A 72,089-nucleotide genomic window follows, 5' to 3' on the forward strand; every position below is an offset into this window, starting at 1 on the left:
CTTTGCTCGGGATGGTGGGTGTTTTGATGGGACCAGAAATATGAGGGCGATGGGTACAATCCTCCCTCCCCCTCCCACCATGGATAGGAAGCCCATCTAGGACACATCCAACTTCACTATGGCACTTAGTGCGGGGTTTGTCACAGGAAAAGTACCCCACCAAACAATGCATGTGTGTAGGAAGGAAGAGAGGCCAGTTTCAGGTAGTCTGGGGAAGAGATGGTGGCCTAGGGGCTGTTCAACAATCCAGGGCTGGTTGGAGATTGCAGGAAGATGCTTGGGGGAGGGTGGTCTACATTCTCCTTAAAAAGGAGGGGTGTGTTTTCCCCAGGCAGAGCTGTAAATTTTGATTCCAGCCTGTTCTTTTTCAGGAGCCAATTATTTCACTCCTCCCTCATTAACTTGCTACCTTATCTTCCTTCCTCAAATGCCTGCTGAGCAGTAGTCTGGCCCAGTACAAGACACTGGAGATAAAATAAGGTATACAATATGAGTACCTGCCCTACAGGACGTGACAATGTATGTGCGTGGGGCAGCCACGAATAAAAGGCATCTATGACACAGTTATAACAGGTGTGATGAGAGGGACGTGCATAGAAATATGGGGCAGATGATCCTTGGACAGTAATCACGCCTTATCCTTGTTGGTTCTCAGCCCTATGCTAAAGAATGGGGCATGCCGGCACATCTGCAGGCAGTTCCCTGGACCATATCAAGCCTCTCCCTACTTTCCTCCTGGTGCATAAAAGGAAAGGGTGGTGGGCTTGGGCTTAGCTCACCCATATGTCACTGTTTTGTTTTCCTGGTTTGGCAACTGCTGTAACTCGTTGGCCCCTGCCTGTGCTAATGATACCCACATGGGGTCTGAGTCTTGGCATAGATTTCTGGGCAATTTTTTTTTCCTTCTTATTTAATGACCAACACAGATCCCCTCCTCCTCCTCATCTCATAGCTTTGCATTTTATCAAGAGAAGGATAATGAATGCACAGCTATTGATTTCCAAGGAATTTCCGCCCCCAGGGACAGGGAGTATATCATCTGGATCAGAGACACATTTCTTTCCCTCATTAATTAATTTTCTCCTCCTCCTTTGGCAGGCCTCACTTCCCGTTTCCTTTGGCAGAGCCCTTTTCCCGAGCTAAGGGAGCAGACCTTCGCTGGTTGGCGTGAGGACTGGCGGGAGAGGTTTTGTGCCAGGATCCACACTGTCTGGTGTGAACCCTCCTCATCTTTGACCTGAACCGCCACCTTCCCATCCTCCACTTCTGGAGAGCGCGCCTGACAGCTGCTGTCCACCTGGGCACTGACTTCCTCCTTCCAACGGGGTGCGGAGAAAGTTAGTATTTGACTCCGCAGCCACCACTTGTCCCACCTTCTCACCTCCGGGGTTTGAATCTGAGTTGTCTGTCGGGATTTAGGGACTCGGGATAGGGCCTGAGGGATGTCGACGTAAGTGTGTGGAGGTTGTGGGTACACAGGGGAGAGCGCTGGGCCCCTCGCTCCTGCTGGAACCCGGAGTTCTTGCCCCACCTGCAGGCCCGGCCACCTCGGGTCCTGGTGGTCGAAGCCGGAGCTATGTTCCTCGCAGACTCGGGAAGCCACATTGTGCGTAGGCAGTTGTCTAGTTTGAAAGGAGGCACATTTCACCACGCAGCCAGCACCCTGCATGCAGGGGAAGCCCCCAGGGCCCAGGGTCTGCCGGCTTTAGAGTCCACTTAGGTTGTTTCAAGCACGGGTGAAAGGGCAGACAGCGAGGGAGCAGGATATGGGTAAGAGCTTCGGGTCTCGAAACAGGGGATGCTCTTGGGCTGTCCCGGCGCCCTCGGCTCTGACACTCAAGGGTGGAATGGAGGAAGGAATGGAGAAAGGAATGGAGAAAGGACGGTGGAACTTTCGCTTCCCCTCTGGACCGCCTTCCCAGAGTCATGCCCCAGCTGCTTTGATCCTACTGTCGTATTGCTACTCGCGCATCTTGGTCTGGTACCTCCGGGGCGATGGCTACTGGGCTCCTTGCCGGCCTCACTGGGGGCCATCGGATCTCCTCCCGTCCAGTCCCGGGACTCAGCCCAGCGCTGAGATTGGAGTTCCCCGGGCCGCGCTCCAGTTGGCTTAGGCTCGGACATTTCCCGGAGACCGTCGTCCTCCCTTTCTGCTTGGCACTGAGGAGCTCCTGCGGCTTCTCTCCTACCCTAAGGCCCAGAGTGGTTGGCGGTACTGGGGCCCGTCGTCATCTCTGCTTCTAAGGCTCCCAGCTGGGCATTCAGACTGGGCTCCAGCTGAGACCGGCAGAGGAGGTTCTCAAGGAAACCGGTGGGAAACATACTATTTTCTTTCGTCTGGTAGTTTAAATGCAACTTCCCTTGGGGACATTTTCCTGGACGTTAACAAGCCCACCTTGAGATGTCGTTGATGACCTAGCGACCCAGATGATGCGTCCCAGGAAAGTTCACTGCTGACTATTGTCACTCTTGACGTTATATCTATAGATACAGACCTATGTATGTATCTCCATCCTAATCTCTCCGTGGACATGAAACGCACCTACCTTGTGAAAGCCCTACGGGTGACACACGACTACTACGTCTCTGTCTCAACAGGGACTGGGCCTCCCCTGCCTAATAGTTGCCAGGAGTTTCGCAACTCAAGTGAACAATGTCTTATGGCTGAACATGGCCACGGACCCCTGTGATTTAGGTCCCAGGAGCAGCAGAGGCGTCCCCGCCCAGCCTGGGCCCTGATCAGAGGCGCTGCAAGAAAGCGCTGATCAGAGAAGGGGCTTCCAGGTCCTGGGTCAGAACAACAAAAACAAACGAAACTCCACAACAGACACGCCTGCCCATGATCCAACGCAAAGACACGGGAAGTTCTGTGGCCTTCCCGCTCCGCGGATAGCCGCCTGCTGGCTGCTGCCACCAGAACGCACGGACGCCTCGGGTGGAGTGAGCTCTGCGGTAGTCAATGAGCAGCAGGGGACCCCCAGCCCCCACAAGCGCGGCTCCGAGGACCTGGAAGCGGGTGCCTGTCGCTCTCCGCAAGCTCCGCTCTGCCTCCAGGAGCAAGATCCCCAAAAGGGTCTGGAAGCCGGGGAGAAAACCGCAAGGACGCGAGTCCAAAACCCGAGAGTGCGGAGCTGGGTCCTGTCGCCGGGCTCCAACGCTCGCCGGCGCCGCAGCCAGCCGCCCCTCCTTCCCGCCGCCCGCACAAATCAAAGCCCCTTGCGAGGGACTGGGAAATAGTTGCCTTGTCATGTAACACATTGCCCTGATTTATTATAAAATTTTAACGAAATCATGCATATTTTAACAGCCTTTAATCACTGCATGAAAATTTAATTCATGGACTGTAGCGCGTTTAAATAAATGAAGTGTTAATTCATTAGGATTAATTAATTTGTTAAAGGATTGTGTGCAAGGTTAAGGTGGAAAGAAAACTCTTTGTTGGTTTCGCGTCTTAATCGCCAGGTTTCACGAGTAGTAATAAAATGAAAGGAAACCGCAGAGCGGGACGTTCGGGTGGGGCTTGGGCGGGACCAGCCGGGAGCGCCCTCGAGAAAGTGGGAAAATCGGGATGCAAGGGCCAGGGCGCTTCTGTCTTCCCAAGACTGGGGATTGGGGTTCCGGTGGGGGCTGGAGGGGAAGGGAAGAGCGGGCACCGGCGGCGGGAATCTGAGAAGGCCGAGTTCGCTGGAATCCCAGGGAGAGAAGAGGACTTAGAGCAGAGGCTAGCGGGCCGGACCCCATCTCCCCACCCCGAACACAAAGATGACCTGATGGGTTAGGCGAGGTCGCCCCTTCCTTCCCTCAAAAGGTCAAGTCTCATCTTAATGGACAGATGATGGGCCAACTCGCCACCGCCTAAGCCTTCCAGCGCCCAGGGAGCCGCTGTCTCGCCATCAGGCCGCCGACTCAGGAGGTTGGGGCAAGCCCAAGAGCCTCTGGGGACTCTGAGAGGCGGCGGAGCAAAGCCAAACGTGTAAACCCAGGCTGGAGCAATCCGGGAAACCTTTTTTCAAATAGGAGCCCTGATGTTAAGGAATGGTTTCTTCAGCACCTCTTCTGAGACAGAGGCTAAATAGGCGCCCCCACCAGCACAAACAGACACGCAGGAGATGTCCTCTTCCGCGCGCAGAACTCTTACTCACCCTTCAAGACCCAGTACGAGAGTAACACCTCTGTGAAGACGCCAGACTTTCTCACTGCTCCATGCTATCCCCAACAGGGGCATTTTTCTACTCACAAATGATGTAAGAATCAAAATGCATTAGAATTGCATCCCCCCACCTCCCAGTAAGTCTCAGTAAACAGCCAAGACAAATCCCTTGGGAAAAGGATCTTTATATCCCCAAATTACAAACGTCACTTAAGGCCCACACTTCTGCACACCAATAAGCTAATATTTATTAGAGAGGGTCTGCTCCTTATTAAGACACAACACTTGGAATCTAGGATAATGGAAAGAAAAAGACACAGCAGGTCTAAGAATCTGCCTTGTTTCTCAAGTGGAGCTGTAACTCAAGGCATTCTAGACTGTCTCAGTCATATAAAACTGAATATCGCCCTAACTTGCGCTCCAGGTGGGTTCTGTAAAGAAATCTGCATCTTCACAGATGCTTCCTAGCTGAGTGGGGTTCCGAGAATTAGGCAATAAATGTTCACTGTGCACTCTGAGATCATTGCTTAAAAGGTTTTCTCTCTGCCAAGTATTAAAAGGATCAGGTTACATCGTGATAGGCAAAAGCTGTGTTGTAGGACTCCCACAAATGGGAATGAAAGACCTTCTTATGAGGCTCTGGGAAACCCTTCTAATCTAATAAAGCACATCCCATAAACAGTTAATCTCAGTTTGATTCTCTTTACAAATATCATCCAAAGGTACAAAAGGGGGAAAAATCTAGTGTATTTCACTTTGAATCACTGAAAACCATTCAAGTAGAAACAAGAAGTTCCTGAAACATCATAGATTCAAGACCAAGTTGTCTTTTTCAGTAGTTTTTTCAAACCAATGTAGATGGCCAAGAGATGATTGGGAAACAAAGCAGACTTGAAATTAAGGGACTGTAAATCTTACTGTACCATGTTCTTTTTTTGTGTGTCAGCTGACTCCATAAAACAGGAAAAAGACTTGTCATTTTTGGATGGAATGATTTTAAAAATAAAAGATGAATACTAAGTCATGACCAAAAAAACCAACAAAACCACTAGCATCCTGTCACATTCCCATAGCCAATGAATTTTAAGCAAAAGATGGTTTTCTAAAAACATGAACTGTCTGCTTCCTTGTCATGAGTACATCTTTTTCTATCATAGCCTTAGTGAAATTAACCAAGACAAGGTTAACTTAATCTAAATGTCAGAGTCAATGTGAATCTCTTAAGTAGCACATACACAACTCCCACCATTGAGCTTGTTTAGTAGTCAGACTCAGGAACTAAATGCTACTGTAAAAGAAACATGCTAAACCCAAGAGGTCCAGGCTGAAGTGAGCTGTGTTCACACCACTACACTTCAGCCTAAGAGCGGGACCCTGTCTCAAATGTAAAAATAAAAAATAAAGAAACATGCTAATACTTCCAAAATACTTTAAAAATAATGCTTGAAAAATTTCAAATCCCTTTATCCTTTGGTCTATAAATGTGAATTCTTTATTACACAAGGGAGAAGAGAAGCTCTAGAGCCACAGACCCAGCTCCAAGATATGGTTCGTATCTCTTCCAGCTGTGTGATCACTCTTCCTCGATTTGTTTTTCTGTAAACTGGGGACGACCGTACTTGGTTCACAAAGTTTTAAGAAGGGATTAGATGAAATAAGAAGGGATTAGATGAAATAGAGGTTAGCTTAGCAAGATACTTAGTTTTAGTATGAGGTATTTGTGTTTTTTGTTTTTGCCTGGAATGTGTGGACATAGTGGATACATTTAAAAATCTACGAAACCACTATATTTGCCATGACATCACATTATAGAAAAGTGGTAAAGAGTGCAAATGAGAATGTGTGATTAAAATCAAATCCTACACAGATTAGACCCTTTAAATAAATGGCACACATTTAATATACGGAATACCATTTTAGGGAGAATGGAGGGATATTTCTGAATATAAGCAGCGGGAAAATACCTTAGTCCAACACAGATGCTCTCACCTAGGTTAGTCATTAGTAAATCAAGTTACACACTCCAGATATCCATGTCACAGTGTCAGTGTGTATTTGGACTAAAAAGACATATCCTTGATCACAGACAGAACTAGAATGAGGCTTACCCCTTGCCTTAGACCGTCCAGGCTGCTATGATGAAATGCTTTGGACTGAGTAATTTTTAAACAATATAATTTTATTTCTCACTGTTCTGGGAGGTCCAAGATCAAGGCACCAGCAGATTCTGGTGAGGTCTCACTATCTGCTTCAAAGATGGTACCTTCTAGCTGTGTCCTTCCACATGGCGGAAGAAGCAGGGAAACTACTCCAGACTTTTTTTTTTTTTTTTTTTTGCGACCTCTCTCTGTCACCCAGGCTGGAGTGCAGCGGCACGATCTCGGCTCACCGCAACCTCCACCTCCTGGGTTCGAGCAATTCTTCTGCCTCAGCCTCCCGAGTAGCTGGGATTACAGGTGTACGCCACCATGCTTGTCTAATTTTTTGTATTTTTAGTAGACACGGCGTTTCACTGTGTTAGCCAGGATGGTCTTGATCTCCTGACCTCGTGATCTGCCCGCCTCGGCCTCCCCAAATGCTGGGATTACAGGCGTTGTGTCACGGCACCTGGCACCAGGCCTTTTTTTTTTTATTAAGGGCACTAATCCCATTCAGTGAAAGCAAAGCCCTCATGAACTAATCATCTACCAAAAGCCCCACCTCAGTACTATTATCTTGGGTGTTACAACATACGAATTTGGAGGAACGTAGATTTAGATCATACCACCCCTAAATTTAACCTGTGACAGAAGAATTTTAATTGCTACATGTGAGTTTCTAATATGTAGTCATATTATCGAAGACATTTAAAGTGCCAATAGCTCTGAATATATCCATTAAACATATCAGAAAAATGATTGGAAAATATGTAACATAAAAAAAAATTCTGCTTTAAATTAGCTTTTTTTTTTTTTTTTTTTTTTTGAGACAGAGTTTCCCTCTTGTTGCCCAGGCTGGAGTGCAATAGCGTGATCTTGGCTCACCGCAACCTCCACCTCCTGGGTTCAAGCGATTCTCTTGCCTCAGCCTCTTGAGTAACCAGGATTCCAGTCATGTGCCACCACGCTCCGCTAATTTTGTATTTTTAGTAGAGATGGGGTTTCTCCATGTTGGTCAGGCTGGTCTCGAACTTCTGGCCTCAGGTGATCCACCCACCTCCGTCTCTCAAAGTGCTTGGATTATAGGCATGAGCCACCATGCCAGCCTTTGGCTATTACTTCTATAAGTGGAGGGCATGATTCTTCAAATTACAAATGTGAATTGTCACTTTTATGGTTTCATTGAATCATCAGTCTATTGTAACAAGGGTCAGCAAGTTTGTCTGTAAAAGACCATATAGTAAATATTTTAGATGTTGTAGGTAATATGTAAACAAATGAGTGTAACTGTGTTCCAGTAACTTTATTTAGAAACAATGAAATGTGACTTTGATATAATTTTCCTGTGTTATGCAATAATCTATGGATTTTTAAAAACCATCGAAAACTGTAAATTCCGTTTTTTGCTCACAGGCCTTTCAAGGGAGATTTTTATAAAATATTAAAATGCATAAAATTCAATTTTATGATTGACCAGGTGTGGTGGCTCAGCACTTTTGGAGGCTGAGGCGGGAAGATCACTTGGGCCTGGAAATTCAGGACCAGGCTGGGCAACATAGTGAGACGTTGTCTCTGCAAAAACTAAAAACATCAGCCTGACATGGTGTGTCCCTGTAGTCCCAGATCTGGGAGAGTGAGTGGGGAGGAAGGCTTGAGCCCAGTCCATCCAAGGCTGCAGTGGGCCATAACTGCACCACTGCACTCCAGCCTGGGAAATAGCCACAGGCCAGATTTGGTCCATGGACCATAGCTTGTCAACATATTATAAAATCAATTAAGACATGGTAGTTTTTTTGTAATCCCATCACTCTGGGAGGCCGAGGAAGGCGAATCACCTGAGATCAGGAGTCCAAGACCAACCTGGCCAACATGACGAAACCCTTTCTCTACTAAAAGTACAAAAATTAGCTGGGTGTAGTGGCAGGTGCCTGTAATCCCAGCTACTCAGGATGCTGAGGCAGGAGAACTGCCTGAACCTGAGAGGTGGAGGTTGCACTGAGCAGAGATCGTGACACTGCACTCCAGCCTAGGCGACAAGAGTGAGATTCTGTCTTAAAAAAAAAGAAAAAAAAAAGTAGTTTTTCCCAGTCTTTATAAGCTAATTCAATATATGAGACAAAGAATCATCATCAACATCAAGGAATACAGTGCTTATGACATTCTTTATTCAATTCACATAGAAAAGCATGCAGTATTAATGTAAAACAGTATAATATTAATGTAAAATGTTCAGTGCACATTAAACAGCATACAAACCCATTTTTAAAGGCCTATATAGGCATACCAAATATGTTTAGAACAATACACTTTTTCAGAGCCTAAATTAAAAATTGTGCTTACCTCTTACCTATCCTCACCCCCTCAACACTCTTCACAGAAAAGTTTTGTCCTACATAAAAGATATTCTATCAGTCAACTGAAACCTCTTTAAGTATGGAAAACACAGCAAGCAAAAATGCTACCATGCATAGTTGCCACAAAGAACAGTAACATGCAAACAAGAAACATATTACTCAAAAGAAAACTCCCCTGGAATGTAAGGGGATCAAGAACTTGGCGATGAGTTCTTTCAAACCTGTACATCTGGAACAATGAAGCTATGATGTTTTAGATTCCTCTAAGCCCAAGTGCTCCATGCTTTCTTTCTATAATATGCTAAATTTCTGATTTTACACACATACACACACACACATACACACACAAAGATGAGAAAATATAAGCTACCTAACATAAAACAAATGTTTTCATATAGAAAATGTATTCTTTCATACTAGCAGAACATTTTCACAAAACTGGACAAAACACAATGCTAAAAAATGCAAACATATGCATAAAACCTAAAAAAAAAAAAAAAGTAAATCAATATTGGACTAAGGTTAGAGTGCTATTTCTCCATCACGGCCCTGCAGAAAAATTAGGCCATCACTGAACATAAATAAAAAGGGACATGTAAAATAATTTCCACCCTAGGAAAAACTTGAAACTCAAGTGTCTTACTGAGCAGTGTATAGACAACACTAAAAGTTTTATTTAAGAAATCCAAGTTCTGAAGACAAGTGGGGCTTACCAACAGGCCACTGTATCTGACAGTTAAATAACATTTTTTAAAAAACAATGTACACCCAACCGAAACACATATCAAATTCAGTAAAACAAAACAAAACAAAACAAAACAAAAAAACCCAACCCCCAAACACAAAAATGACCTCCTCCCTAACTTCTCTGGTCACAAAGACCCCCAAATAAAAATGAAAAGACCAAAATCTTTTCAAGATGAACAAAAAGCATTCTGGGTACAGGTTAATCCACCATCCTGACTTGATACTTGACTAAAGATTATCAATTCCAATTTGTATCGAACTTTTCTGAGGAAAAAAGGTAACTTTAACAACTTTTCTATTTCTCTCAGGACAAAACTACAAATGACACCTTTCTAATGAGTCAACTTTTAGTTGCTTTTGATGGGCTGGCATTGGAAAGGCTGCTCTGGATTTTTCTTTTTGTTGATTGATTCACATTTTTATTCCTCTTTTCAGGCACAAAGGAAGTAGACCAAGGAGACTGAAGGTGGTTATGAAGACTGTGCATCTCTGAGGACATCTTAAACAAAGATGACCCAAACCTTTGATCTTCAAATAGTCGATGTGAACTGCTTAACAAAATGCCCTGGGAAAACTCTGTCTGAAACAAGCAGCTTGGGGGTTTGATTTCATCAGTTACTGGACAAGAACTGGAATGGAGTGAAAAATCTTCATTCATTTCTTGGTCAGATGGAGAGAGGAGAAAAAAAGAAGTGGGTTTCCATTCATTTCCATTTTCTAACTGATCATTAGTTAGAGAACCTTTGGAAAGGTTTAGCTTAGTTTTTTCTTCCAACTTGTCAGGTTCCTCAAGAAATTCACTGCCTTGAGATGACTTTGATAACCCATCCAAATCCAGTGACTTAAAACCGTTATTACAAGGGCTCTTGCTGTTGTCTGACTCTGACATCATAGAATCCAACTCAGAGATTTTGTCAAGGTAAGCAGCATCCATCGATGCTTCACTGGATGTTCTTGTCCGGTTCATTTCAAAAGAACGAATAGAATTCAACCTCTTGGATACACATGAGCCTGATTTCTCACTCAATTTTGAAGCTATTTCGCCAACAGAATTTGCTATCGTGGTCCCCTCTGAACTTTCAAAATCTAAGTTTTGGGCATAGCTTGTGGAACAACATTCCCAAAATCCTGTCTTTGGGGAAGAAAAACATTCTGATTTCTTTTCATTTTCACTTCTACTTATATCATCTTCTGATGAATCTTTATTAGAAACATTTGAAGAATCACAAAAATCATCAAACACCAATTTTCTGAGATGGTTTGAGTGCTTTTTGGAACCTCCTGCTTGGACCACAGAGCTCTCTCTATTTTCTGGAGTACTGAGCTGAAGGCAACTAAGGGACAAAGGAGTACAAGGAGCTGGAAGATCATAAAGTTCTTCATCTTTGTAGGGCACACAGTCACTTGGTTTATTTCCCCATTCTCTTTCCAAATAAGTATCCATACTTGTATCTGTCACATCTAACATTATTTCTACCTGTTTTTGATATAGGTCTTTGTTCTTAGAACAGTTAATTTCTGCTTTGCTGGTACTTTCCTGCCTTGCAGAACTGGTGTCACACAGTCTGCTGCTGGAAGGCTTTGCTAGGTGAGAAGAACTGGTGGTGGATGAGCCAGGCTGCTTTCTGGCACTATCACCTTGATTCTTTGATGCCACATCCTCCTCACTGCCTTTGCTCCCTTTGCCATCTGCAGAAGGTGCTCTCCGGCAAATGGAATTCATAGCTTCCTTCTCTTCACTTGAATTTTTTAGCTGTGCAACTTGAGATTCTAGTTCCTCTATATACTTATCACTTCGTTCCAGGGCTTTCTTGAGGCGATTGGTTTCACGCTCATACTGTTCTACTTTGGACTGAAGAGCAGCAACTGCAAACCTTCCAAACCTACAAAGAATGGAAAGATAGTTAATCTTATAACTCAAGCTTTTTTCTTTTCAAGATTTGAGAGTGCAAACTGTCCCAGGCTATTCTAATTTCATCTAACAGTGACATTTCAGATCACTCAATGAGTAGGGCAAATGCCAGATGTATATTTGCAAAAAAAGGTTTCCCCACTTACATAATAATAAACATATGATAATAATAGCAAAACCTAATAAGATATTTTTGTGGTTGAATCAGACTAGTGGTAGCAGAGAGGCAGAAACGTGCTGATGATTTCCTCTCGAAGAGCTGGCTCTATCAATTCAGCTCATATATGCATGAAGAGTTATCCCCTAAAACAATGGCAAAGATTTATGATAACATTTGAACAGTGGTCTGCATCTTGAAATATTTACATTCAATCATTTTCCTATCATACAGCTGTGTTTTACAACACATTTCTTATACAATGTCACCTTGTCAAACATAAAATGCCAATTTGATATTCAGAAATCTTAGCATTCCCAGGAGAGGTGGTTTTAAATACTTATTTGGGCCCTTTCAATTACAGCCACCCTTGATCTGAAGCTTTTCAGAGCACTGGCCTTTAATTCATGGCAGCACTACTTATTTTTGGCATTTTACAACTGTGTGGGACATCAATCTCATTTCTTTCAACTTTGAAATACGAAGTCAGTGCTTGTGATTCCAATATACTAGGCAAAAAAAAAAAAAAAAAAATTGTACACTTTCTGAAAGAGAACATTTTGGACAGTGACTGAAAAAGAATTCCTTTATTCATAAAAACATCTACTCCTTTTACTCGGGATTATCTTGCTTTTATTTCCATCAAGAATGAGTACTGGGTTAAGCTCAAGAAACAATTTTTGAGTACCTAGTATAGGTTAGGTGGTATATTTGGGGCTGGGAACCCAGAGATAAAAAAGACTGTCTAGCTCCATGGGACACAAAATATCTACCTTAAATGCAATCTTATCACCAAAAAAAATTCTATCTTTCAGGAAACTTCTTATGAGCCAGTAAATAACATAAGCCTTACGTTCTAATCCCATGAAAAATACCTTATCTCCTCCAGAGTTCTTTTCCAAAACCTATTCTCAATCATCTTTTTGATGATTTATATATTGGCCCATTTCTAAGAATTAAGGGATTGTCTGTTTGGAGGAAGCTATGAGAAGGTGACTTTCAAAAATTATTTTTATCTTTGGGTTTATCTTTTTCTTCCTTTTTTCCCCTAATTTAAAAAATAATTACAATTAAGAACATGTATTTAGTATTAAAAAAAAAAAACTACCAAAAAAGCAGACACCAATAGCAATTGCCCCTCTTAGAATCAACCACAACATGTTTTCAACTCCTACTTAATGCCCATCACCTCCTAAACCACTAGCCCAATTCACTCCCCATCTCAACCCCTACATTATCCCTGCACTCTTATCACTGAAGGAAAAAGCAGAGGCAAAGGTAAATATAGAATCATAAAATCTCAAGATCAGAAAGGGCTTTAAAAGACATGATTGCTGAATATTGATCTACTCAACTGCAATTAACTGAACCCCCAGAGAGAGCACACTCCCTTCAACTTCTAAAAAAACAGCAAAAACCACAGGTATAACAAATACAAAAGCAACTATGATAACAAGCCTTCCCATTTTAAAGACAAAATTTACTACTGTATTTGGTTAAATGAATGATGGGAATTTTTCTTCTTTGTTAAAAATTTTGGCTTATAAATATAGTACTTCACAGAGTTGCAGTTCTGTAAGAGAACTTTTAAAAAGTGAGGAAAGACCTTTCAGTACATTAAGTACAAACGTTTGTGAGTTCCTGATTGTAGCTACTCTGGCATAATCAAATAACCCATGTTTTGAAATGGAAAAACTGTGTAGCATGCTTATTTAATGCAAATAAGCAAAAGTGACAGCCTTACATTTGCTTACCAAGATACATTTTTTCAAGTAAAATTTTTTTATAATAAAGTTATCTCCTCAGATAAAAAAATCAAATGACTTAAAAATCAAATAATGCTACTAAATAGTAAGTCAGTTGCAACCAAAGGATATCTCTGGGAATTCAGAGGCCTACACACAGAAAGACCAGTCAAAAATAAAAAATGCTTCCCAAAATATTACCAGCTTCTTGTTTCAGGGTTTTAGCTTGGAATTTCAAATATAGTATCATCTTAAGATACTGTACTTGCCTCTTTTTTTTTTTTTTTTTTTTTGTTAGAAATTATGTTTTTAAAAGATGTAACATATGGTTTGGAGTTGAAGTCAATGAGAGCCCTAAACATAATTTTTGTGTTATTTCAGAGAGAAATAATAAAGGCCAGTAGCAGATCACATATGAGAGGGACAAGCAAGCAGAAGTCACTGATGGAGTTAGGCTGTTTTCTAAAAGGCCACTGCCCCTAATTTCCCTAAGTTTCATTTCAATACTCTATAAATCTATAATACTTTCAGTGATCAGGCCCTTCTCCCATGCTAATAAGGGACCTGTGCTGGTGGGCAGACTGACAGATATGTATATTAAAAGCCATGCAACTGATCAATTAATCAATTCATGTAATTTATTTGCTTTCGTTCTCCCACGTTAGAATAGAAGCTCAAGGAAAGCAGGTAGTTTGACTGTCTTATTATATTCACTGCCAGATTCCTAGAATAATTCCTTGTTGTTGTGTATTTCCTGAATAAAAGTCATTCTCTTACTGTAAGATACACTAGTGCCTTACACTGAGACAGGGTTGACACCACAGGATAAGTTAGAGGTCCTTGGCCTTCTTTTACATGTTAAGTATTATGACAGTCACTGTATTACTAAACTAAACATGTCTAGTTTACTACATTTGACTGTTGACTTTATTTCTCTGACACCCAGGAAAGCAACAGAGACTGACATATATACAGTAGAGCTTTCTTTGCTACAGGCTTGGCATTCTATACTGCTCTATCCCCAAAACCTTCACCTTAGTAAGACTGCAAATAGATGAAACTTTTAACATGTGTCAGGCGATTTTCAGCTTATCCAAGGTAACTATATTAAATGTGGCAAGGGGCAATTTACCTTATTATAGAGAAATAACAATTAGGGATAAGTATCTGATGCTATACTTCCATAGAAGACAAGGAGGATATGAGCTTATTTATCTTTGGGTTTTAATATTTTTGTATTCACACTAATTCTAGATATTTCAAGTACATAACACTAAATGAAGCTATGCCAAGGCAAGCCGGAGGGATTTCTAATATCATTTGCCATACTTCCTCCTTTTCTTCAGCAAATTTCAAAATGGTGTATTTTTATAAACATTCCATTAGAGACCAAAAGGCTTTGATTTTCAAAGTAGCAGTGATGGCCAAAGGCTTCATTATGCCAGAAAAAAACACTGTACAGCAGTTCAGGAGCTACAACTGATATCAGAAGTGTATTCTGCCAGAATCTAACAGAAGCTTAAAGGATTTTTCAGCTTGCAATATTAACTGATACATACATTCTGGATGAGACAAAAGGATGAGAGTTCCCCTTGTCCAAATAGCTAAAGAGATACAAGATCATTTCTGTCCCTAGTAGAAGAGAAATGGAAGTCCTATTGGTATGAACTTTGAGGTAGTATAACTAAACTAAAGAGCATCTCTAACAACAAAAAGTTCCTAAGACCATATTTTCTCATAGTCTATCAAACAGAAAAACAGGACGTGTTTGAAGAAAACAAATGTGGTAAAAGAATACCACACCTGAGTACCAAGAAACTAATCAGCTCTAGTGCTATGCTACTATCCTTGAGCAATTCACTTTGCCTTTCTGGTTCTCAATGACAATTCCAAAAAAATGGGTAAATGCAGCAAGCCCAGTGGGTGGCCAAGACTGCCAAAATTCAGAAATGCCTTCTTGAAGAGGAACAAGGTAGGGGACACTGGGGAAGTCAGTCTACTTGCCTCATCAAACTTTGACTTTATATGTTTTCCTTACTTGGTAGCTGAGGTAATGAAAGAAAGTGAAAGCTATCTTTGGACCTGGACCAGCTTTTGTGGTCTGGCCTGACAGGTTTTCAGTGTTGATATCCTTGCTTTATATGGTTTCAATATGTACAAATTTCAGTTACCATGGTTTAATTTACCAGTCACCCAACAACGTGATTCAAATTTCAGTTACCACACAATATTAATGAGTAACTGCATGAAGTAAAACCTTCACTTCTAGCTTTTCAGTTCACAAAACACTACATAAATAATAGACGTGCTTCATGATCAGTGACCCATCAAGTCACTTCTTTCAAGGTCAGTCAGTGATTAGTCACTGTGCATCTACCTGTTTTTCAGTTAACATACAGATAGCAAAGTGTGCAACTGGGCTGCCTCCTTGTCTCCCAGTAAAAAACCCACATGACGTTTTACAAAAACAGTTAATAAAAAGACAGAACAGGTCAACAAAGATGAAGGTATAACAGAAATAAACAATGATAACACTGGAAGTGAAACTGCAATCAAATGTAAATGTAGTTATGGAAGAAATCACTGACTGTGAGAATATTACAACAATGTCAGTTCATTCAGGAAATTCTAGATATGCCAGAAGCACTTTGGAGAGGCAAACTTATTGACACGGATGAGAAAAGTTGCGGTGAAAAGGATGAAGATGTCTAGAGAAAGTGACAGGCTGACAAAACACTTCACACTAAAGCAATGTGGAGCTCTTTCACGACATTGAGAGCACAGGATAAAATGCTAGAAGCTGATGCAAACTTAGGAGTGTGAAAATTCATCAAGGTATCAGAAATGATGCTAGCTTAATATCATAAATTATATGAGAAGGGAAGCACTATTCAAATTATTCTCCAGAAGTTTTTCACAAAAAAACTCACTAATTCTCAATATTTCTCATGTTTCAAATTTTACTGCATAAATATTAATGTACTAAATATTAGTTTTACTGTTTTTGCCCATCCATATACATATATAATTGACAATAAGAGTTAATTGTTTTGACGAAAGTTTCTAAAGGTCATCAAACAACTGCGATTTTTCCCATTAATTACTAAGATTGCTTTGGTCCATGGCTCATGTCTATAATCCCAATGCTTTGGGTGGTGAGGCAGGAGGATGGCTTGAGCTCAGGAGTTCAAGACCAGCCTGGGTGACATAATGAGATCATGTCTCTACAAAAAAAAATATTAGGCACAGAAGCATGTGCCTGTAGTCCCAACTACTCACAAGCCTAAAGCTGGAGGATCGCTTGAGCCTGGGAAATGAAAGGGGCAAGTGGGCATCATAAAGTAACAGTTGATATGGGAGAAAAGCAAATAAATTTATGTGAGTCTCAAATATTTTTCTTTAAAGAACTGCCACTTAATCTGAGACAGAATGATCCATTCATAGAGTGGATTTTATTGTGGACTTGCCTGTCTACATGGCCGTAGTAGCTTCTCATTTCCTGAATTTCAGAAATATTAGGAAAGTATCTTTTTTATTTTAAACACAGAGAGGTAAGGTTTCAGAGAGAAGAGCTTTCCATTTGCCCTTTCCTTTCTTAATTATATCTCCCAATGCACAACCTACCAGTTTCAGATTCTCTGAGTTTCCTAACTCCTCTTTTTGATTACACTTAATAAGTGAGTAGCCTTAATAGGAGCTCTGTAGAAATCTGAGTTTTGACAGAAGTGGGAAGAAAAATGAAAGGGTCCTGGTAGTGGTATCTATCTCATTTACATGTGTGCAGGGTGGGTGGGGCACATTTTAGGAAAAGTAGACAGGGAGGACCAGAGCTGTAGGAATATCAAAACTGTATTAGGTGGTGGGGGAAAAGGTTCAAAGCCTCTGGCATCCGTTTTCTCTCACCTGCTTCCAATGGATCATTTGTGCATTACCCACCCTTATATATGTGTTGGGAGGATAGAGGGGAAACATTCTGTCTTTAAACTACTAGGGAAGCTTTGGGAAGCAACCCACACATTTATATTGTTGCTGAGCTGTATAATTTGCCAATGTTTCCTCAAGAGAGTTTTCTCTTTTTAAAAAGAAGCTCTCAGTTACAAAACTGCTACATTCCTAGAAATTTGTTAATCATAAAAGTACTATCTATGGCCAATCCTAGTCACACGTGTTAGTTCCACAAAAATGTTAAATGAGATATACTGAAAGAGAACTTTAAAAAAAAAAAAAAGGAAAGTGAACTTTTGGCTGGAATTTACCAAAAGTAAGTGTAACAAATATATCTTTAACTTGTATAACTGACTACTACTGACAATGATGATGACAAAAAGAAGAGCAGCTGCCATAGTCATTAAGTGTTTACTTGGTATCAAGCAGAGTGCTATATGGTTGATATATATTATCTCATTTAATCCTCACATCAACTTTATGAAGCAAGATCCATTATTCTTATTTTAAAAATGAGAAATGAGAAGCTTAAAAGGGGCTTAGTGGCAGGAATAGGATTTGAATCCAAGTCTTTCTAACCCCATACACCATGTTTGAAACCATATTAAATACTGGAGCATAAAGTCCCTTCTTAAATAGTATCAGCACCTATTTATACTTCATATCAGAATATAGACTAGATTTTTCTAGACACAATGTGTATACAAGAGTCAGTGAACTAGCATCCTTGTGCTATTTATTGGTACATACATTCGCTAATAAAAACACAGAGGAAATACAAAGATTGTAGGAAGACGTATAGTATGTATGCACAAATTCAGTAAACATTTATCAAACCACCACCATATTTTAGGCACAAATCCAATAATATTTTGAAATTTTAAAAGATCATTTATTAAAGCAGCCTTGCATGAAAGTATAGCATTGACAGATCACCCTGGTAAACGACAACCCAAATATTTAACCAGAGATATAAAGACTAAGTTTGAAACAGAACTGAAAGCATAATAATTAAATGTGCTATGTGTAGAAAGTATGTATGATAAACTTGCCTAGCTCATGTACAATCAGCAGGTATCTTCAACTACAAGTAAAAGATATTTTTAATATGAAATGAGAAAAACTAAATACAAAATTTCAAGGTCTAAACATCACATGGGTTATTTATTTCAGGGTATAATTAAGAGAAATAAAAAAAATACAAGCTACATTATGTTGCATCTTAGTTTTATCACAAAACAGAAAGGTTCCAATATTTGTAAGAATAAAAAAATGCCAGAATTTTCACCCTTAAAGACGAAGTTGATAAAGACAGGGGAACAAGACAAAGAATTAGGCCCTTGCAGTAATTCCTTATCCCTCCATCTTCTAAAAGTACCATTTAAAAATCAAAGTACAGTTTGCTTTGCAAGTTTTCAAATGAAGAGCAGGGTTAATAATTAATAGCTCATATTTACACTATTTTACTCACTTATTTTTGAGACAGGATCTCATCCTGACACCCAGGCTGGAGTACTGGAGTACAATGGCATGATCACAGCTCACGGCAGAACAAAATTTTAAAGGAAATTCTTTGTGTGTTTATCTTATTAAACCAACTATGCATTTATAGTTAAAAACTGTGGTGACAATTCTAGCTGAGATACCTTAGAAATTAATAAAAATGACCTGAGTGTTGAGCAGCATATGTGAACTGAAGAGGAACAGACAGGTCCCTTTTGTGGTTAAGCCTCTAATAAGGGCTCTAATAAGCCTCTATTGGGTCAGCAGGTGGATAAGGAGAAATACAGAACTAGACTGTGTTCCATGCTGGCCAGTTTCATCCTACTTGCTTCTATGGCAATTGGGACTTGGTCTCTGGCCTTCTGTTTGGAAACTGCAACTAGTTAGCCTCCATTTCCAAGGCTTCTTTCCTTCTCTCTGGGCAGCACACTGGGCAAAGTTGCTCAAAACAGGATGCCTAACTCTAAGTACTACTTTCTCTGCATTGCCTGTGAGGACAGACTACTCCTTTTACTGTGGAATAAATTCCATTCTATTTGACAAATTTATCTCATTTTGATTCCAAGCAGAAATGCCCTCATTTTCTCCCCCAGCTCCCTTCAACCAACCAAGATCAGCCTTGAAATTTGCATGACATTAACAGGGATCCTAATCTGTCATGGAAAGGAGAGAACATTAAGACATCCTATTTCATATCTTTTTATTTCTAAAAGAAATAAAGGACTTACATCTTTCCCCAAAATAAAATAACCTTAACAACAAAATCTCAATACTGTGAGTGCAACTACTGTTGAGTGATAAAAAATATATTTAAAAATCTCTGGATTAGTATCTACCTGTCTATACATTTTTCACCTTAACTAAATTATCTCTTATTTTCTCTCAGCATGAAACAAGATCTGAAAGAAAATGAAACAAAACAAAAAACTGATCTAGATACCCTGTAATTATTACTCAGATGACAGTTATTGAGTACTAATGTGTGCTCAGGGGCTATGAAGAAGGAAAACAAAGGAAGTAGAAGTGATCATTCCTCTTCTCAAACAGTTCATAATCCCTCTGACAACCTTACTGCTTAGTCAATTAGCATGCACTACTGCCTCCCCAAGTACCTTATCAATACAATAAAGACAAACTGACAGAAAACTGCAGTACCTGTCTATCCCCCATTAGCTGAATATCCAGCGAAGGGTCCCTCAGGCAGTCAAGGGCCCTGAGTGCAACTGGCTGTCACAGTCTGGCCCCAGGGTATCATCAGACTCCCCTGACAGTCTACAAGTTCCCCTTCTGAGAAAACCAAAGGGCATAGCAGAATCAGTCATTGGATCAGGCTAGGGTCAAATACCAGGAATCACCACATTTGTCAGAGAAGAATCGTAAGAAACAAAAAAGGCCAGAATAGGTCAAGAAGGGACAACAGCAGAGCCAGCCAGAGCAGCGGTGTTGATGAGGAAGCAAAAGGTTAGAGCATTAGTACCACATCTTGAGACACAGTTTAGAAAGAGCAGACCTAGGAACTGGAACTGCACAGTTCAGAGTCAGCATGGAGACAGGTAAATGAAGGAAAATCTGGTTCAAGTACATAGATGCAGACAAGAAACTCAAGACTTAGCCAGGCAAGCCCCTACTATCACCTCCTCTGTTTCTCTTTCTAACTCTGATTCTCTGGCATAACTTAAAGAGGAAAGCTTCCGGAAATCCTATGCTCTAATTTGGAGAAAGTTCCAGAATCTCTGATTTCCTGTTCTCTTATAAATCCTTTGTACTTTAAGCTTCAAGTATTAGAGTATAAGGACACTTTCCTTCTGTAAGACTCCATAAAAGGAAGATACACACACATATATACGTATTTTGTACAAATACACAAATGTGCATTTAAAAAATATGTCTTGGTACCAAGGAGCTGCCAGATTAACTGGGTACGACAGTCATGGAACTGATCAATATACAACATGATAATTAAAACAATAGGGTAGAAGAAGAGTAATCAAAAGAACAAGAGGAAAATGCTACCTCTGGGAAAATTATGGAGGGTCTCACATATAAAGCAACAACTGGGCTAGATCTCAAAGGACAGACAGGGATTAACCAGGAAGAATAAAAACGAGAGAGGCTACTCTGGAGAACCAGGGAAAATACAATATGATGAATGTGGGCCCAATGAGAAATTCAGCATAGTCAGAGCAGAGCACAAGAAGAGAGGGGATAGAGAAGAGGCAAGGAGATTAAACCGAAGTTATATAATAAAGACCCTTTTATACTAGACTAAGAATATTGGGGCTGGGCACGGTGGCTCACGCCTGCAATCCCAGACTTTGGGAGGCCGAGGCAGGAGGATAATGAGGTCAGGAGATCGAGACCATTCTGGCTAACACAGTGAAACCCCACCTCTATTAAAAATACAAAAAATTAGCTGGACATGGTGGCAGGTGCCTGTAGTCCTAGCTACTCAGGAGGCTGAGGCAGGAGAATAGCATGAACCCAGGTGGCAGAGCTTGCAGTGAGCAGAGATGGTGCCACTGCACTCCAGCCTGGGTGACAGCATAGGAAAGAAAGGTAAGCAGTAGAAAGGCTGTTACAACAGGCTAGGCAAGAAATAATATGGATCTAAACTAGTGAAAATGAGAAGATGGATTACAGAGGCATTTTAAAAAGGTAGGCTACAGAGAACATACTAAAAAACACCAGGTGTGATATGAGAAGGAGTGGAGAAGCACAGAAGATTGAGGTTTTAATCTTAGGCAACTAGGTAAGTAGTAAAGTCATTAAGAAGGACAGGAACAAAGCAAGAGGATAAATAATCTTTTGCATGGGATGGGGGATTATGGATATGGTTTTTTAGATATACAAATTCCCCCATCCCAACTCTAGCCGTTTTATTTATTCTAAAAAAAAAAAAAAAAAAAAAAAAAAAGGATACATGTGCAGAACGTGCAGGTTTGTTACATAGGCATACATGTGCCATGGTGGTTTGCTGCACCTACTGACCCATCCTCTAAATTCCCACCCCTCAGCCCCCACCCCCAACAGGCCCTGGTGTGTGTTGTTCCCCTCTCTGTGTCCATGTGCTCTCAATGTTCAATTTCCACTTATGAGTGAGAACATGTGATGTTTAGTTTTCTGTTCCTGTGCTACTTTGCTGAGGATGATGGCTTCCAGTTTCACCCATGTCCCTGCAAAGGACATGATCTCATTCCTTTTTATGGCTGCATAGCATTCCATGGTGTGCATGTACACATTTTCTTTATCCAGTCTATCACTGATGGTCATTTGGGTTGGTTTCATGTCTTTGCTATAGTAAATGGTTCTGCAATAAACATATGCAAGCATGTATCTTTACAGAATGATTTACATTATTTTGTCTTCCCATTCTTTATATGACACATCATGTCAAGGTAATAGATTTCGTTTAATCCTCACAATAATGCACCCTCATCTTATGTTAAAAAAAAAAAAAAAAAAAAAGACTTCAAGGTTAATTTATCCAATGTTATTTATTTATTAATTCAATTATTCAAAAAATATTTATCAGGTATCTTCAGATACTGGGGGCTTTGGAAATGAAGGGGATAGGCAGCAAGGAGCTTAGAGTTTAAAATGGAGCTTAGAGTTTAGAATGAAGGAGACAGAAAACAAACAGGTCACACAATTAAATGAACAAGATAATTTCAGACAGTGATAATGGCTGTGAAGACAATACTAAAATATTAATTGCTAATTATGGACTGTTAAAAGGGTATTTTAAGTTTTATTTCATTTAACTCTTACTATTACTTACAACATAGGTAGTACTATTAACCCCACTGCACAAAAGACAAAAACTGAGATACAGAAAGGTTAAATATCTTCATCTAAATCACAGAGCTAGTAAGTAGACAAGATTAGTGTTCGGTCATACGGAGTCTGGCTCCAAGGTTTGTGCTCATAATCACCATGCTCTACTGTCTTACCCAACCACGATTTTATTATGGTCTTCTATTAAGGGAGTAGAAAGTGCTGAGTGAAAGGGCTGCTTTAAATTGAATGATCAGAAAAGGCTTTCCTTCATCTGAGGATTGATGGAAATAGTCACGTAAAGATCTGCAAGGAGAATATTCTAAGTAAAGGAAATAAACACAGCATGTTTTAGAAATAAAGTCTAGCAGAACTGGAGTAGGATGAGCTAGAGGTGTTAAGAATGAGATGAAGAAGAGGTGGCAGATGCAGACTAGCCAGTGAAGAGTCTGGATTTTACTCTAGGAAAACACTGAATAGTTTTAGGCAGGAGATTTAAATAATTTGATTTGTACTTTATTAAAAGACAGTTTTGAGTATGGTAAAAAATGAATTGGGTAGGGAAAGGAGGGACAAAATGGAAGAAGGGAAAGTTGAATCCAGGAAGTCTGATTCTAGAGTTAAGTTCTTAACCACCATACTCTGTGGTAAATTTGAGGTATACAATCTCTGGTAAAGGCACAAAAAAGATAGATGAAAACATGAACCTGTAGTTCAAGAGAGAATGTGAGGTCAAAGATTTTGATTTTGTTTTGTAATCTCTGACATATAGGCAGACAATTATTAAAGCCCTAAGATAACTGATTTTAAATTTCATTTCTGATGGCTCAAGAAATAAAAATAGAGCAAAAAAGGAAGCAAGCCCAGGTCACAATCAATGAAGTCTATTCCTTCCTCTTCAGAACACTTCTTTTCATATATTAATAACAGGAAATATTACTTATTGCCCGGAGTATTTAGAGCCTTTATCCTCTCCCAAAGGGAGCTGAGGCATGGGTGAAGACTTGTCCATAAGGACAAGCCTTGGGGTTGCTGTGCCGTAAAATGAAATGCACTCAGGGAGATACTTATCAAACCCATAGATCTCACTAAAGACATAATGACAGAAAACATAACATTCCTGCATACATATTTATAGAAAGAAAAACCATTAATTCAATTATAACCAAGTTTGATACAAATCAGCTAATATCCCATACTATTAAGGTGAGTTAGTAGCTGAGGACAAAAATAGCTGCTCTACTAAATCTTCATAACAGTTGGTGACATAGCATGATCCCTGCCTCAAGTGGCTAGGGAAAAAAAAAAAAAGTGGCACAACTGAACAGCGATATGGAGAGAGGGCATGGAACTTTCAGATGCTTTACAAGTCAATTCTTCACATCTCTTCAAATTAAAAAATCACTAAGGAACATCTAACTCTACCAATGATAAGTATATCCACATTGCTTGGCACAGTTTAGGAGCAGTAATTAAAGTCAAGGGAATTTAGGAATACAAGAAATCCAGTACTTAACTGTTCCCTTCAGCTTCTTCCCTTTCTTGATGTTTCTTACCATGTGGAGGTATGACACGCTTCACATTCCCCACTACATATTCAGACTGAGAACAGGCCCTTCTGCTTAGAGTAGAAAATGGTGGACATAGTGGAGTCATGCTACCAAGCTATAAAAGTAGAGTGATGGTGGTCACAATAGAGAGATGTAAAAATTACATGGACTTTTGCTCTGATAAATGTGAGAAGAAAGTTACTGTGCTTAACTGAGTAGTACCACAATATGTGGCTACTAGTACTGGAGAAAAAGGACTGGGGCTGAAGGGACCGCTTAGTATTCCTAACAGCACATGCTGTTTTTTCTCACTCAAATGCCTTTGAAGGATGAAATCTGCATTCTTCAAAGCTGGGCTTAAATCCTTTTTGATAAAGACCTTCCTTATCCCTGCAACCTAACTGCCATTCTCTGAACCCATACTGCTGTCTCTATTATTTGGCTTAATATCTGTTTAGCATTCGTTTCATTTATTTTCATGTCATGCCTTCATTAACTATGACTTTTCTGGAAGCAGGGACCATGTTTTGCTGGATTTTTTCCCTTAATATAAACAATTTTAACCATTCACAGAAGTAGGGAGAACATAATAAACTCCCATTTACTCATAATGCATATTCAACAGTTATCAAGATTTTTGTCTTATTTCCTTTGTATGTATATCCTTTGTCTTTTGCTAAAGTATTTTATAGTCCATGTTTTAGGATGCATTTCTAAAAGAAAATATGGTGCCATGGACTAAATGTTTGTGTCCCCCATAAATTCTTATGTTGAAACCTAATCCCTAATGTGATGGTATTTGGAGGCAGGGCCATCAGGAGGTAGTGGTATAATATTTAAAGGTAAGGTTCTGGGGCCTATAGGTCAAAAGGTTCAAGCCCTCATAAGTGGGATTAATACCCTTAAAAAGATGTCCCAGAAAGCTCCTTTGTTCTTTCTGCCATGCGAGGATACAGCAAAAGGACACAGCTGTCTATGAAGCAGGAAGCGGGCCTCACCAGACCAGCTGGCAGCTTGATCTTAGACTAAGTCTCCAGAACTGTGAGAAATAAATTTCTGTTGCTTATAAGCCAATCAGTTTATGGTATTTTGTTATAGCAGCTCAAAAGGACTAATATAAATGGTGTTTTCTTAAGTAACCATGATACTTAAACAAAATTAACAGTGATTCCTTGGTATCATTTCATTTAATTCTTGCTTCATATTCAAATTTACCCAGCTGCCTCTAAAATGTCTTTCAACAATCAGTTTGTTACTAATCAGTATCCCAACAAGTCCACAGTGCATTTGGTTAAGTTTCGTAGTTCTCTTTTATTGTAAAGCAGCACTCTCCCTCAATGACTTAGAAGAAACCTAGTCATTCTTCCTATTGAGTATCCCACATTCTCGATTTGTCTCTATGTTTCCTCAGTCATAGGAGTTATGTTTTTTAATTCAATTACTCAAAAGATATGTAGTAGGAGCAGCACGGAAGCCAGAATCCTATAAAATGCAGTGGCTGCAATAGTGACTACATATTATAGCCCTGGCTCAAACAGAACAAAGTAATAAAACAATTACACAAAGTGTTTATTATTAGCAGTTGTGACATGTGCTAAGGGAAAGGACAGGTAATAAGAAATCACAGCAAGGGAACACAACCTTCTTTAGGGGTCAGAGAGAGTATTTAGCTTGTTCAAAGCATCTAGCACAATGTTAAGTAAGAAAAAATTCATTATTTCTGGGTTAGCAAGTGGAGTAAGTCTTTTTCATATATTACTCTTATAAACTTAAAGGTCATATCACCATCCCTTGAGCTCTGAAAATCAAATCCGAATCTCTTAGAAGTCCAAGTTAGGGGAAACCGAAGGGCCAAACAGGTGGCTTCCTCCAGGTGAAATAAATACATTTAGAAGCATAATAAGAATTCAGAAAGTGGCTAAATAGATAAAGCCAAAGGAAAAGACTGCATTTTCTGGACCATGAGTTTGGATATTAGGACAACGAATTTTTGGCAAGGAACAGGATGAATATTATTGAAACCTAGAAGAATATGCTTAGTAGGCTATCTGCCACATTGCTCAAGAGGGATTTTAAGTTAAAATCGAGGAAGGAAAAATGTCCAGCCAACACTTTCATTTTAAAAGATTATAGCATTGTTTTTAAAAGACTGTATGTAAAATATATTAGCTTTTATACAATACCATGTTCTTTAGACCAGGGTAAATATTATTTGAATCTCCTTTGTTCATACCAGATTTTAGTCAAGCTTTTGGGAAATCGCGTGATATCTGTTGGAGCATCTTAGAAAGAAATTCATTCTGCGATGGACTGAGTCATGTCCTCACCCTCCCCTCCAAATTCGTATGTTGAAGCCCTGACCCCTAATGTGTCTGTATTTGGAGATAAGATCTTTAGGAAGCAATTAAGGCTAAACGAGGTCACTAGGTGTTCTTTTAAGAGGAAAAGAGACCAGATTTCTCTCTCTCCCCCAACCATATAAAGACATAACAAGAAGGCCACCATCTGCAAGCCAGGAAGAAAACCCATATCGCAACCTGACTCTGCCAAATTCTGATGTGGAACTTCTGGCCTCCAAAACTATGGGAAAATAAATCTGTTGTTTAAGCCACTCGCCTATAGCATTTTGTTATGACAATCTGAGCTAATACACCTTCCTAATATTTTTTCCCTCTCTAGTGTGTAAACTTTAAAGCTCTCTCTTCTGTATGATTTGTAGAATATTTCTGCTCAACTTGTAGGATACATTGGAGACTAAGGCCAAGTGTATAAAAAAGTATACCCTGACACTTAACCAAGTAGAAAAGAGAAAAATAATTAGTCAAGGCACTTCCTAAACCAAGGGAATAAAATGGAATGGGTGATTTTTATTCACTCGCATTTATTTGTGAACTCTTGAAATGTCTTATTCTTTTCCATACAAATAGGAGCTCTCCTCAGGTGAACCAGATGTGGGTATTTTCAGCTGTGGTCAGCTTTTCTCTGAATCCCACTAGGGTTTGGTGATGCAGAGTAAACAAGGCTATAAATCAAACGCAATGCATTTAATACCTCAATGCATTGCAAATTGATCTGGAATACGGTTTTCAGCTCAAATCACTTTTTAAGTGAACTGTTCCCTTCCCCTAAAGGGAAGCAATGGAAGTTAAAGATGGAAAAATCCTAAAGTTATATTGGATTCAGATGTGCAGTTCCTTTTTTGAGAGTTGAAAGAGGCCATGTTTCCTCAGGTGAGATTCTTCAGTTCTTTATCCAGTTTGACCCATGGATATTTTAAAACACACATCCTTGTGGCTGGCATTAAATGCGAAAGCTGGTGGGCAAGTTTTCAAGAAATAAGAGCTACAAACAAAATAGCTTTCGTTCCATTCAGCATGCTGTGGGAAATGGCTAATGGACAAGCATTACTATGACCAGCAAGGCAAGCTGCCAATAAATGATAGGCGTAGAGATTCAAACCACTACATAACAGTAACGCTTCCTAAGGTTATTTCACTAATTTGTCAAAGTAGGACATTATCTGAAGTGAAAGAAAAACGGGGTTGGAGAACACAGGGGAAGAAACTATTTAAACGTAAAAGCCATGCTTCTTTCTCATTGGTTAGTTATCTCTGCCTCCAGTAATTATGGTTAGCGTCCGCCATTTCCTGATACCACATCTGGTTTTACCAAGGGCAACATTTCCTGCTTTTCAAATGACAAGCAGAGAGCTATTTCTGGTAGGATAAATTTCTATTGTTTGCTTATTCCTGCACTGTCTTTTTCCATTAGAAAGAAATGAAGTCCAGTGGTTGGATGGGAAGAAAGTGTGGAGTTCTCATATGCCATCCCTCAGAGAGGTTGCTGGACATTGGGGGCCATATTGTCTTCTCATCTGTCATTTTTTTTTCCTAGAAAAAGAAGAACCTTAAGTGCTGCCTGCGATCTTTTCTCCATTTGCAACCCTTAAATCCCAACTCTTTCTTAAAATATTGAACAAATTGTTAAGCAGTCCAATGCTTGCAAATTCTTATCTTCTGGAATGGAATAGAAACTATTCCATAAGGGAAGAATAAATTCACTTAATTGTATAGTTTTAAATCAGTAAAAAATTCAATGAACAATGTCCTAAATTCTATTTCAGATAGGCTTTTTAGTGTAATGGTTAAGAGCACAGACTCTGGGGTTGGGCTATCTAAGGTCAAATGCTACTTCTTTTTGCTTTTTTGAGACAGAGTCTTGCTGGAGTGCAGTGGAGTGATCTCAGTTCAATGCAACCTCTGCCTTCCGGGCTAAAGTGATTCTCCTGCCTCAGCCACCCGAGTAGCTGGGATTACAGGCACCCACCACCACACACAGGTAATTTTTTTGTATTTTTTGTAGAGATGGGGTTCCACCATGTTGCCCAGGCTGGTCTCGAACTCCTGAGCTCAGGCAATGCACCCAACTCTGCCTCCCAAAGTGCTGGGATTACAAGCATCAGCCACCGTGCCCAGCCAGTCAAATGCTATTTCTAACACTTCCACTTGTGCAGATTTAGGTAAATTAATTTAATCTCTTTATGCCTCCATTTTCTCATCTGAAAACAGAGAATACTAATAGTTCTTCATTACAGGTTGTTGTATCTTGCAAAGAGAAAGAACTATATGAACATTAACTACTACTAAGACTATCTAAGAAAACAACTAAAGGGCATTACCTTAATCTCACTACTATGTTAGTACTATTAAACAGTTATATGTAAAACTAAGTCAATGCTCACTTGTGCTAGGTCACATTATTCATCAGATAAGAAAAAAGGATAGGCGTAAAATTCTTTCTTTAAAATTAGCCTTAACCGAGCCTAAAATTTTACCAACAACATGGAGTATAAACTTGACTTTTAGAGGCAAGCCATTCTACCTAAATCTATATGATTAAATGAAGAATCAAGCAAAAAACAAACCCTCACAGCAGCCTAGTCTGAAATATTGACATAAACTGAAACATTGCTCTGTGAGCAAAATACATACTTTTGAGGTGATCTGTTATCAACTTCAGCCTTCAGTCGTAAATTCTCCCTCACCAGGCCACCATTTTCCAATTTCAATTTTTTATTTGCCTAAAAGAACAAATTGAAACTAAGCAAAAGCTAAAACAAAAGTGCCTTGTAAAAATTACAACATGAGCCATCTGTATTTTCTAGAGTGATAATATTATCAGAAAACTGAATAGTAGAACATGGCCTTCAGAAACTTAAAATCACTACTGGCAATGACTTCTGAAACTGTGAATACTACTAAGCATTTTAAATCCATATTCCCTAAGCACTTTGCAAATCTCCTATCCAGGGAAATAAACGAAGCTATGCTAGTTAGCTTACAGTCATTAAGGGACCATACTAATGGCAAACATATGTGGGATTTTTTTTCTTTTTCACATAACTGAATACTCTAGGCAAGGTAACATTATACCACATGCAGTATCGGCAAACTAATGCTGAAGAGTTAATTCATGAGCTATGAAATTCATTTCTGGGGTGCTGTTTAAAAATGTTTTTTTCTAGTGATAACAAATCTAATATCATTTAACCACTTGATTTTTTTCCTTCAAAAAGGCCTTTCCAATGTTCTGGCTCACAACTTCTAGGGCCCTCAAAATTGGATCTATCTATCCATCCATCCATCCATCCATCCATCCATCCATCCATCCATCCATATATATTTTCTGAAACAGAGTATTGCTCAGTTGCCCAGGCGGGAGTGTAGTCATGTGATCTTGGCACACTGCAACCTCCAGGGTTCAGATGATTCTCCTGTCTCAGCCTCCCGAGGAGCTGGGACTACAGGTGTGTGCCACAGCTAATTTTTGTATTTTAAGTAGAGACGGGGTTTCGCCCTAGTAGCCAGGCTGGTCTTGAACTCCTGGCCTCAAGTGATCCACCTGCCCTGGACTCACAAAGTGTTAGGAATACAAGTATGAGCCACTTCCCTGGCCTGGATCAATCTTTTCTAATAAATTCCATGAATTGTTCTTTGATTAAACAAAAACCTTCCAAGTATGATTTTCTTTCTTGAATTGTGTAACACCTAAAAATTACCTAACAGGACACCAATTGCTAGAAAATCTAGAGGCTCAACACTGATTCTGGACACACTGAAAACTAGTGTGCTTAAATTTTAGAGTCTTCTTAGAAGCTACTTCCTTTAAATTCCCTACTCACTGCTTTTATGTATTACAAATAAAAATAACACTCCCTAGACTAGAAACCAACTTCACTAACCTGGGCAAGGGAAATTGTTTGACTAGAACATTTATATTCAAAGTGAATGGGTCACAAGAATAACTGTCACCAAAAAAGGTTTAAACCAAGAAGCCTTAAAAACGTATTTCAAAAATTTGGCCATTACTTTTATGAATTTCCAGAACTTCCGACTGTATTACTTATCTACCCACATACGCTGCATCGCAAGGATCACAGGAGAAATAAGGTAGAGAACATTATTGGGGGCATAAAGTCTAACTCCCTTACTTAGACCCATCCAGGTTCCCTCTGGGCTCTAGGCATCTGTTTATCTTTATGGATGCACACCAACCAGGACTGTGGAGAGTTAATTCTTTAAGTGATTGATAAACACCATTACTGCTTCTCTGAAGATATAAGGAAAGCCATTTACTTCCTCATATATGCAGACAATGAATTAAGCTCTCAAGCATAGCACCATAAGGGCAGGCACTTAGTGAATGCTTTTTGATGATGATGACAAACTTAAATTAGAAACTCATTTGATCTCCTTTCCCCTTCCCTGCCCCCTACCACTACTGTATAGCTGTATTTCGAAGTCTCTCAATAGTCCTTTGACTCTCTAATACTTCTCATTATAGGCTTGCTAGTTCCTCAACTATCAGAGATATTTTCAAGTTCAAGAGGGTTAGGTGAGTAAAAGTTATGAAGGGCAGAGTTCTGCCTACCTGTTGCACCTAAAAGAATAATGAATATTTCAGCTAACTCTTCTGCATTCTCAACACTGATTGGGTAATGACACTGGACTCGTGATGGTTCAAAACTCATCCAGTCCAGGTAATATCAGAAAAAAAGTCCACGTCATTCATGCTAAGTAGTCCTTTATTCTGAATCTTTTGTATTCCTGTATTTGATTTATAGTATGTTATTATTTTGCACTCCACACTTTAGTTTTTGTCTCTGCAATCCATGTTTCTTTATTTAGTTATGTCCCCGTTTATAGCCTATTACCTACTAGCATCACTAGGCATCGAAAATGGACTTATTCAATATCCCAAATAATTCTGAAGTCTCAGGGTAGCTTTGAGTCTTGAATTTAACATGTGACCATTATAAGAGGAAAGGAAAATTAACTGTGCTTTATGTATTCTTCTTTAACATCCATCCCTCATGTCACCCTTATAAGCCTCATGTTCTAAGAAGTATTTACTGCCAAAACTTTAAACAAGTTTAATAACTACAAAGGAGACCATATATGCTTACCAACGGCTCAAGAAGAACCAGGGAAATTAAAGGGAACAAGGCAAATTGACAAATACTGTAATTTCCCAGTAGGCATTCCTTTTGGCATCCTCTTGTTTTCTAACAAATCAACGTACTAACGCTGGCCATCAATACCCAAAGAAACTACACACTTCCCCTTCCTACACACTTATAATACACTCAGTACAATTATGTCTGTAGTTTCTATTTTCTCTAAAAGCACCAGGTTCTCTTTTCTCCTCACCCTGGCCTTTTCTGAACCCAAACAACATTTATTTTATATGTGGAAGATAGCTCACATCTAACATCTAAGTTGCAGATATTTCTCTGCTACTTAACCTGAGGACCTCAGAGCCAATATACAGGAGAACTTCTTTAAAATACCATATGGATCTCATTAATAATTTTGGGAGATAAGACTTAGAAATTTCACACAGGAACAGTATTTTAAGGAAATGCAAATAGTTGAGTATGTGACTGCAGAACTGAGTACTACAAAGCCAACTCCATAGGGTACAAGAGAATTCCACTGTGGATAAACTTGAACTCAAGCTAAAGGCTGGTCACTTGGGTCAAGACAGCGTTGTAGGAGTTGACTGTAACATCTAGTGCTGATGGCATGGATCTTATCTCCCTTTCTAGGCTGAAAAATCCTAGAGGTTTGCCTTTCTCACCATGCTGTACCTTGTTCAAAGAATAATTGAAAAAAATGAACCAGTTTCATAAACCACAATATTCTTTTGCACGGAGTATTCTAAAGCAGCTGCTTATTGCTGTCCTGGAATTAGTCACTAAGCCTTTATTTATCTATCTACAATATTAAAAATAAGAGAGTGATAGCAATAGAAAAGATAAAGTCAAAACTTTTCCTTTCATAGGTGCAAAAATGAGTACGTGTTTTAGGTACACAAGGGAAGTCGCTGATACAAGCTTAAAAAAACTATAGCAAACCACAAAGAGGACGAAACAGAAACACATCCTTTAAATTGGCATTACTCTTCTAGAAGAAGATGCAACCTTATAAAGAAGCACTACAGTCTCTAATTATAGTCACAAATGGAACCACCTGGTATTTCTTGGCAGTTAATGATATTTAAATGAGAAAAAGTATTCCTATTGCATATAAATGCTAATCCAGAGATTCTGTCCTTTCCTCACACATCATCTGATGATGAGTCAAGATAATACGGCTATTTATGCTTTTGAAGGTACTTATTTTAAAAACAACCATAATAGATTTTTAAAAACCACAACTTACCTCCTTTAGCTTATCCACATCATCTTTCACTTTTTCATAGATTTCATTAGCTGTTCTGAGTTTTTTCTTCCACTCTGCTACAGTTTCTGGGTTAATTTTAGTTGGATTATCTGTGACTAGATGTTTGTCTTCATTTTGGTTGCCCTGCACCAAGGTTAAAGGATCCAGAATAGTTTTGATCTGTGACTCCAAGCTGAGATTTTTACTCTTAAGCTCTTCTACTTCTTTCTGTAAACAATCTATTTCGTCCTGAAAAAGCATTGCATAGTCATGAGGCAGGCATAGACACTAAACACATACATACATATGCTAAACTGAAGCCAACATGGTTTGAATTTTGTACTTAAAATTCTGTAGACACATAGATTCTTTACACATCAAAAGAGTTTTGTAGGGAGAAAGTCACATACAGTTTAAATTCTCAAAATGTGGCCTGACTGATAAAAATTGGGATTTATACTGCCTTCATTTTAATTCAATGTTAGTTGTGATTTTTAAAAATGCCAAACCTTTGATTCTATTTAAGGTATCATCCAGAAAATAAGAAAAGTCACATGAATTCCAACAGGCAAGTAGATTCCATTTCAGAAAAAAACAAAAAACAATAAAAAACATTAAACTTCTTTACTGGGGGAATTTAAAAGTACATTGAGAGGGGGCTGGGTTAAAAAAAAAAAAGGTACAGTTTGTCCCCACCTAATCCCCACATCTACAGGGGATTGGTTCGAGGACCCTTAGGGATACCAAAATCCATGGATGCTCAAGTTCCTGACGGAAAATGGCTAGTGATATATTTGCATATAACCTATGTACATCCTTCCATACATTTTAAATTGGCTCTATTTATAATAACTAATACAATGTAAATGTCATACAAATAGTTGTTAAACTGCATTATTTATAGTATTTTTTTAAAAATTTTCAATCTTGGTTGTTTGAATCCACAGATGATGAACCCTTGGATATGGTGGGCTGACTGTACAGAGTTATCAAGATGATCATGCCTGTAATTCCAGCACTTTGGGAGGCCGAGGAGGGTGTGCCAGCTGAGGTCAGGAGTTCAGGACCAGCCTGGTCAACATGGTGAAACCTCACCTCTACTAAAAATACAAAAAATTAGCTGAGTGTGGTGGTAGGCGCCTGTAGTCCCAGCTACTTGAGAGGCTGAGGCAGGAGAACTGCTTGAACCCAGGAGGCAGAGGTTGCAGTGAGCTGAGATCATGCCATTTGCACGCCAGCCTGGGTGACAGAGTGAGACTGTCTCAAAAAAGAAAAAGATGATCGTTAGGGTTTTGTTTGATATTTTCACTTCTATATTTGAAGTATGAGTGAAACCATCTATCATTTCCTTCTACTTTTCATTTCAGAATAATATCAGAATAATTTTTAACTTTTCTGGATTCTGGTTCTTCAATTACTACTGTTACTATTGCAAGTATTAGCTTTCCCACTCTGGAACTGTTTATTATCTTAAAACCAGTCACTAAACATTTGGGTTAGAATTTCTTACTATGATGCCATTTATTCATCTATAATAAATATGTAACCTTAAATTGAGGTTTTTAAAAATTCTGTTAGAAAATAAACTCCCAAGTAGCTCAAGTGATCTTCCAAAGGATTTATTTGTTTACTATCTGAGTATGATATTCATTATATAAAAATACATTTTAGCATTAAATGTCACACAGATAGTACTACTTACTATTTTAAATTGCAATACATTTCAACTTAAATAGCATTTTTATAAAACAAGCAAATTCATATATGTGGGGAACACATATATGAATAAACATTTATTTAATAATGTATTTATGCCCCACTGCATTCCAAAAATTTTTGAGGCAGTTGAGGTAGCTTCCATGTATACAGTTAAACTGAAAGACATTTTGAGTCAAAAGAGGGGATCAATAATATCTCCTTCTGTAGTCAACACTGGGCTTAATGTGTGCTATTCAAAAGTGTGTGTATTCTATTTGCATGAATTTATTTGTAAAAATAGCATCACCATGTTCAATCATCCTGTTCATTCACCTTTAGACAATAATTAGGAAATAGCACATTTCACACTAAAATCTCTGTGCTGGCAGTCGACATAAGGTATAGTATTTACTTTACTAGCATTGATCAGGCTTATAATCATCAGTAATTTCATAGGCAGAAGCAACTGATGACTGTAGAGGTTGGACTGGCTTTCATAAGGAGATTTCCCTTTTCTCCCAACTTCTTCAGGAAGCAAATAAAAACGACATGTCTGCAGATGTACAAATTTTAACTTAAAAAAAAAAAAAAAGAAAGAAATGCTTCCATCTGTTCCTTTTTTCTGGAATCCCATTCCCCCCTTCCTTGGTACTTAAAGAAAAAAAAAAATAAAACAAAAAATCTCTTTCCTCTATTTTTCAAAAGGAAAAAAGAAAAAATTTATCAAATAATTTTTTATAAGCTTTTAAAACTAAGTTTCATTGGATATTTACTCTAAGAAGTCTGGGGTCTGAGGTAGGTCAGTTTTTACCTTGAATTCACTGCTAATATAATTTTAAACTTTAATTATTGTTTACCTCATACTCTTTGTGTAATAATTCAAGTCTAGTTTTCCGAAGATGCTTCCTGACTGTGTGGCTTAGCGTAGGTTCACTTTCACTTGTTCCTCCTATAGGGAAAAAAAAAAAAAATTCCTAATTTTTCGTTCTGATTCGGGAAGAATGAAAATGATCCTTTTTCATATTGTTTTATATAGCTTCCTAGCTTCATATCTACCCTTCCCCTTACATACACACTTGGGGCTAACATCTAGGCTTTTTCTCTATCCTAATCCTGAGGAAAAAAAAATACATCAAATAACACCATAAGAAATATCTTCAGTAATACATTCATACTGTGTTTACATATTTATATATCTTATCCCAGCAAACTCAGTAGAGGAAAGGGCTATATATTATCATATTTGGACTACTTCAAATTCTGAAAACTAGACTATATTTAAATAATAAAACCAATTATTATATTTACATTTAACCAACAGATTATATAAAAATGTATTACTGGCCAGGTGCGGAGGCTCACACCTGTAATCTCAGCACTTTGGGAGGCCGAGATAGGCAGATCATGAGGCCAGGAGATCGACACCATCCTGGCTACAGTGAAACCCCATCTCCACTAAAAATACACACACACACACAAATTAGCTGGGTGTGGTGGCGGGCGCCTGTAGTCCCAGCTACTCAGGAGGCTGAGGCAGGAGAATGGCATGAACCTGGGAGGTAGAGCTTGTAGTGAGCCCAGATTGCACCACTGCACTCCAGCCTGGGTGACAAAGCAAGACTCCGTTTCCAAAAAAAAAAAAAAAATTACTGCTATATACCTATGTATGTAGATTAATGTGTCTTTTCACGGATTCTATCAGCCTAGTTACAATGGACTGTAAGTCATGGCATTAACTATATGTCATGACTTGTTACAAATGCACTCACAATGAATCTTCCTGAGAGCTCTTCACTGATGCTCTGGTTACCTTCTTTGTACTTCTTAGCATTATAATAATAGCAAAGGCATTTTACAGATGTTCTTTTTCAGGATGTTCTATCCAAATGCAAAAACAGATGAACTATTTTCCTTGAGAGCATTTATGAAATATCACTTAGGTATGAATGAATAAAGGTAGGATATGGGATGAGAAGAAAAGCTGGGGAAAAATATTCAGATCATCAAAGTTCATATTCTGCAAGAAAAGACTTGACTCCTTGGTGAAATTCAGCAGGTAAAAAAAAAAAAAAGCAAAAAAACACAAAAAAACAGAGGTTAACCCCGTAGCATGCAACACAGCAGAGAACTAGTCCTCTACCAGACTCCACCCAGGTACCAAGAGCCAACTCTGATTGCTCCTTCATATCTCTTAATTTCCTAAGTACTACTAGTTCTTTTGCTCTGCAGCAAATATATTCCTTTCTATTTGCTTTGTAAAAATCTTGGCCGGGCACAGGGGCTCACGCCTGTAATTCCCAGCACTTTGGAAGGCCAAGGCGGGCAGATCACCTGAGGTCGGGAGTTTAAGACCAGCCTGACCAACATGGAGAAATCCCATCTCTACTAAAAATACAAAATTAGCCGGGCGTGGTGGTGCATGCCTATAATCCCAGCTACTCGGGAGGCTGAGGGAGGAGAATCACTTGAACCCAAGAGGCAGTTTGTGGTGAGCCGAGATCGCGCCATTGCACTCCAGCCTGGGCAACAAGAGCGAAACTCAGTCTCAAAAAAAAAATAAATAAATAATCTTAATTTAAGTCCATTTTCCCTAACTTGGGACTATTAACAATGACTTCTTAGGTTTTCTGAAAAATGTTTTCTACTTGGCTAATTATAGATTCACTTTCAATTTTTCCTAAAGCAAAAACAAGTAGAAATCATTTTAATTTTTACAACCTAAAATAAGTAACTTATATGAGTAGAATAAAAACCAAACTCTGAAAAGGCTCTTTAGAAGTTTTCTTTTTCAAGGATCCTCTAGTTCAAGTTTTACTCCCCCAATGCCCCACCGATATTAGTGTGACACAGAATTTATTTTTTACCCTTAATCCACTTACATATTCTATCACCTAGGTAAAAGCCTCCTACCAGACCTACTCACATCCTGTCTACTCCTATAGTCCAACCTATGTATTACCACACGAGTAATATTCGTAAAGCACATTTTGGATCATACCATCATGCTCAAAACCATCATGCCCGATTCACCCTTCTTCTCAGTCCTACAGCAAGTCCCTGATTTAGCTGTCATTCAAGGTTCTCTGCACTAAAGTCTCAATTTACCTTTTGTCTTATTTCAGTAGTCGAACCCAAAGTAGACTACTGATCATTTCTAAAAACATGCTCTGTGTTTTCCTGTATCTAAACTTTAGTACATGTTATTCTTCCTGCAGGAAATGCCTTCCTTAATTTTCACCAGTTGAAATGTTATCCATCCTTAAATTTAAATGTCCAGCTTAAAGGCCACCTACCTTATGAAGCCCTTCTCAATGTTCTTAGCTGAAGTTTCTTGCCTGAACTCTCTGGGCTTTTTTGGGAGGCCCTTAGCACTCGCTGCTTTTCTTTTGGTTCAGTTGCTATGAAAATGTAAGTTCCGTGAGGCTCTCAGGGTTATTCCTCTTAGCACCTCTCAGTGCCTTGTGCTCCAGTTGCTCCACATACACATTACACAAATTACTCATCCACTCAGTATTATGTTGGCCAAATAGCATCATTGAAAATAGTCTATTTCAATCTTCCCAAAATATATATTATTTGGAGATTGTTTCAAACCTATTCCTATGTGTATATAAAACAGGCCCTTACCTATAATTTCTTTGCAAGGATTTTCAGGAGTGATGGGGACTCTGCAAGCTGGACACTGGCTATTATTCTTCAACCACAAATCAATACAAATTGAACAAAATACATGGTTGTTGATACATATGACAGGCTGACGTACCTTTGAAAAAAAAAACACATCACTTTTAGTACAGGACAACAGTCATAATTAGAAGACCAAATGGTTTTGTTTAGAGCAAACTGCTTCTCTAGATTATAGCAGAGTAGGTGTTTAAGAAGGGACATATCTAGGGCTTTTAAAAACACTGCCTCTGTTGGCCACTTTTCTTTTTACACACATTTAACAGAGATACTAGCTGAGATACCGGATCATGGAGACTGAAGTTTTTGACATAAAATGCTTTATTTTGTACCTAAACCACAGAATTCATGCCAAAAAGAAAATGCTTTTTGTTCCACTAAGGCTGGGACAATTTTGCTCAAACTCTTCTATTTTAACATTATGGAACAGCAGGATTAGATTTTTGAAAATATCATTTAGCACAATCATCCATCTGATGCCTGAATCCTTTTCTCAAATCATTCCACTGTGTTATAGAGTAACAGCAACTATTAAGTACTGATATTTTACTAGAAATTCCCCAAAACCAAACAGTAATGAAAGCTAAAACAATCCAAAAGGCATGAGTTCCACTCTCCAGTAGTTTATAATCTAAACAGCAAACAATGCAGACAAAATTACTGAGATACACCAAATACACAAATCTTTGACTCCAGACTCCATTTAAACAAGCACAAATAATAATATCTTACATTTACAGCACCCCCTCCTTTTCTTTTATTTTTTATTTTTTTGAGTTGGAGTCTCGCTCTTTCACCCAGGCTGGAGTACAGTGGCACCATCTAGGCTCACTGCAACCTCTGCCTCCTGGGTCAAGCAATTCTCCTGTCTCAGCCTCCCGAGTAGCTGGGACTACAGGCGCCCGCCACCACGCCAGCTCACTTTTGTATTTTTAGTAGAGATGGCGTTTCACCATATTGGTCAGGTTGATCTCAAACTCTTGACCTCAGGTGATCCGCCTGCCTTGGACTCCCAAAGTGCTGGGATTACAGGCGTAAGCCACCAAACCTGGCCTATAGTCATATTTTACAAAGGGCTTTCACATGCATCTTTCACCGCCCCAACCCTTTTCCATCTCTCTTTTTAAAAATACCACAACTTGGTGAGGTAAACAGCGTAAATATGCTTTACAAATAAGAAAACAAAGGCATGAAGAAATTAGGTAGCTTACTCAGGGTTAACTGGGTGTTTCGACTGTTTGTAGCTGTTTTATCAGGAGGAAAAAAAGAAAAGAGAAGCTGTTTTGGTTTTCTCCACAGCGTTAATATTACCTGATATTATATGTGTGTTTACATATTTACTGTCTATCTCCCTTATCAGAATGAAACTCCATGAGAGCAAGAACTTCTTTACTCTCATTCATAACTAAACCTTTAGTGCCTAGAAGATAGCTTGGTACTTGGCAGGTACTCAACAAAGGGTTTGTTGAATGATTAACTGCTATTAAGATAGTATTAACATTCAACTAGTTGAGAAAGTTGTCAGAAGGAAATAATGATTTAATATTTTTTCAAATAGCACAAATTTAACAATACAAACAAAAACAGCACAGAAAAATATAGTCTTTCACTTGATTTACATGTTATCTTCACGGTGGGACTCAAAACATTTCATAGCCATTTTCAATATTTCCCTATTCTAATAGTAATTACAGTGTAGAACCTTTCTGCACTAGGAACTGGAAGACTAGAAGGTCAAGGGAAAGCAGAATAAGCAGAGGGAGAATGAAGACGCAGAACCAACACAAACCACTTTTCTTGTAGAAAATGCTTGTGCTGCTCTCTGTCTGACTTAAAAGGATGCTACTGAGTATTCATTAATTTGAAAGGCGCCCCCACTCTCAAAGAAATAATAGATGCACGGCTATTCATGACGGGCAGGTAATCATTTGAGTCTCATTACAAAGAGTTCTCTGGTCTCAGTCCGGCTTTCTGAACATTCTGGTTCTCCCTTGATTATGAACACTAACCCAAGAAAACTAAACAAAGATAATTTGGAATTGATCTAAACTTCTTCTTGGAGAAACTTAATTCTAATCATTCATTTCAACTGGTTTGACAAGATTCATTAAAAAAAAAAAAAATCATGAACCGTAGTGTTTCAAAGTCTTCTTTCAAAGTGGTCCTACCAGCAGCCAGGAGTGAACGCTTATCGCATTCCTGGTCAGAGTCTCAAATGGCAGAGAAACCTGAACTTTATTTGCAGGTTCTATTTTTTTTCTTAAAAATTCATGTGATTTACAAGTCCAGACCATAATATATTTACGTATGTTTTAATTTCATCTTTATGTCATGAAATCTTTTAAGAAGACAAAAATCCCAAACCAAGAAGATACTGCCAACACAAAAATCCCAAACCAAGAAGATACTGCCTTATCTATTCTGTAACTTCCCCCAAACACACACACACACACACACACACACACACACACACACACACACACACACACCATATCCCTGCAATATTCCTAGAAGTACTATATGCCCCAAATTAGGAAGCTCAGGTAAAAAGGGAAGTTATCTACTGGTATCTACTTTTATAGTAGTAAGTTATTTTTTATAAGTTATGAATTCATCTGAAAATGGATAAAAGCCAATGCTCAAGACATAAAAGTGTGCACATTATATCATTATATGAGAGGATTCAAGATGCTCTGCCTCCCTTTCCATTAAAAAAAAAAAAAAAAAACATTTAAAAGCAATCAGTAGGCCAGGCACGGTGGCTCAATCCTATAATCCCAGCACTTTAGGAGGCCGAGGTGGGTGGATCACCTTAGGTCGGGAGTTTGAGACCAGACTGGCCAACATGGAGAAATCCCATCTCTACTAGAAATACAAAATTAGCGGGTTGTGGTGGCGCGTGCCTGTAATTCCAGCTACTTGGGAGGCTGAGGCAGGAGAATCACTTGAACCCAGTAGGCAGAGGTTGCAGTGAGTCGAGATCGTGCCATTGCACTCCAGCCTGGGCAACAAGAGCAAAACACCGTCTCAAAAAAAAAAAAAAAAAAAAAAGGCAATCAGTATTTTTCATGTATTTGCTCCCACAACAAAGGTTAAATATTATCTCCCCAATCTATGAAGTGGTTTTGAGCAACTCGATAGTTGGTGTTATCATATACTGAAGTGGCAAAGATAAGAAAAGCAGATTTCACACAAGGTAAAAATCAAGAATTCTGTTTTAGCCATGCTAAATTTCATGCTAAGCCCATTTTTAGGTGGACAAGTTCAGCACAGCAGGTTTTGAGTCACTGGCATAAAAGATATGGGTATATAAAGCCATAGGACTAGAGGAGATCCCATGAACCAACAAAATAGCTGGAGAAAAGAAGGCATTCCAGCAAGCAAAGGAAGAGGAAGAGCAACCAGCAGAGGAAACTGACAAGGAGGGGTCCTGTGATGTAGGAAAGGAGAATATGATATCACAGAAGTCCAGGCAAGGAAGTTTTTCAAGAGAGAGGCAGCGGCCAGATAAGTAAAATATTGATGAGAGATTGAGTTTGATGTGCACTGAGATGTGACTATGGGATTTAACAGCTTGGAAGTCACTGTGATCAGCTACCGACAAGCACTGTTTCAGTGAATGTTGGGGATGGAAACCTGACTGGAGGTTGAGAGACAATGAAAGATGAAGAAGTGAAGACAGAAAATACAGACAATTCTTTCATGTTTTGCTGTAAAGGAGAGAGCATAAAAATAAGACCACAGTTAGGAATGCCAATGGGAATGATAAAGAGAGGATATTAGTGATGGAGGGAGAGTGATGGGGGTATTACAGCAATAGGCAGCAAAGTCCCTAAAAAGTCAAGAGGGGAAAGGGATTCAAAGCACAAAAGGAGATTTTGGCTTATACAAGAGTGAGGGTTTGTCTTCTTTTGCAACAAAAGGGAAAGTAAGAGGTGTGTGAACGAATACAAAGGGGTTGGAAGATCTGTGGATGGTATAATGAGGAAATTCACGTTCCAACTATTTCAGCTGTTTATCTTTTGTCATTAAATATGGGGTGAGGTTATTAGGTGAAAACGAGAAGGGAGGTGGGTTACAGATTGAGAAAACAGGAGAAAAAAGCAGTAATTTTGAAAAGTGAGAAAGCAAATTTACTAGGGATATGTAGTAGATTGGTATACATTGTTGAGTTCCTTTTCCAGGTCTGTGGTTTCTAATGCAAGGTAAGATTAATTAATGTAGGTGTGTATTTTTCTTATCAATATTTAGCTGTGGAGATTCAGGCAGGAAGTAGATGAGTAGTTTGGTTTATCCAGAGTTGGGGTTTTTGCCAAGGAGGAAGAGACAGGGACTGATGGTAACAAATGACCACAAATAATAAGGGAAACACGTAAGTGGTAATGATGACAGTGAAAAAGTGATAGGGTCAACAAAAATGTCTCGATAAGGTTAAAGTAATGGTGGAGAGTAAGTATGATGGAAACAGGATCGGAGAGTGTGATGCTTATAGTCAAGATACTAAAGGTAGTGTAACTGCTTTCGCTAACGTTTTGTCCTGGGCCATCTTATCTGATATGTTCTATTTTCACTCTCAATCTCATGTGTCACATGGCATTAACATCTATCCTATGCTGACAACTCCCAAGTCTCCCTCTGTAACTGGACCTCAGTAAGTGGCAGAGCTTAGGCTCTGACAGACAAACCTGGGGCCAACTGCCATTTATTGAGCAATCTGACCTTGGGTAAGCCCTTTAGCTACTGTGGGCATCAGTTTCTGCCTCTGAAAACTGTGGCTTAACCTAGCAACCGTTTCATTCAGGTTTAAGATAATACAATGGATGTCAGCACGGACACTTCCACAAAGCAATCCCTCAAAAAAAAAAAAAAGTAATAATATTACTATATCCAAGTGCCTATGAGCCAACTACATATAAGGATACTGCAGTTGCCTCAACCATAACATGTCCAAAATCAAACTTGGCCTCCACACACACTTGCTCCTCTTCCTGCACACCCTCCCATCTAAGTTAATGAGATCACTACTTCTCCACTTGAGCTACAACAGAGCTATGTCTGAATCACTCTTTCTACTTATCCTCACCATCCAAACTGTCACCAGATGCTGGTATTATACATTAAGTCTAAGAAGTCACAGATATGAAGATTCACCAATATTTTATGTGTCACTAAGAATGAAAAACTGTCAATTACAATTGTTAAGATACAACCAGATTCCAGAGATGTTATAATTTGAAAAAAAATGTACATCTCAGAATAGTCAAAACATGACAAATTTACCTCCAAATGTTATTTCACCTCTCATCTATCCTTTCCTTTGCATCTTCACCCCAATGAATTTAAGGTTCTCATTCTTTTACCTTTGATCTACTGCAATGACCACCTCCCAAGCTTACAAATGTTCATTTCAGCACACCTTTCACAATGATGCCAGAGCTACCTTCCTAAAATATGAATAAGCAGCTTTCACTCCTCTCCTACAAAACAGTAATGATTTTTTTCCTGCTCATAGTTCAAGGTATAGCCTTCAAAGAACATAATCTAATTCTTAAACAGCCATTTCCTTTGATATACCATTTCAATATTTGACACAATGCACACTTCAACTTCACAGGTCTACTTATGTTCACCAATAAGAATATGAACATTGAGGGCTCCCTGTTTATGGGCTCCCTGTTTATGGAGCTCCCATTTCTCAGCTTGATATATCCTCCTGGTCTCTCCATCCTCCCTAGACAGTAACAGAGAAAAAAAAAAAAATTCCTTCCCTCCTTTTAAGATGCAAATAAAATGCTACCTCCTCTGCAAGACTTCACTAATCTTTTTCAGAATTAACCAAGTCTTTGATAGGGCACTCTGTTCATTTATTTAATGTTCACCTCTTTCTGCATTGTGCTGTACTTAAAAACTGTTTACATCTTGTCTTCCTTAATAGATTTCAGGCTCACTGACCTGGGGGAGTGTCTTTCTCATCTTTGACAATAACTGTAAGATTAATAAAAGTGAATTTTGATGTACTATAATGAAAGGCTGAGATAATAATCCTAAAAACGTTTCAAGCAGCAAAAGGTCAACAGTCACTGTCAAACTCTGAAAAAGCAAAAGTTTAACCTCCACATTTAATATGCCAAAATGATACGGAACCACCACCACAGGCAGACTGCTTGGCTCTGTCTATTAAGAGCCATTAACAATGTCACCCACAGGAAAATTTTCTGCACTGTTGGATACCTGGTATTATCACCACCTTTATGTTGGAGGATTTCTGAAACAGCTAATTCATTTCTTTGGAAATGAATACTGGAATGAGTATTTACCAGATGAAGATTTCTAGACAACGGAATCAATTAATTTATCTTAGGAGAATAGAAATTTCTAAATAACTACTAAAACAAGTTACTTGTTATATATTTGACTGTAATCTGTGGTAGCAAAACACAAAGAATCTAGCACCCATCCTCTTCTACCCAGATCCTGCTCTGGGCAGAACAAAACACACACATGATTTTCTTTAATAAGATCTTTCCAAGACAAAAAAAAAAAAAGTCATCATTGTCATATTATTAGACTTTCTATCCGATTTACTCTCCAATGAGACCTGTTGCAATAAAACAGAACTCATGAAATAAAAATACAAGACCAAAAAATGGCAATGGTAAGTAACATACAATTCCAAACTCATCTGGAGTAAGCACATTAAAGTGGTATCCTAGGGAGTGGTCCCCAACCTTTTTGGCACTAGGGACTGGTTTCATGGAAGACAATTTTTCCACAGACTGGAGGGTTCCACCTCAGAACATCAGGCATTAGAATCTCATAAGGAGCACACAATCTAGATCCCTTGCATGCACAGTTTACATTCGGGTTCGTGCTCCTATGAGAATCTAATGTTGCCTCTGATCTGATAGGAGGCGGAGCTCAGGTGGTAATGCCACCTCGATCCCTGCTCACCTTCTGCTGTGCAGTCCTGGTTCCTGATAGGCCACTGACTGACCAGTACTGGACTGAGACTGGCGACTCTTGCCCTAGGGTATATCCCCCAGGTGTAAAGGATGGGCCCTTCTTACTGGAATGGGCCTGAGGGGGCAGTCCTTGGGGCAGATATATTAACCTTATAATCTGTTACTCTACTCTGATATTTCATTTCTTTTAAGGATGTTCCAGTCTTAAGAGACTCCAATCTACCACCAAATCCCCTTTCTTAAAAAAAGCAAGTATACTTGGGCAGAGACATGCCCAAGGCTGTTGTTCATTAATATCCATATCATCCTAGACTCACCTACCAGGAGTTATACATTGGCTTCAAACAGCGTTTCTCAGCTTTGTCATTACTAACATTTTGGACTGAAGAAATTTTTGTTTTAGGGGGTTTCCTGCATATTACAGGATGTTTGTCTAACAGCATCCCTGGGCTCTACCCACCAGATGCGAGCAGCAGCTCCTTGAAAACAACGAGAGATGCCTCCACACACTGCCCCATGTCCCTGGGGGACAAAATCTACCTCTACCTAGTTGAGAACCACTAGTATGGGATATTCACAGGAATCTTACTAATAAGCTAGTGGGACTGTTAGTATCAAATCCATTTTCAGTTGTGGAAACTGAGACTCTAAGAAATGATGATATGGGTTATAAATGGTAGAGCTAGCATTTGTACTCAGTGTGATTCAACTGCAAAATCATGTGTTACTTCAACTAAGAAACAGTTATTTCTTCCTTGGAGCAGGGTTAGTGAACAATAATCTGGGAATAATAAATACAAGACGATGTGCCTGAAGGAAGTGAGATCCTGGACACTGATGGAGGTGATGGGAGGGAAGAGGGTATTGATGCACTTTACCAACAGGTCTTGCAATTATATCTATTATAAAATCAACCCCCCTGCCCTTCTAGCATCCTCCCCTCACTAGAGACAAGAGCCTACTCTGCTTCTAGAACGAATACTATTCTTTCTAGTACCTTGTCAAAACTTTATGGGTTTCTCTAGTGAAGACCTGGAAAGACAATAAAAAGGATTAGTCTTTGGTGTAAAAATGACTATGATAGGGGCACTACTACCTCAACATTAGGAATTTGGAAACTTTTCAAAGTAGAATTCCTGGATAGCTCTTGGTTACGTTTTAAGACATCCCTGGCTCTGGGCCAAAATTTAGGTCCTATAACTTAAGGAAAAAAAAACCTGTGTGAAATAAGTCACTTAATGCCTATAGTACTGGTTCCCCATTCCTGTCCAGGTAAAAGGAGAGATGATACATCTCTTCTCTCCCACCTTCATCCCTACCAGAAATGCTTTATTAAAACTGGAACTGTATTTGTCAAGTAAGTATGTCAGCTATTACATACCAACCCTGAAAATTACTAGGATACATCTATGATTTTTGAATTAATTTATTATACACTATGTAAAAATACAATATTGTTAGACTTTTCTGAAAGTGACTAAATCCTTCAAACTTATTTTAAACTGGAAAAAAGAGAAAAATGTAGAACTTGCAGTCCATATGGCTTTTTTCCAAAGCAAATTACTTATGACAATTATGTACAAGGCTGGTTCTTAAATCCACTCTTGGGAACTGAGAGGCAATCAGGACTCAAACATGGGCTCCATGTACTGACGTGGATGACTTGCTGGTCAATCAACAGCTCCAAGTGAACAGTGATTAATGAATTTTGTCATACTGGAGTGAGGACTCTAAGTTGCATAAGGCTTTGTCCCTAGCCCTATCTTTTCAATATTTTAAATAAACAATATGGGTGAGAAGCAGAGAGGCATCCCCTAAGGAAGGGATCCTTTTGATAGCATTCCTTATGGGAAACAGTCTATTAGAGCATACTCCAAGACAAAGGAACTCCTGCATTATAAGGAAGCTGATTTCATTTCTGGTTATTTCAGCCAGAAAGCTTGACCTTAACATTAAGTAGAAATCATTATTTTATGGAGCCACACAAGGCCTGAGTCCCTTCCAAATGAAAAATATTTTAATTATTTAAAGATTCTCTATCATATCCATTCATTCCAGAACTATTTCAGTCCACCTACTTTCCAACCCCAATTTCATTCTCTCCCAAATGCTTTCAAAATACTCTGGTTGTTTATCTTAAAGTGTAGGGCCCAAAACTGGACTCAGAGTCAAATGAGAAATAACCGAATATGATACATTTATGTTGAAAAAGCATTACTTTGCACTTCTCTTGAGAATCTCTTTCACCCTTTCATAAAACCAACTGCGGGCCACATTTGGCTTTCACTCATGGCAAAATGCATGCATGGCCAATAGAAAGTATTACATGCCATAATTTGGTTTCACAGTTTGAGTCTCAATTGAAAAGATAAACCCCGGAATTATCTAGAGGTAAACTGGTTTGTAACAGCCTGGTAGCACTATCAAAATGTCACTTAACAGATACCCTGGGATAGATCATTACTACATTTCTGCTGGCTGGCCCACCAGTCTAAGAAATTAAAAAAAAAAAAAAAAAGGAAGAATAGGCAAGAAAATATGTTATACAAAAATCATCCCATAGGATGGTACCTAACTTCTTCAGGCCACATACAGCTCTTACTTACAACATTTACAAAGTAACTAAAAACATTATTGGGTAGAGAATATTCACTTTTAAGACTGAAGTAGAGACAGAGCTCTGAATTTTCCAATTTTAAGTGCAAAGGCAAAGCATTAACAGGTGAATACTTAGGCTCTCTCTCCTTCCTCTCCATCCCACTGGCATCTGTCTTTTCAGATTTAATGCCCTGCCCTCACCTCTCTCCCTTCATGGTATCCACTTTGTGACCCTCCATCACAAAGTGGAATAATCAAATAATCAAAAGAGAAGATGGTGACTGTGAGATCTGGGGACATACGGTGACAATGGCACAAGAACAAATATCTTTAAAAAAGAGCTAGGAAGGAAGGACCTTAGGACCATTCTCAGAAGTGGCCAGAGATGCTCTATGTTAGGGAAGCAGAAGTGAACCTGAGGACAGGCCATTTTTAGTAGCTCACAGTATAATATGTGTAGAAGGGTGAGAAGCACAATCATATTGAATTTGCTTTCACTATACAAAAGGCAAGAGTCATGGAACCAGTTGAAAATTCTGGATGTACTGTGGCAATTTCCAGAACAAACAGGTCTCATTTGGTTGGGAATGCAAATCTTCATTTAGAAGTGCTCCAGCTTCAGAAAGCAACTGGGAAGAACAATTACTGGAAAAGGCTGGTTTCCTCAGTTTGAGGGCTGGCCTCAAGGGCTACAGCAAAAGCTACCAGTTATTAAATATTATGTGCCAGACTTTATGCTGAACTTTGCACATGCTTTGTGTAATCTTCTGAAAACTGAAAGGATAGGGAATTCATGTTATTACCATATTTCTACTGTTACAGATAAGGAAACAGGCTCAAAAGAGTTAAGTAACTTCAGCCGGGCACAGTGGCTGTGCACAGAGGCTGAGGCGGGCAGATCACCTGAGGTCGGGAGTTCAAGACCAGCCTGACCCACATGGAGAAACCCCATTTCTTCCAAAAATACAAAATTAGCTGAGCGTGGTGGCGCATGCGTGTAATCCCAGCTACTCGGGAGGCTGAGGCAGGAGAATTGCTTGAATCCGGGAGGCGGAGGTTGCGGTGAGCAGAGATGGCGCCATTGCACTCCAGCCCGGGCAACAACAGCAAAACTCCATCTCAGAGAAATTTAAAAAGTTAAGTAACTTGTAAAAGGTTGTATGACTGGTAAGATTAGAACCCGGCTAGTCTGAATGTAGAACTCAGGCCCTCACCGAAATTTCTGCTTCCATGGTGGTATCTGGCTGGGGAGGCGGATGGGGAAGCCAGTTTAAAAATCCTTCTTTTTTCTTTTCTTTTCTTTTTTTTTTTTTTTTTTTTTTGAGACAAAGTCTCACTCTTGTCTCCCAGGCTGGAGTGTAACGGCACGATCTCAACTCACTGCAACCTCAGCCTCCCAGGTTCAAGCGATTCTCCTGCCTCAACTGGGATTACAGGCGCCTGCCACCACACCCGGCAAATTTTGTATTTTTAGTAGCAATGGGGTTTCACCATATTGGCCAGGCTAGTCTCAAAACTCCTGACCTAAGGCGATCCGCCTGCCTTGGCCTCCCAAAGTGCTTGGATTACAGGTGTGAGCCGCCGCGCCCGGCCTAAAAAGTCTTAATCTTTTTATTTTTATCATCTGATTTTTATTTTATAATAAAGTTAACCAATACAGAAAAAAAAAAAAAACCCACTAAAAGTGCCTGCTATCATGGATGAGCTTAGGTGAGTGTTTTACGAAGTAATCTGAAGACGAATGATGATAATGATAGAGGTTCAACTGTGAAGACTCAAAGCCTTAGTAGTCCGAAGACACAAATTATAGTATACAGGTTCAACCACAAAGACTCTAAGCTATAGTATTCTTATTTTAAAAATGGAAAAACAGCCCTATCTTAAAGCACTGGTGTGAAGGGTAAACAAAATAATATATGCATACAAAAGCACTCTGTAGTCTGCAAATCACTCACTATATTCTATAAGGTATCACTCTCATTAAATACAGAAAGTATAGGTTTGGTAAATCAGACAGAACACTGTCAACACAATTGCAAAAGACAGCCTGTAACCAACGGAAACTAGGTGTAATGTGTAAAAAATTACTTCCCAAGCATATTTTTATCAGCCTTTAAAGCTAGTGTTGGAGGAAATTAACTCAGAATTTAACACCCATTTCCAGGGACTTTATGTCAGGAGCCAAATGCAGACTGCGGCAAATAGAAACATCGCTTCTTCCCTCCCCCTAGCCATGCATGCAGGCAGTAAGTAGTAGCAAATGCCAGCTCAAACACCACCCTCGAGGAGGCCATCCTTAATCTCTCCAGTCAAATTGATCAAGCCATCCCCAATACATAATCTCCCAGCACATTTGCTATTTCATTGGCATTTCATTCTGACTGCTATCAAGAATTATCAGTTGCTTCCAATGCTGACTTACTTCTACTTTTTGAACCCAGTAAATTCACACAGAACTTGAATCACCCCAGGCAGATCGTACTGGCCGGCACTCAAATGCTTGCTCTAGAAGTTTGTATTTCTCAAATCTAAGTCTACGGCTGTAGTTTCAGTCTGCGCTGGGGGGTAAACACACACCCAGACACACTACAGACGTAAAAATAATTCAGGGTGGAAAAAAATTGGTGGTTGTATCTTTCCCCTTCTTGATCTATTCGGTAAAGAAATGCTCTTTAAAACACCAAAAGTGAGGCGCAAATGGAAATGAAAGAGCAGAGGAATGCATTAGAATATTCAAAGCTCCGTTTCTAAGTCAGAACCACTTTCCCTACCTTGTTTCACAAACACAGTAGGCACCTCTTGCATCACAAAGAGAGAGTATTCTATCTCCTGACTGACCCATTCTTGGAGTTAAAGGCCACACCTCTTATTCTAATACCCTCCACAGGCACTTACTATTTACTTTTCAAATTAGGAATTCAGAGCAAAGGTCATCCTCAAGGCCAGGATAAGAAAAGGCAAAAGGTCTTGGAAATGGAAAAGACTCAATACACAGCACCATAGGCCCCAGAAGATGAACACTAGTTACACGGAGGAATAAAGAGCCCGAGGTGAGGCTCCCAGGAAATGTGTTTTAATAGGCTTCACTACACGCCACGCGAGCCTGCACAGGGAAGTTAAATATCGCTGCGACGTGTTTCTGATGGGGCCTCCTGCGAGGCCGGCGTCTTGCCGGTGTGAGGCCGCGGGAGGTGGCAGGGCCGTCTCGCCGCCCTCCTGGCAGACCACGGGCCGCTGTCACCCTCTACCGAAAGGCGCCCAGATGAAACCATTAATCACGGTGCACTGCCCCAGTCTCCCAGGACGCGGCTCCCATCAAGAACGCGGGTGAGCGTTTTCTCCCATCTCGGCGCCTCACGCCCCTTCCCCGCCCCCGCACGAGACCGCCCTCGGCCCGGCAAGCGACTTCATATCCAACCCCGTTTTGTAGCTGTGCCCACAATCACCCATTACCTTCCCCAAGCAAATGTGGCACGTGATGGGCAGAGTGAGCGACAATGTAACATTCTGCACGGTCTGAGCCATGGCAGCTTTCAGAATCCCGCCAACACGGAAGTCCCGCCGACCTACCGCGACTCCTCGCCAAGACTGGGCACGCGCGGACCGGCTACGGCGGCCCGATAGGGCCATAACCCGCCTGGGAGAGAAAACGCACTTTGGAAACGCGCGATCTCCAAGGCATTTTCCTTTCATTAAAAAATAAATAAATAAATATATATATAAAATAAAATAAAACAAAATCACTGGTTAGGGAGCTGCAAGATACCTACGAATGTGTAGGAAGGTAGTTTACTACAAGTCTCGAGGATCTTGGAAAATCTAAAGGAATGCGTAATAGTGGAGAGAAGAGAGGAAGATACGGAAAGGCGATTTTTAAAATCCTCAAATTGTTATCGGGGATTGGATGGGGTGAAGGAGAGTTTTTCCCTAATTATTAAACCCCACACAGTCCGTCAACACAGCGCAATCAAAACATGAAGAGAAAAGACGTTATCTACACGTTTCAATTTTTTTTCAAAACAGCTTTCCACCTCTGTCAGTTCTCTTTCCACTCAAATAATATAATGTGCTTCCAGAGGGTACAATAATTCACTTAAGAAAACAGTGATTGTCTCCTTATCTGTGTCTGAGACGATCCGGATACATTTAATCGCAGCTTTCCCTGAAAATACGCTTTCCCTTGGGCTGTTCTTGGTTTTCCACCAAAAGGAGATTTAACGTTTTAACGTCTTGACTTCAGGTGCATGGTTGGATACGAAATGTACCGCTCTGCTGTTGAACCCCAAGGGAGAATTATTTGTGAGGTTATAAATTAGCTTTTCCTACCAACAAAAAAAAAAGAAAAAACCTAAAAGTTCCTAAATTCATCTTAAATGAAGTATAGCAGATTTGGAATTTATCTGCAACTTACTTTAAGCGAGGAAGAGCTGATGTGATAAATTATGCTAACAAATAAAATCTGTGAGTTGAGCGATTTAAAAACAAGACCACTGAGACAACTTTTACTAATCTTTCTGAAAAAGAGGCAGTATGACTTCAAGAAGCAGCCTCATGGTTAAAAGAAACGGTTCTGGACCTGGGCTGCTCCAGCGGAAATCCCTGCCCCCAACAACTTCCTACCTACATGGTAGCTCCATGGCTTCAGGCAACTTTTGTTTTGTTTTGTTTTTTGAGACAGGGTCTAACTCTGTCACCCAGACTGCAGTGTAGCGGTTCCAACACAGCGATCTTCCAGGCTCAAGCGATCCTGTCCGCCTGCCACAGCCAGCCTCCTGAGTAGCTGGGATTATAGGCATGCGCCACCACGCCTGGCTAACTTTTGTATTTTTAGTAAAGACGGGGTTTCACCATGTTGATCAGGCTGGTCTCCAACTCCTGACCTGAAGTGATCTGCCCGCCTCGAGGGTCAGGGAGTGGTTTCCCCATGTTGCCCAGGCTGGTCTCAAACTCCTGGGCTCAATGGATTCCCCCTCCTTGGCCTACGGATTACAGCTGTGAGCACTATTCTGCTCTCTACTTTTATGAGATCAACTTTGTTAGATTGTACATGTGAGATTATGTGGTAATTGTCTTTCTGTGTCTGGCTTGTTTCACTCAACACAACATCCTCCAGGTTCATCCATGTTGTTGCAAATGACAGGATTTTATTAATTTTTTAAGGCTCAATAGTATTCTATTGTAAAGACATTTATTTTAAAAAACATTTCCATTACTTAATGGGGCAATTCCATTTCCTTGTAAATCATCTTGTTGATGGCTGTCAATACCTAGTCACAAAGATAATTTTAAAAAACATATCCTGCATTTTAAGTATTAAAATCTGGACAATTTCTAACATCTCTTTCCACATTTCATAGCATTGCCACAGCTTCTCAGTGTTTCAGTGCACAGTCCATACAGCTATTTCTCTGCTGATGACATTGTATTATAGTTGGTCATGTGTTTGTCCCCACAACAGGCTATGTTTCTTGAGGTCAGGGATTGCATCCAATTTATCTAATGTCTGTGCTAGGTTACTGTTCCACAAATAGTAATATTCTCATTTGCGACAGCCTAACTTTATAATAAACCCAGGCTCTTTTATTTTAAACAGTGTCTTTACTTGTTTTTAATCTCAAAATGGAAGATTCTATTGCTTTTTGAGAATTATAAAAATAACACATGCTCATTTTAAGAAAAATAAACCATTAAAAAGTATATAAAACAATAAGTAAAAGTTCCTCCATATTTCTGCCTCAACTCTGTATCCAGTGTGGAAATCACTATTAACATTCTAGAATATATCCTTAAAACATATTAATTTATCTATTACTGTATACATAGGCACAAAATCACAGCATAATATAGGTATATATAAACAGGTGCTTTATTCACTTAATGTTTTATGAATCAATACGCATATACCCTCACACTTGCACACACATATCCAAATAATATTGTTAGCAATATAGATTGATTAGGACTCTTCCTCAGTCCAGATTAATGCCAGGCTGGTTCCCAGGCGTTGCAAGTGGCTTAAGGTCAGGAATTATCTCTTCTCTGCTCTGTGAAGGACATTTCCCATTTTTTGACAAATCATGTTCTAAATAGATGTCGTTTGGCCCAAATCACTAAACCATCCTACCATTACCCTAATAGGAAAACAAAAATTACGTGGTTCACTGCTGCTGAATTTTGATCACCACATGTTGGTAGCTTTATGAGCAGCCCTGTGATCTGACGAGTTCTATTACATTTGACACCTGGAATGGGCTAAAGTTGTCCTACATCCTTAGAATTATAAATATTTAGAGCTAAAAGGGCTCTTAGGGATTGTTATGCAGGCCCTTCCTTTCACAGATGAGGAAATCGAGGCCTATGTAAGGTAAACCACCAGATAACAGTAGAATTGGGGCTAAATCCTAGATCACACTTACTAGACTTTCTGAGAATGTTGGCCCAATGCCTTTGTGTAAGTGCAAGATGAACTATTATTAATAAAGTAGCTCAGTAATAAAAAGTCAGTCATAATTGAATTTCTTTGCTAAGAAAACCATCAAATAGCCATGGAACACCTTTTACCCCGTGTTTAAATCAGATTCATTCTGATGATAAATTATTTAAAAGCAAGTTTGAAAAAATATAAAATCTTAAGTGCTATTAAAAATTGATTAGGAATGCATTATTCTTCCATTGACCCAGTTCGGATTGTTTTTTAATTTTTTTTGGTCAAAGCTAATAAATTTGAGTAGATGTTTCAGACAGAGATTTTGTAATCATTTGGTCATCAGTCAATTAATCACAACTTCATAAATATTGATTTCAGCTTACATTTATTTTTCATTCCTGAAAGACTTTGTTTGTTTTAAATTTGTACACGCCCCCACCTGGATTGTGGTTAACACTGAGGAAACTCATAAAGATACATTAAAAATTAATCAGGGGTGCTGGCCCAGTAGCATGAACGTCAGGTATGGTATGGTCCTCTCACAGGCTAGGAATTCTGAACTAAGGTGTCTCAAGATGTTGGCATGAAAAACTTGTTACTGCAGCAGAAAACTTGCGTTTCTCTTAAACAGTGGGTTTCGGTTTCGGTTTTGATTTTTTTAGAATAGTTTGACACATGTTGGTTGCTTTCACTGTAAAACTCCTAGAAGTTAGCAGTCATTCATTTAATGTATTTTTATTAAAAGCATTAAGGCACAGCTAACTCAGACAAAGCTCCATCTCATGGAGCTTACATTTTAGTGGGAAAAGTTATGTGGCACTGTTTTGGAACTAACTCTAGCCTCTTGAGTAGAAGTTGAGATTTTAATACTGAACCCGCACATCAACTTTGTATGTAATCACAGTATAGTAATTGCAGAATAAATAAATAAATAAAAATAGTTATTTATTTGTTCAATATGCCAATATTTTAAACTTCTTTCGTGTGCCAGACACTGGTGTAAGAGTAGGTATACAACTGTGAATCAAACAAAAAAGACCCTTCCCTTCATTTATTCATTCAACCAATATTTTATTTACTACCAATGATGTGCCAGCCACTGTACTATTAATGAACCACTTTATAAATGGAACAACTGAGCCCAACTCTTCTATTCAATCATGAAATGCCTATTTCTATAGTAATTTCTCTCTGGATGCTCTTATTTCTCTCTTGTTTAGCCTCTGGCCATTGTGACACAGCAAGTTATAATTTTAAATATTTTTAAATGTTGCAAATTGGGTGACTGTATTAAATTAGGTCATTTAAAAAAGAATATTTTAGTTCTACCTAAGGCTAAGGGGTGCTTCACAAATGTTTGTTGAGTGCTGGAGAATAAATGAAGCAAATATCACTTCTAGCAATATTGTAACAGGAACCACCAAGGAGGAGAGGCTGTGGGGCAAAGTAGCAGAATAGGGAACCCAACTCTGAGATACTGACTGCTTTTGTCTCTTAAGTTGCCCATCAGAGCACATTCATTTTCTTCCTACCTTATTTTACGTGTGAACAGAAATTCCAAGGTGACGCTCCGCCATAGGAACCCAAAGTCAGGCCCCTTTTAATAAAACTGATGTTTTCATTCTATTTACTGAAGCTCTACAAATAATTGCATTCTGTCTGAGGGTACCACTCCCACAAAGGCATGCTAAACTTAACCATGGAGTTCTCAAGTTGCTTTTCCTGGAAATAGGGCTCAACACCTCAATGCTCCCAGTCATTTTGAAGCAGACTCGTTGTCCGGGGTAAATACCAAGGTTCTTGATCTCTCACGGCCAAGGAAATAGAGGTTGCGGAAACACGCACACACACAGTGAGATTGGTGCAGGAGTTCAATAGGCAAAAAGAAAGAACAGCTTTCTGTCACAGAGAAGGGTCTCAAGCAGGTTGCCAAGTCGCGGTAAAAATGTTAGGGTTTTTATAAACGGGCTAGTGAGGAGTGGTGGGTGGGGAATTTATCTTCCTAAGACCCAAAGATTTAGGTGGGGCCAGATGTGCTGTCTGCATAGAGCAGAGATTTCTATCAGTTCTCACCCCATTCACCCCATTCCTTGATTATGTAGGCAGACTCTTGTTTTTTTTGAGCTGGAGTCTCGCTGCGTCGCCCAGGCTGGAGTGCAGTGTCGCTGTCCCGGCTCACTGCAAGCCCCGCCTCCCAGGTTCAAGCAGTTCTCCCACCCAGCCTCCCGAGTAGCTGGGATTACATGCGCGCGCCATCATGCCCGGCTTTTGTATGTGTGTGTTTGTAGAGACAGGGTTTCACCATGTTGGCCAGGATGGTCTCGAACTCCTGACCTCAGGTGATCCGCCTGCCTCAACCTCCCAAAGCGCTGGGCGTGAACCACCGCGGCCGGCCATAGGCAAACTCTTAGTCTGTGCCGCTTTATTTTGCTTATCTAGGAGGCAGGGTTTCTATGTCTGTTCCTAGACATCTTCTTGCAGTTGTAGGTATCGCCCCCACCTCATCTCAGAGTTCGCTTTTAGCTTCCCTATCTTAGTGTGCCTAAAGGGAAAGGAATGTGCTTATTAAGGCCCACTGTTTTTACTGGGGCCCACTGTATGAGTGTGAAGTTTGGTAGATTACCCAGGAGACTCCCCGACTCTTTTGTGCCCAACCTGTTTATCTGTTTTTACAGCCCGATCTTTCTGGCTGTTCTTTGTTAGAAGAAACGTGATTTCTTTGAACTGCATGAAGTTAGAAAAGGAGCTATTTCTTAGCTGCTTTTTGTTAGAAAGTTTTCTGCCGGGGACTTTCTTTACCCTGTCTACCTAATAATTTCTTTCTATCTCCTATAATGTATTTCCCCCCTCAGGAATGGAATCGCTAACTGCTGTTAGGCGGAATTGGGCCACGACTTCTGGCTACTTCCTGCTGGAGAGGGGCGTGGTATGGAAACAGCAGCTAGGGCTCCTCCTGGGGTTGATTTAAGGGTCCTTGGTAGAAGAGCGGTTTTATTTTTGGCCCCATTTGCAGCATCATTTAAAGCTTGATGGTTTCTAGGTGAGAAGAGATAAACTTTACAAGGAGGTTTATAAATATAGGGTTTAAATATGAGTATTAAGACTACCATTATTAGTAGAGGCAATATAGGTCATGACATGACAACAGAGTTTGTTTTATACCTTTGAGCCATTTAGATGGGTTGTGCTGTTGTAGGTGGGTGTATGGGGCTTGTCTTTGTTAAGTTTTCTTGGTTTTACTCCCCACTCCCCCGCCCCAAAAGAAGGAAACTTTGGGGTTATAGGTTACCCGACAGGATTTATAGGATAATTGCCGAGAACTAGAACACTGTTCTGGATTTTTTTTTTTTTTTTAATACTTTAAGTTCTAGGGTACATGTGCACAACGTGCAGATTTGTTACATATGTTCTGGATTTTTACATTACCCATCCCTTTCTGTTTCCGTGAGCCACAGCTGAAGATTGGTGGTTGGCTTACAGGAATAAGTCTGGTTAGTTTAAAATGTAGGCAAGAATTTAAAACGACTAATGAGTCTAAAAGTTAATGACAGATGTATGATAAGTTTTAAAACATAATTTATGGCTGGGCGCGGTGGCTCACGCCTCTAATCCCAGCACTTTGGGAGACCGAGGCCAGCGGATCACGAGGTCAGGAGATCGAGATCATCCTGGCTAACATGGTGAAACCCTGTCTCTACTAAAAATACAAAAAATTAGCCGGGCGTAGTGGCGGGAGCCTGTAGTCCCAGCTACTACGGAGGCTGAGGCAGGAGAATGCCGTGAACCCGGGAGGCGGATCTTGCAGTGAGCCGAGATCACGCCACTGCACTCCAGCCTGGGCGACACAGCCAGACTCGATCTCAAAAACAAAACAAACAAACATAACTTATCTCTCTCCGGTCATTGTTTTTGTTACAAACAACTTATGATAGGACTGAGCTGTTTGCAAAATAAACTTTAAGTTTTATACTTGGCCTGATTATTTGCATAAAGTACAGCAAGAATAATTACCTCTATACAGGCCTTTTTGATTGGCTTTGATGGAACTCTGTTCCGCAAGGAATCTTAGATAGGATTTTTAAAACCAAGCCCAGACATGGGTTTGTACCTTTAAATACATGTAAGTTGGGTAAACTTCTTTCTTCTTGAGGTTCCAGAAGCATGGCGTTTCTGGCCTGTTAAAAAGTGACATTCTTTACTTACCACAGGTCAACAACCCTTGTACACTGTGTAGAAAAGTATGAGGTCACTTTTTTTAAACGGGCTTTTATTGGTTTTGCAAGTCAAGCTTGCTTCCTTAAAAGGAAACCGACCCTTCCAGTCAAAGCTTTGGTAAAACAAACAGTTTTTCCAATTGTGTTTTGTTGCAAAAGAGAATGGATTCTTGTTGCACTGATGCAAACAACTATATTGTTGTAATTTAAGAATACTTATAACTAGTTTCCAAATGTTAGAGGTACTAGGCAGGGAGAAACAAACATGCTTTAAATCTTGTTTATGGGAGTACAACTTGTTTAGGTGTTGAAAACTTTTAAGAGAGTTTCCTTGAATTTGAAAAACAAAATAAGTATTAGCAATGTTTCAAGCATAAATTAAGAATATTGCCTTAGTTTTCTATTCGTTTAGTCTATTTTGTTAACCCTTGTTCTGCTTGATATTCATAAACATTTTAGTTTTTTATGAGTCCTGTACATTTTTCTGTTATTAGAAACCTGCATTTATTATTAGAGCATCTGTTAAAGTTTCACAGCTTGATTATAAACCATATTTTGAAGAAAATTAAGACAATAATTGTCTGTAAATGACAAAAATGTCCAGTTTGGATACAGTCAGAAACAAAGAAATTTGGTGATTTTTGTGGTTGACGATAACACAACATAACAACCTTAATTGTGACTGATAGCACATGTTTAGACATTAGACACCCCATACACTTTTGGAAGACATGTTAACATTATTCCCTAAATATAACCTGAAGAGTATTACATTATTTTGGCAATTCCATGTACCTAAACATGTTAAATAATTCTGTTTACTTTTCTTCCGGATGCTCCAGGGTCCCTCTGTAGCACCCAAAAGCTAAGGGGTTAGGAAAGACAACCTTGAGGCTAAAGTTTGGTTTTGGGAAACATGTCAAATAGGTTTAGAATTTAAAACACTTGATATTATGAAATAGAATTTTAGATTACTGTAAGTTGTTTGTTTTGCCAAAATGATGAGTCAAAAATCTGAAACAGCAAAAACAATCCATCAGCCTTTTGTATTACATGAAAATCCTGTTCAACAGAGAAAGTTAAATTTCACCTTTGCATTAGTTTGCTATTAATGTTAACCCTAACTTTTAATGAAACCTTATAGACAATCCTATTTAATCTTAACCAGTTTGACCATGAAGTGAGATTTTCACAAACCTTTTATAACTCTCTTCAAGTTTTGCTAAAAAGCAGATTGGCATCTTAAGAAAACCTTGGGTGGCAGCTAACACCTGTAATTCCAGCACTTTGGGAGGCCGAGGTGGGCAGATCACGAGGTCAGGAGTTTGAGACCAGCCTAACTCACATGGAGACATCCTGTCTCTACTAAAAATACAAAAAATTAGTCCAGCATGGTGGCACGCGCCTGTAATCCCAGCTACTAAGGAGACTGAGGCAGGAGAACCGCTTGAACCCAGGAGGTGGAGGTTGTAGTGAGCTGACATCGCGACATTGCACTCCAGCCTGGGTGACAGAGCAAGATTCCGTCTCAAAGAAAGAAAGGAAGAAAAAAAAACTTCGTTGTGCTTTTATTTTAGTGTTTAATTTACAGAAAAAAAACAAAGAATACTCTTTTGAATATAGTTAGTGTGTTCACACAGAGTCTCTTTTGCAAGATTTTTACAATCTTTTCACAATTTGCTTAAGCCCTTCACTTTATTTTATTTAATTTAAGACAATCCTTTATTTCTAGGCAAAATGTACATTTCCATGCCTTTTTATACTCTTTAAATGAAAACACCTTTTACTGGTTTGTATACACCTTGTGTGTAGATTTATATTCAGTAGTTTCAATTACGTGTCATAATGGTAACTCTTAGCAATTTTCAACTTTAATGTAAAACCCGGTAGGTTGTTTTAATTCTGTGCTAGATGTAGATAAAGTTTGACTTCTTTTAGCATAGTTAGGGGCATGGTTGCTTCCATATGTTCGCAGGCCTTACCAATTGTGAAGCAGGCAAGTTGACAGTTTATAAAGGCTAAAGAAGCAGTTTACAACCTCAAAACATTTAGCAAACCTATAGTATCTGACCTGCCTAATTTAGACCACATTTTTACACCTTGAAGACATTGTATTTTAGAGCACCTGTTAAAGTTTCACGATAATTCCTAAGACTATTTTTATTTTTAAAGATTAAAGTTACATGAACTGAAAGGTATCACAGCTTTTACTTTTCCCTTAAAAATATTTGATTTAAGCACTTACTGTTCTTAGCCCAATTAATTAGAGATTACACACATAACACATATATAACCACACAGACCAACAGAAGAAGATCCACTTCTTGTAAGATTTTTTTATTTGCTAATTTCTCAATTGGATTATTGGCTTCCCGGTGAGACCCTTTAAGAAAAGGGCCAGGAATACAATTTCCAGGGCCTAGCGGACAAGCATAGCTGGAAAACAAAGACAGATTTTGAGAGGTACTTACTTATTGACCTCTAATTCCAAGGGCTCCATGAAGAAACCTGATTTTTTCCAAAATGGGATTTGTGGCGCCTTTTCTGTTTTCCCAAGGAGTCCTAGGCCACCGGAAGTCATTCTAGGGTCTTTCATGCATGCACCAAGAGTGACAAGAAACAGTGAAAAAAGTAATTCAGTTGATAGCAAAAAATCTCTTCCAGAAAAACAAGATTTATGAAGAGAAAAACATAAAGCCCTTTTAAATATACCCATTAAAAAGAAAAGCCTTACTGAGGACTCCCATATCCTTGCTAACTGCCTAAGTGATTTCTCCTTAATTCTTATATCATAACCCTGAATGTGAAAGTATCTGAAGAGAGTATTTAGATAGTAATTTAAGTTAATGAGGTCATAAGTGTGAGGACCTCATCTTATAGGACTGTGGCCTTCTAAGAAGAGGAAGAGAGATCAGAGCTCTCTTACTCCCCACAGTGTCAGGATGTATGAGAAAAGCAGAAGAGGGCTGTCTGCAAACCAAGGAGAGAGCCCTCAGCAAAACCCAACCATATTGTCATTCTGAGAAGACTTCTAGGCTCCAGAAATGTGAGAAAATAAGTTTCTATTGATTCAGCCATCTAGTCTATGCTATTTTGTTATGGCAGGCTGAACCAAGACACTTTTCCCCTTATTTATGTCTTATTCTTACTTATTTATACTTTTTTTTCTATTTGTGATTCTTATTTATGCTTTTCTGATTTTCTTAAACTTAAAAATTACTTTCATAACCACAAAAGTTTTAACAGTAAAAAAAAATCAACCTTAAAAGCATCATCATTATACTATATATTTTACTAAATAGGCTACCTGTGTTACCTTTACAGAGAGCAAAATTCAAGGAAAATCCACATGAAAACCAAATTTCAATTCAATTTTATGGAAATATATTGAGGGCCTGCTGGGTCTAGTCAAAGCCCTAACAAGTGCTATACTTAAGGGCCTCACAGAAATCTCATATCTGTCTTTCAACAGTTATAACACACACCATTTCTGTACTTCATGAACTTAAATGGTGACTTGCAGAATTGTTTTTGGTCTCCCTAGAGTGTTCCTTGAGATTAATGTGGCTGTAAAAAATTTGTAACAGTGGCCACCAAAATCTGCTTCTCCTCCCCTTCCTGGAAGACAGTTATATTTACAGTCCCATTGAAATTGTCTTGATCATGGTGCTTTCTTTGGCCAATGAAATATGAGTAGAAGTAATATAGATAGGTGTCTTCCACACTCAAACTTTACAACTATGTGCTTACTTCCTCATGCCCCTTTTTCTTTTGCTGTGAGTACTGGAAGTACTTCGGTAGACGCTTCTCTGTAAGCCTGGCTCCTACCGTGAAGACAGCACAGAGAAGAATCTCAAGCCACATGCAACAGACTTGAAACATAAGTTAGAAGTAAGTCTTTATTGTTATAAGCCACTGACATTTTGGAGTGTTTTTTTTTTTTTCAATAGCTGCAAATACTAGCTCATCCTTCCAATATAACAGCCCTGCCCTCTAAGTGCTCATGTTTTGTGAGACTGTATATGTGTCTGTGTCTATGTATACAGTACAGGCTAGCCCTTTCTTGGAAAAATATGTGCTAAACACAGATAAGCCACATAAATTTTCTTTCAGGGGAATCTTGTTGCCCCGCTCATTGGGAGAACTCTCAGCAGACACTCTTTAGCCTTCATCCCCTTCAGGGTTTGCCTCAACTACAGAGAACTATCTCAATCAAGGTCATATTCTTCTTGGGGTGGCTCACACCTGAAGACTAATGGAGGCAGGGATATAAAGGCTTGGCTATTTGGGGACAATGCAGAACAACTGTAATGGGTGGCTTTAGCTCTGGAGCTCCCTGTGGGATCTGATGAAGTATTTATGGGTCTGCATCCCAGCTTGACTTCTTCCTGTGCCCTACCCTACTTCCCTCTCCTACCCTTTCACTGGTATTGGTCACAAGGGCATTTCCTGACAAACATCCTGCATATTCAACTCTGTCTCAGAATCAGCTTCCCAGAGAACCCAACCTGCAACAACATACCTTGAGCTTGGTTTCTGGTACATAGGATATGCATGTGTGTGCATGCATGTGCTCGTGTGTGCATTAATGGACACGTATGTTTAATTATCTGTGCATCTAATCCTGGCTTCATGGCTATCCCCATAATTATTCTATAAAGAAAAACTGGGTTTAAGAAACAACAATAGGAAAGAAGAAAAGAAGAGAAGAAGGAGGGAGAGAAGAAGGAAGGAGGGAAGGAGAGAGCAAGAAAGAAAGAGAGTGAGAAAGAGAGAGATTGAAAGAGAATTGAGAGACATTTCCAGCCCAAAGTTCTTTTCTTTGTCCTTGTCCCAAATTCTACATGGATACATTTGACACTGGGCTTTTAGCTCCCATTTCTCCTGTTGTTCACTGGAATATCCTATCCATCTTTATGCTTTATCTCTCTGACCCCATATTAGGGCAACCTAAACACATTTTACTATGAGGTTATTGATTACACGTTCGATTCTCAGCAGTCTCAGCATTAAGTACCCCGGGAATCGAGGAGGCAGAAGGTTACGTTGGCACCACACCTCACCTACCTGCATGACGGAGGGCAAATCATTGCACGTGTGTGGGCCTCGGTACTCTCAGCTGCTTGTCAAGGAGATTGGGCAAAATAGCCTCCAAAGGTTCTTTCAGGTCTTAAAGGAAGCCTAAAACATTGAATCTAATTGCTAAATCTAATTATAGCACAAAAAGAGCTACCAAATATAGAAGTTCCTCCTATAGTTCTAGGGAGGGTATAAGTGACTGAGGAATTCCAAGGGACCAGTGGGACACCCAAGAGCTTTGGGACATGGATAGAAGCATCAGAATAACACTGTAAATGGTGCCATCATTCTTCATAGTTGGCATCATGTTGGTAAACTCAGCTTACTTCAGATTTGACTCAGCCTTGAAAGTACAGAAACTGCAATATATCAGTTCAGTCAATACTTACCAGGTTCACTTTTATCAAACTGACCACCACAGATACATAAAGAATAATGCAAACGCATGAATTTACAAAGAAAGAAACGCCTTTCTGGTGACTTGCATCTTTCATTTGGCAGCCATTACTTTAAAGCAAAGGAAAATGGAGAGTCTGGAGGGTATGCTGTTTCTGGGGTGCAGAAAATTCTAAAGAGTTAAGACCGAGGATACTTCTCCTCTCTGATCTTTGCAATCAGTAGTTCTCTCTGCTGGAGTGGGTTGGGCACACACCTACTGCGGATAGGTTTTGTGCCTCAGGGTCTTCCCACTTTCCTCCTTTGGTTACCCATTTGTTGTTGAGATAGGTCATTATTACGGATAACTGCAGCCCCCTCTGCTCCTGTGGGCCTCAGAGATTATCTTCTTCTAGAAGATACATCAGAGGCGCAAGTTTATCTTTCAGAAGGAGACTTGGTTTTTATGTTGAGGGTCATTGAGGGAAACTCCTTATCAACTACAGGTGTGTAAGAAGGACCTATCAGAAGTCAGAAGGCGGGGCCCCTTTTTTGGTTTTTGGTTTTTATTTCTTAAGCTCCTCAGTATACTTTTTTTTTAATGAAAGAAAATGCCAACACAGTATTACAGTATTGTAGTATATTTTGAAGATTTACATTTAACAAATGAATTTCTTTAACACAAAAATATAATGTAAAAAAGTTAGTTCACATATTCCAAGATAATTATAGGATTTGTTGTAGAATATTAAATCCTAGGCACTACAAGAAGTGCTGTCTTGGGAAGTTTTTGGTTTTTTAAATCCATGGATCACATCTCCATCAGTGGATCATGAAATCAATTGTGGGTGAACAGCAGAGCAAACAAGAGCAGGTTCAGGTGTAAAAAACTCCTTCACCCTCTCTCCCCCAAGCCAGGGTGGATGGGTTGAAAATTTTTATGTGGGATTTGTGTTTTCCCCCCACTCACACCAGCCTGCAGAACCTTAGTAATTTATACTGCCTCCACCTTTTCCATCCCCTCACCTTCATCTGATTGCAACCTATACTTTAATATTTTTCCAGAAAAGAGAATGGAATACAAATATATAGTGGGTTGCATGTGGTAATTGTAAATATTGCTTTGTGCTGTTTGTGATGTATAATACATTTCTGACTGTGGTTTACAATAAAAAATTTCAGAGCTGGTATCATAGTATACAAGTTTAGGCTGAATGATCAGCATGTCCCTACAATGAAGTATTTACATTCTTTCTGAGATGATGTTAAATATCAAAACTTGGTTCACCTGATAAATGCAAGACTTGGGCCAAACGATTCTTCTAGTATTACCCCACCCATCCACCCTAAGCAAGAAGGTGTTTTACCAACCCAGTGGTGCCTTGATTAACCACTTTTTTTTTTCTGTCCCCATTCCCTCCTAGCCTTACCCCTCCACCAAAATATAAAGTTAAACATTATATATTTTCAAGAAATAGTCTCAACTTTATTGCTCTGGCTTTGCAAAAACTGAGTGCAAGCAAAAGAAAAGAGTATGACTTTTGTTGTAATTTCTTCCTCAGACACAAAATTCTAGCAGTGCTTGATATGGTTTGGCTGTGTCCCCACCCAAATCTCATCTTGAATTATAGCTCCCATAATTCCCACATGTTGTGGGAGGACCCGGTAGGAGATAGATGAATCGTGGGGGCAGTTTCCCCCATACTGTTCTCGTCGCAGTTAATAAGTCTCACAAGATCTGATGGTTTTATAAGGGGAAACCCCTTTTGCTTGATTCTCATTCTCTCTTAACTGCTGCCATGTGATACGTGTCTTTTGCCTTCCTCCATGATTGTGAGGCCTCCTCAGTCACATAGAACTGAGTCAATGAAACCTCTTGTTCTTTTTCTTTTTTCTTTCTTTCTTTTTTTTTTTTTTTTTTTTTTGTTTGAAACAGAGTCTCGCTCTGTCACCAAAGCTGGAGTGCAGTGGTGTGATTTCAACTCACTGAAACCTCCACCTCCTGGGCTCAAGTAATTCTCCTGCCTCAGCCTCCTGAGTAGCTGGGATTACAGACACAGGCCACTATGTCCAGCTAATTTTTGTATTTTTAGTAAAGATTATGTTTCACTATATTGATCAGGCTGGTCTCGAACTCCTGACTTCAAGTGATCCTCCTAAAGTGCTGGGATTATAGGCTTGAGCCACTGTGCCTGGCATACTTATTTTTCTTCATAAATGACCAAATTTTGGGTATGTCTTTATAAGCAGCCTGAAAACGGACTAATACAGTACTGCAAAAGGTAACCCAATATGAATAATGGTTCAGCCCAGCAGACATTCTGCCATGTCTACTATGTGTTCTTAGCAACAACCCTTATAGATAGCCTGCCATTCTTTCTGTTTTATAGTTCGGAGAATTGAAGTTCAGAGAGGTAACAAAACTACATAGCTGCTAAATGCCACTGATGGATTTTCTGATATGTGTTCCAGTGGTTGCTCATTCACCAATCATTTGTCAAGGATGCACTAAGTCCTAGAAACTGTGTATTAGGAAACCTGGAAAATATTAAATTAAGACATAGTGTCTGCCCTCAAAGAGCTTGAGTCACTCTGTGGCTATAGATACATTTCATACTTAATCAAATATAGTGAGATAATATAGCCACAACAGCCATCACTTAGGGAGCATTAACTTTGGGCCAGGCTTGAGGCCTCCACTGTGCTGTGGGCATCCTGTGGAGAAGTCTGCTTTAAGGGTAGGGATCAGGCAAGTTTTACCATCTCTAGGAAATAGTGGTTAGAATATTCAGCAGCAACCAAGGACAGCAAAGCCCTCAGGACAGAGCAGACTGACTGTGCAGAGAAATTGGCTGGATGAGAGAGTGCCTTTTGTCATGGGGATGCAAGCAAGGGACAGAGAGCTGTGAAGATTTCAGGATTACTAGCTTGGACAACAAAGTGTGGGGGTAAGACATAAGCAATCACTGAATTTTGTAAGTTTACTCAAGATTCGGTATTGTGGAATGATCTCACTTATCTGTGGAATCTAAAAAAGTAAAACTCAAGGTCAGGCACAGTGGCTCCCACCTGTAATGCCAGCACTTTGAGGGGCTGAGGCAGGAGGATTGCTTGAGCCCAGGAGTTTGAAGCTGCAATAAGCTATGATGGTGTGACTGCACTCCAGTCTGGGTGACAGAGAAAGACCCAATCTCTTAAAACAAACAAACAGACAGACAGACAGACAAACGAAACACTAAGTTTTAGGAACAGCTGGTTGATTTAAAAATTTGATTTTTCTGTTTGTTTATTTGTTTGTTTTAGGAGTTTATTTTGGAAAAATTGAATACATCAAAAATTGTACCCAATATTCAAATCTTTCAGTGACGGGGACTCATCTTTTGATTGAAAACCTGTACCTAAAAGTTTAATGAAATAGGAGAAGTCAATTTCAGAGTGTTTAGGCAGATATGGGTAACCGATGTAGAAGATGGATAATAAACAGGTAATTACCAGAAGATACAATCTAGTTGAATGACAAAGGATATCATTAAAAATAAATTTTGAAGTAATTCATGTTTGAATAACTCTTTTTTAAATTTAAATCATTATTTGGATGGATCTGTAAGGAATCAAACATCGTTGTTTTAAAATAAACTTTTAAAAGTGTGAAGGCACAAGTATCCAGGATTCAAAGTATGTGCTGAATGAAAAATTTTAAAATTTTAAACTGCCAAGAGCACTTTTTTAAACTGATAAAAATGTTTTATAATATGTTGTGCTTTTTTAGGAATAAAATGGAAGCATTTTTCCTTTTTTTTTTTTTTTGCATTCTAGAAAAGGAACGCAAAGCAGGAGAGAAATTTATGCACTCTGTAATTACGTTATGTTCATGCCGTATATGCATAGCTGTACCCACACTGCTCCCAACACCTGCCTTCGTATACCTAGCAAACAAACATCTGTTATCCAGAATTCAATCAACACTGCACAATTATAATGGGAATTCTTAATAATTCCACAATCCTGAATGATCCTGAAATACCTTTTGAGATTACCAAGGGTATATTAAATTATGTCAAAGTCAATATTATTGATAATTATATTTTATTATATTATTTAAATATTGATTCTCTCTCTGTGTCATACATTGTTGTTTTCATTGGCCCTATTTAACTATATTTTAATTTTCTATGTGTGAATATTTGTGAGAAAGGAATTTAATGTGCACATTTAATCTTATAACTGGTCACTATAAAATATCCCTTTGATATAAAAGGACTGCTACCTATAGATGTCCTACTACTGCCTTGTATGTATGTTTGCTTCTAAATTAAATTTTTGAGGCAGTTGGTAGGCAAATGATGTTTCTTTGATTTAAGAAAAAAAATTGACATATGATGTTGGTGAATGGCATCTGTGAGCTCTTTTTGTTTAGTTGTTTGAAGTTCTAATATTTATTACTAACGCTTTATTTGGTATAGGCATCTCTGAGTAATCTACATTTACCAGATATGCTAATTCTTTCTAGACTTTCAATCCATAGTAACCAAGATTGGGTGTTTAGGTTAGAAAACCCATACTTTTTTTTTTTTTTTTTTTTTTTTTTTGAGACGGAGTCTGGCTCTGTCGCCCAGGCTGGAGTGCAGTGGCCAGATCTCAGCTCAATGCAAGCTCCGCCTCCCGGGTTTACGCCATTCTCCTGCCTCAGCCTCCCGAGTAACTGGGACTACAGGCGCCCGCCACCTCGCCCGGCTAATTTTTTGTATTTTTTAGTAGAGACGGGGTTTCACCGTGTTAGCCAGGATGGTCTCGATCTCCTGACCTCGTGATCCGCCGAAAACCCATACTTTTGGACCCCACTCTCCAGCCAGTTCCAATTCATAGAAATGATAAGAGATTGATTTTCAGAATGGTAAAAATAGCCAATTTACTGGATTGCACTTACTGGATTACAGTCATTCTAAAGACCTATTAGTTATTCTGTTCATTTAATTCACAATACAACCCTATGCTATTGTTACTATTTTACTTTTGAGAAAACTGAGAGTCATTTGTTCAACAAATATGTATTCAATGTATACTGCATACCAACCACTGATCTAGGTTTGGGTAAAGAGCAATGAAAAAACAGACACAAAGTCCCCACCTTTCTGGACTTCACATTCTAGGGATGGCTCAGAGAGTTTTGAGACTTTGCCTAGGATAGTATAGATATTATGTCATGAGGCATACAGGATGTCTTCCTAACCAGTACTCTTTGATAGTATTTTTTCAGTCAGGTAAGTTTTCAAGGGAACTAATGGTAGTACCTTTTGAAATTTCCACCAAAATGTCACAGAATCTATTTGGTTCCACATGTATTTGAGTATCTGTTATAAATGGTTTAATGGCAATAGCATAAGACTAAAAGTTGGGCATTGTGGCTCTGACACTAATATTTAGGGGCAAGTCCCCAAGCTTCTCTGACCTTAATGGTATCAGATGAGATGACACTGAGCTACTCTAACTTTATGATGGGTTTATGTACCTAATACTTTTAGTTGCAATGTAGAAAAACATGTGTATTTCCAAAGCATGTGCCAGATGTTGAGTTGAAAGAATATAAGCCTTGAGTGAGACTTTGGAGTTTTCAAAACACTTTCAACACATTATTTGACATTATAATGACCCCACAAGTAGGTTGGAAAGATGCTCTTATTCCGGTTTTACATTTGAGAAAACTGAGGGTAAGTGGCTTGCCCTGGGGTGCAGAACTAACAAACATTAGGGCAAAAACTCAAATTCCTCTCCTTTCACAAATTCTGTCCCAGCTGTCTCTGGAGGATAAGACTGAGCTTATCTTGAAAATATTTGTTTATTAAGCTTTTACTATACTCAAGACAGTATGAACAAAGATAAGTCATATATGGATCCTACCTACTCTTATGGCATTTGTGTCAAACATGGGGAGAGAACACATACTCTAATAAATCCTAAAAAGAAGTAAGTCGATAAGAATCAAGAGCGATTCAAATATGTGACAATAAGAATTGGTAAGTGGGAAGGATTATTTTAAGTGTGCATAAAAGAGCAGATTTCATTCAAAAAGCCTTTTTAGCTGGTCATACATAGATGTATGCAGTAGGAAGAAGGGTATTCTAAGTGGAAGGGATAGCATAAGCTAAGTTATGGAGACAGTAAAGCTTTTAGAAACAGTCCACGGTTTAGCTTAGTTGAAACATAAACTGGGGAAAGGGCCGAAGTAGAGACACCAATGACACAGGCTGAGGCCACTTTTGAAGGTTCCCAGGACTTTGAACTTTGCTTTATAGGCTCTTGAGAGCCAATAGAAATTTCTGAGCAAGGGAGTGTGTGCATCTAAAAATGAACCTATCAACAGTGTATAAAATGAATTGGATTGTGGAATAAAAAGGTAGATTACTCTGTGCGATGCATGTAATAAAGTTAATTGAATGTACTAAGAAGTAAGAGTGATGATAAGCAGGGAATAAGAGAGATGAATCTTTATAGGTTAAAATATTAAATATTGAAATGACATAGTCTAGGCTTAGAGGAATGGTCAGATTCACTGAGGGGAGGTTTTGGTGGATGAGGATGAGGATGAAGATGGGTGAGATTATACCATTCATTTCCATCAGGGCTATAGTCATTTTGGGGAAAAAATGTCCTTTGAACAGCAAAGTGACTAAACAGGACCGCCCCCTGTGTGTTCAGAAAGAACTAGAATAAACCTATGATGCAGAGATAGGGGCCAGACGTATCTTCTGGGCTGTGTGACCTAATCTGAGGTCAAGTTTAGGCAAAGAGGAATCCCTATCACTACTCTAGGGTTCACTAAAATGGGGCTCAACTCTAAGGAGAGTATCAGACTTTGTGATACTCTCAACAGCATTTCAACTTAAACAATCATCATTGGATTTACGGAAAGTAGGTGGAAGAAATCAGACCAGGTGGCTGGACAAAGCACAGAAGCTCAGCCTGAAGTAATGTAGCTCTGCTGTAAACAGCTGAGAAACAGCGGCAACTGATAGTCCCTGCTGGCATGCTGCTATTAGGGACAGGCATGCTCAGTACCTAGAAAAGCCATGTTGAGGCTTGCAAGGCTAAGTACTGGGGCATCAGGCTTTGCAGGCCAGGCCAGAGATAGATGTAATAAAGCGGGCCTGTGTCTGCTAGTTAGTTTATTGCAATTCATTTTTGCAGCAAGGGGAAAATATCAGCAGGTTATCTTCCTTGCTCTCAAAAGGAGATTAGGAAGCTCCATTTTTAATTTCTTAGATTTTTACATGCTATTGGTATGTATACAGCAACCCTCCTATAATTGGCAGCTTTTAGTTTATTAGTGTGTTTGTGTTTTTAAAAACTGCCAAAGTGTTGTTCAAAGTGGTTTATCTTTTTACATTTTCACCAACAATGTATGGGAATTCCAGTTGCTCCACATCCTCACCAGCAAGTGGTACAGTCAGGCTTTTATAAGTTTAGCTATTATAATAGGTGTGCAGTGGCATCTATTATGCTATTAATTTACATTTCCTGAAAGGATCTTTTCATGTGTTTATTAGCCATTCATATGTCTTCTTTGATGAAGTCACTCTCAAATCTTTTACCCATTTTTAAAATTGGATGTTTGTCTTCATTTTTAGTTGTAAGAGTTTGTTATATATTCTAGATACATGTCCTTTATCAGATATGTGTTTTGCAATTACTTTTTCCCAGTTTATGGCTTGTCTTTTGATTTTTTTAGCAATCTGTTTTGCAGAGGAAAAGTATTTAATTTTGATGAAGTTGTTCTTTCTCCTTCCCTCTCTTTGATTCCTTCAAGTCTAGAAGTGGGACAGATTCTTTTACTCTATATTGGCTGATGTGTGAGCAGGACCACGTCAGATTATTCCCTAGTTTAGTTCTGGCATTTCCCCTTTCTACATGTTTTTGATTCCCTGGTTTCTGTAGGAGGGAATTAAAGCATAGAGTGAAGGAGTCTCAGGTAAGATGAAGGCTTTATGGTGACAATCATAAGTTCACCCCAGACCAGCACTCAACCCACTCCAAAGGATTCTTTTTTGTTGTTGTTGTTGAGATGGAGTGTCATTGTGTTGCCCACGGTGGAGTGCAGTGGCATGATCTTAGCTCACTGCAACCTCCACCTCCTGGGTTCAAACAATTCTGCTTCAGCCTCCAGAGTAGCTGGGATTACAGGCACGTGCCACCACACCCAGCTTTTTTTTTTTTTTTTTTTGTACTTTTAGTGGAAATAGGGTTTCACCACGTTGGCCAGGCTGGTCTCAGATTTCAGACCTCAAGTGATCCACACACCTTAGCCTCCCAAAGTGCTGGGGTTACAGGCATGAGCCTTAGTGCCTGGCCTGAATTTT

The 72,089-nt window shown here is 39.3% G+C and overlaps 1 protein-coding gene across 1 annotated transcript; it reads right to left on the reverse strand.

Moving 5' to 3' along the window:
- Positions 1 to 8,431: 8,431 nt before the first annotated feature.
- OBI1 (ORC ubiquitin ligase 1) lies at positions 8,432 to 51,230 on the reverse strand. Its single transcript, XM_015121272.3, has 6 exons — positions 51,094 to 51,230; positions 38,024 to 38,159; positions 35,254 to 35,345; positions 32,699 to 32,947; positions 28,967 to 29,055; positions 8,432 to 11,272 (listed from the first exon to the last, which is right to left on the reverse strand). Exons 1-6 carry the CDS (start codon positions 51,163 to 51,165, stop codon positions 9,730 to 9,732), a joined length of 2,181 nt encoding a protein of 726 aa, XP_014976758.2. The 5' UTR covers positions 51,166 to 51,230; the 3' UTR covers positions 8,432 to 9,729.
- Positions 51,231 to 72,089: the final 20,859 nt, after the last annotated feature.

This window comes from Macaca mulatta, chromosome 17, assembly GCF_049350105.2.
Source record: "Macaca mulatta isolate MMU2019108-1 chromosome 17, T2T-MMU8v2.0, whole genome shotgun sequence".
Lineage (NCBI taxonomy): Eukaryota > Metazoa > Chordata > Mammalia > Primates > Cercopithecidae > Macaca > Macaca mulatta.

Bases quoted from the DNA above. Each gene is read 5' to 3' on its own strand.
- OBI1 (XM_015121272.3), bottom strand. From the start codon at position 51,165: ATGGCTCAGACCGTGCAGAATGTTACATTGTCGCTCACTCTGCCCATC. The intron at 32,948-35,253 runs GTAAACAATAAT...ATGCTTTTTCAG, and splicing joins TATTACACAAAGAGTATGAG to GACGAAATAGATTGTTTACA. The intron at 29,056-32,698 runs GTAAGTTGTGGT...TTGTTCTTTTAG, and splicing joins ATGTGGATAAGCTAAAGGAG to GCAAATAAAAAATTGAAATT.